The sequence below is a fragment of the Dermacentor andersoni genome, chromosome 6 (assembly GCF_023375885.2).
Source record: "Dermacentor andersoni chromosome 6, qqDerAnde1_hic_scaffold, whole genome shotgun sequence".
Taxonomy (NCBI): Eukaryota; Metazoa; Arthropoda; class Arachnida; order Ixodida; family Ixodidae; genus Dermacentor; species Dermacentor andersoni.
Window position 1 is genome coordinate 79652686 of NC_092819.1, and position 72089 is coordinate 79724774.

Consider the following 72089-nt stretch of genomic DNA (forward strand, 5'->3'; position numbering starts at 1 on the left):
CAATTTTCAAACCCCAAGCCATCGGATGCTATCACTTTCGTCGACCATAACGATATAGTGATCCCCGAACAAGAGTGTGCCGATGCATTTAACCACACGTTTTCACCAGTATTGACCACCGAACCTGATGCTCCGTCACCTATACATACCATCTTTACCTGTGCACTCTGTTATGTCACCCATGGAATTCACTGAACATCGCATAACGGCAATAATTGAAAATCTAAAACTCTTATCGTCATTAGGGGCGGATGGCATCAACTCTACACTGTTAAGAAATACTAAGCACATCTGTGCAGCGTACTTCAGATTAATCTTCTCGCAGTCTTTATCCTCCTGTAGCATCCTCGTCGCCTGAAAGAAAGGGCAGGTCGTTCCAATATGCAAATCAGGTAATAAAAACTCACCTCTTAACTACCTACTGATTTTCCTAAACAGCGTACCCGGCAAGATAATGGATCACGTCATTTGCACCCAAATTAGGCGCTTCCTTGATACTAACAACTTATTTTACCCATCCCAACATGGCTTCCGTAAGGGACTGTCATGCGAAACGCAACTTGATATGTTCGTCCATGACTTACACATTAAACTCGATGCTAACACCCAAATCGATGCTATTTTTCTGGATTATGCTAAAGCATTTGACAAGTTACCCCACCAACGCCTATTACTGAAACTGTCCCAGCTGAACCTGCGCGCTGACATCTTCAATTGACTTATTGAATTTCTCACTAACCGATCACAGTCAGTGCATGTCAATAATTGCACTTCCGCGCTCCTACCTGTAACATCTGACGTCCCACAAGGTAGCGTTCTAGGCCCCCTACGTTTTCTTATTTGTATTAGCGACCTTCCTCTTCATGTTTCCTCTCAAACCTGTATATTCACCGACAATCGTCATCTACCGCATAATTACTAAGGACTCCGACCACAGTATTTTACAAGATGACTTTAAAAAGTGCAAGACTGGTGCAACGACTGGTTAGTGACCCTTAACCCCAATAAATGTAATGTGCTTCACTCGCCGCCATCAGCCCTAATACTTACCGTACAATATTTCTAATAGTACCTTAGAAAAAGTGGACACGTTTAAATACCTCGGCGTCACCCTTTCATACGATTTAGACTTGTCTGCTCATGTAACGCGCATTACTGCCTCCGCTAGCCGAACATTGGGATTTCTAAAACGCCATCTGCGTCATGCACCGCATCCCGTTTAACTACTAGCATTCAAGGTACTCGCGCGTCCGAACCTTTAATACGTATCCCCCATCGGGTCACCCCATCAAACTTACTTTATCAATGCACTCGAAAGAATTCAGAATCGGGCCGCAAGATTCATTCATTCTTCGTTTTCTTATATAACACCAGCCTATCACTACTAAAAGCACAGTCCGCCTTAAACACGCTATCCTCCCATCGTCGCAATTATTCGTTAATCCTCTTTCGTAAGTTTTATTACAGCTCGTTTCATGATGCACTATATGCGTTGGCCCCACCCCCTGGCCATTCCCTGCGTAAAGGGCATTCCTTGCAAGTAACGCCTCCACGCAGCCATACTACAAGCTTCTCTGCGTGTTTCTTTTGCCGATCAGCAACCAACTGGAACGGCCTGCCCCGCCACCTCGCCGAAATCACCTGTTCATTGACGTTTGCTGATAAGCTTAATGCTACTATTGTGCATTGAACTCATGTGGCCACTAATTAGAATAAACATTTGTAAACCCCACCCTTTGTGTAGTACCCTCAAGAGGGGTCTTTAAGGAAATAAAGGTTAAAGGGAAGTGAAGTGCTAGAACATCAATATTGCTTTACAATATCTATATCAGTTAAGAAAATCAGAAATAGACAACGGTGACCGGGGACGCTGTAGGGATTGTTACTGCTAATTTCGACAGCTGTCTCTCGTTCTTTACACTTTTGAGCGCACATAAAATTTTTATTTTCAGTGCAAGATAGCTACATAAACGTTCGTAGATATGTGCCCATTTAGACAGCGTACCAGTTCTCATGGTAGCGCGTGTGCCAGAATACTGACACCCGAGAGCGACATATTTTCACGCAGCTTCATGGAACCTAAAACAACTGTTCCGCTTCGCAGAAGCTTATGCAATATTTCTGGGAAATTAACTAATGTCTCAGCGTAACAGCACGTGCACGTTAACGCGCCTGTGTATCATCATCATCATCATCATCATCATCATCATCATCATCATCATCAGCCTGGTTACGCCCACTGCAGGGCAAAGGCCTCTCCCATACTTCTCCAACTACCCCGGTCGTGTACTAATTGTCTTATACTGTAATGTCACCTTTTTATGCCACTCTTGTAATAGAAAAAATCATCTTTTATTTTCTGAATATTAGGCTTTTCGCGCAGTAATGCAAGCGAGAAGTAAGATATAAATTACACAAACCTCGTTAGCCGATGAATAAGCAATAACTGTTGTCATCAGTGCTGCCAGAGGTAGAATCCTCCCGAAAGAGCCCATCCTGGCTTCTTAGTGCTGAAAATCACTGGAATTGTAAGAATTGATTAATCACAGTGTTCACGAGCATGAAGACATAGCCGATAGGTACGTAGCTTCTATTAAAATGCATTTTACTTGCCTGATCAAAACGGCAAAACAAAATTTAGAGCACGAGGCATTTCTCTGCTTCATTTGACTGATATCGCATATTGGAATGCTCTGGGCATATTCAGGGGCATCTTAATCCCTTGGGGCCCGATTTCTTATAAACTCGAGAAAAATTTCGAACTTAGCGATTTACTTCGCTTTTGCTCCTTACTAAAGGACTAAAATAGAAAACTTAATTGCCCTGCTGCATTTTTCAAAACTGGCATGTCACCAGTTCACGAATTTGGCCCAGCTTCACTCAACGTTCAAAAATTTATGCTGTCGTACGTACTTAAATTATGCACGCTTTCTGTCCTCTAAAACTCTGCGTATATTAAGAAGCCTTATAAATTTGTTTTTTTTTTCGCTCAAGTCTTGACGTGTTTTGAAGAAGGAATTCTTGTGGTTACCGAGAAGCGGCAGACATTATGTAAAAAACGACTGTTGTTTACAGCTAGGTTCTTTGCAACTCTGGCGCATGTCTTTTGCAAGGGGCCGACGCCCCGAGCTTACATCCTGACGCGAGAAGTTGAAACTGGCTTCAGGAGACTCCTCCTTTTCGCAAGTTAGATTTTTTTCATAGACGAGGACAGTCTACCACTTTATCATGGAGCAGTGTTATTTTTCTTGTTATACAGTATGCTGCTTCATAGCGAAATTCCGAAATATTCAACAGCAGTCTTCATTCACCCTGAATCCCTCAGGCAGATCCTTGCCGCCGCCGCCATGTCACATTTCTGCATGCATGGTATCTTCGTCCGCTGCATTTCCTTCAATTGCTGAAGGCTACGCGATTGGAGTGACTGTACTGTTCGTCTTCCCCGTCCTCGCTGGTTGTGTTGATAATTCGTGATAAGACGTCGTGCCTCGAAATCCTTATACACGGTAATCGTCATCTTTATCACTGAGACTCGCTGTCATCCCTGTCACCTTTCGATGGAAGACGCATCCTCAGCGGAACTGATGCATCAAAAGGATGTGCATCCATTATATAAAACGAGCCCTTCTACTTCTTATTACGAAACCTGGCAATTAGCTTAGGTCATTTCTAAGCAGTGCATCCTGCTTTCCAAAATAAACAAAGCATGCGAGCGGCGTTACACACCGCCATCTCCCGAGTGTCGCTGTGTAGCAGAACCCACCAAACGCGACTGAAAGCACCGTCAGCGTTACGACAACAGCTGCCAAGGGTCTATCTGATTACCTCCTTTCACCAGCGTTGCTAAATAAGCTTTCTTTCTTATTTGTTTGTTTACCACGCGGTGCATTTCCGCCTAACCGCGGGAATACGAAGAAAGCCGTGAGTGCCCGGTGTCGCGACGTAGGAAAAAAAAAAAATGTGCAGCCATTCAAAAACTAAATCCACATGCTGGAAGGTTTATAGCAGTGCGAACAAATGTTGACGTGCACGAGAACAAAAACCAGCTATATTTTGTGATCAGCCTCATCTCTTATATAGCAGTAGAAAACCGCACCAAAAACGCGAAAACGCACGTGCTCGACTACAGCATGGTTGTGTCGATGCCTGTTCGCTTCTAATTCAGATTATTGCCAGAGAGTGGCGATCGAATTTGTTTTTAGCTTGGCACCGTCTATGGAGAACACAAAAAAGGCCAAAACTAGGCCGTCATTTCTGTGCGTTATTCTGGAGTTGATGATCATTCACTACGTCAAGAATTAGTAAACCTCGGCAGCAGAGCTTGAAAGGGGCCTGGCTTTATGAAGAAGTCACCCTGTCCTTTTAACATCGTCATCGCAACAGAAACGTCATCCCAATAGCATCAAGCCATCTTCGTCTACTGCCTTCGTCGTTTCATCATCGTCAAATCTTCTCCAGCAATTTGGCGTAATCATGCTGTCTTCATTAAATGCTTATTATGCCGCCGTCGTCATGCCGTCGCCGTCATTGCATCGTCATTGCAGGGAAGGGGGCGGGGTGTTCTCCGGCAACAACTACGTATTTCGTGACCACGCGCAAGGGCCAGATTGTTCGCTGTCTAATTGTAGCGTCGCAGTGCGCTTCGTGAGGAAGCTGCGTATATAGCGGTAGATTCGCTCCCCGCAGTTTATACGGCTAAGTTCGCGTAGTATGGCCAAGTGGGACACGTTATTGAAGGCGCCCTTGAGGTCGAGGCCGAGCAACGCTTGTGTGTCACGCGCGTCGCTCGGTTCGATAATGTCTTCTTGGAGCATTAGCATGACATCCTGACAAGAAAAAGATTTGCGAAAGCCAGTCATTTCCGAAGGGAACAAGTGATTATGTTCGATGTATTTGGAGAGGCGTAGGTGGATCACGTGCTTCAAGATCTTCCCTATGCATGAAGTGAGCGAAATTGGATGGACGTTATCAATGTGAATTGGCTTATTCGGCTTTGGAATGAAGATCACTATGGCTGCTTTCCATTGTTGGGGCATCTCCCCCTCTTCGAGACAGTGGTTGTAATGCTCGGTGAGTTTGCGTATGGATTGCTCATCGAGGTTTCGAAGCATTTTATTGGTCACAGAGTCTGGGCCTGGTGCCGCGGTTGTTCGCACTTGGTTGAGGGCATGTCGAACCTACGCTTCTATGATGGGACTGCAGAGCTCCTCATTTGGTTCACCAGCATAGTCGGGCATGGGTATTTGCATAGGAGGGGGCTTATGCTTGGAGGCCAGGTTGTTGATCATGGTCGGCAGGTAGGCTGCATGTTCATGCAACAGTTTATTGATCTGGTGGTTATTGTGCGTCCTAGACGTGGTGGGGTCGAGCAGGTCCCGGAGCAATTGCCAGGTCTTTTTAGTGCTGAGATTACCACGCGCTCCTTCGCAAACCTGAGTCCATGGCTGTGCCGCCAATTTAATAGCGTATTGTTGGATCTGAGAGTCTAATTTGCCGATTCTGATTCGGAGTTTGTGATTGTAACGTGCTGTTAGCCATTTCCTAAGTAAAGCTTGCTTAACTTCCCACATGTGTAGGAGCTTCGAATCAATTGTGGCCAAGGGTCTGTCTAGCGGGAGAGTGGTGGTATAGGCCTCTACGTCTGCCTGCAAGGCGATCGCCCATTGCTCAATGTCGGTAATGGTTTCTTCGTTAGTGTTGCAGCGAGATTTCCGGAATTTCGTCCAATTGGTAAGCCTTAGCGTTTCCGTGGCTGGCGGTCTGTGTTTAAAATCTACACGGAGTTCGAGGATGTAATGGTCGCTTCCTGAGTTGTTTTGGAGGTTTTGCCACGTCGCCTGAGTGATGCCGTGAGTTAGGGTGAGGTCGGGGGATGTATCCCTACTGACGCTATTTCCTAGCCGGGTAAGAAGAGTAAAGTAATTGTAGATGGTGAAATCTTGATTTTGTATGTGCTGCGATGGCGCTCTTCCCTAAGGAATGGATTCGGAGTGGCCCCACATTTGATGGGGGCCATTAAAGTCGCCCGTTCCAACTAGCGGCTGTTTATTGACGTTACCTTTGGTCTGAGCAAGCATGTGCTCAAAGCGGTGTTGTCGAGCAATGGGAGGCCTATAAACACTCAACACGCATAGGGTGGGTTTTTTGTGGCTTTGAGGTAGAATTTTGATAAAATCATGGGGAATTTCAGTACTGCTGAATGTGTCCCATTTAACAGAAAGCTGTCGCATTGCAATTATGGCAGTGTTGGGCTTGTCTATGTGAGGGTCTTGAAACGTGTTGTATCCAGGTAGCGTGACTTACCCTCGTGTTTCCTGCAAGGCTATAATGTCAGGGAGCTCGTTAAGGCTCTGTAGAAATAGTGTTAGACATGCGCTCTTGTTGCGGAACCCCCTACAGTTCCACTGCAGGGGCTTTCGGGCTGGCTTCATCATTATTGTCGTTTTGAAGGATGGGAACTTCTGACGTCGCGGAGCGTCTTCCCCAGCTGTCGATTAGCTCTTGGAACCGCAAAACTGTGCAGATGCCTCACCAATAAATGCATCACGCTTGCTTTGTAGTCGTATTTCAAGGCCAACAAGTTTGTTTTCAAGGATGTCCATGCGGTTAGTGAGGACAAATATGGCGTTTTCAACGTTGTTCTCGGTGTCTGTTATTTCGGCACTCTTCCTTTCTGCGGGTGGGGGCCGCGTGTGTGATGAAGGCGGCGTTGGAGCTTCGGCTACCGCCGTAGCAGTGGATGCAAGGGTGTCCATTTGTTCTGTCAGAGGATGTGTGAGTTTGGGCGCAAGAGCTTGTGGCAGTGGTTTGGTAGCAGCAGCAGGAGTGTCAGGGATTTCTATGGTGGGGGGGGGGGGGGGAGAGCATTGCTTTGAGCTGCTTGATTTCGTTTTTAAGCATTTCATTCTGATTTAGCAAGTATTTGATGACAGAGCTATCAGCATTTTGTGAGGAGCTGCTATTGTGGGAGACTATTCCTGCCCAGCTCGCCTTTGTATGGTTGATGGGTGGTCTCTCCTGGTTCCGTGGAGTCAGCGGAGGCCAAGCTTGCTTCGATGATTGGAGCTGCGCCGCTGTTGCAGTGTTCTTGAGGCCAGAGCTGCTCTGCGGCTTCTCTTGTCCGGCGCGTTGATTGGGGGCCTGTACAGTGACGTTGGAGGTTCCGGGGCGGTGTCCGTGGTTTTTAACGCAGTTTGCACTCTGAGGAGCCAGTCTCGTGTGTTCCGTTGCAGATCATGCAAGTGAGAGTACAGCTGTGGTCCTGAGGAGGATCTGGCGGGCCGCATTTTGGGCAGAGGCATATGGTCACATTAGGGCAGATGTCTTGGCGATGGCCAAGCTGCCTGCACTTAGTGCACGACTCCACTTTTTGTGCATATGGGCGGCAGCGGAGGTCTGTGCGGAGGCAGTCAATGTAGAAGGGGACCTTTGAGCCTTCGAAAGTGACCAGGATGGAGTCTGTAGAGCTATTCTACTAGCAGCTAGGATGTAGACTGCTGGATTGGACTTTCGAAGGTTAGCCAACACTTTCCCTTCTACCAAGGAGGCCGGCAGCTTGATGATACCCCTACACGAATTTTCGGGGTCTTCCACGTGCGTGGAGACTTCGTAGCGCTTGCCCATGATGGTGAGAGTGGCAATCTTCAAATAGCGATCAGCCCTGTCCATGCAGGGAGTGCTTATGATGATTGTGTTAATATCATTGGCCCGGAGTCGATCTAGCGATGCTGCAGCCGTGGAGAGACCAGTGGCGTTGACGACGATGTCGCGGAGAGAGACTGGATGTATGTTGGTGCAATCGACTCAACCGTGTAAACGAAAAATTATGTTGTATTCTGCGGCTGGAAGTGGAGGAGGACGAGGCAGAATGGTCATCTTCACATCATCGCTGTCCTAGCTTTCGTGATACGCGGTCGTATCGCTGTCGTTGACATACACTCGCCGGCATGTCACTGTATTCATAGGCTTGGGATGTCATCGTCGCCATCGCGCCATTGCCATGCATTCATTGTCATTCCGTCCCCATGATGCCATCATTGGCATTCCCTCCGTGTCAATATAAATTCTTCACCCCACACTTGTCAAAGATGTCGTCGTCACGCCATCGTACTCACACCGTCAGCATCACACTATTTTTTTCATGCCTTCGCGGTCACCCTGTCCTTTTAACACCGTCATCCCAAGAGAAACGTCATCCTAATAGCATCAAACCATCTTCGTCTACTGCCTTCGTCGTTTCATCAACGTCAATTCTTCTCCACTTTTCTTGCGTAATCATGCTGTCGTGATTCAATCTTTATTATGCCGCCGTTGTCATGCCGTCGCCGACATTACATCGTCATTGCACGGAAGGGGGCGGGGTGTTCTCGGGCAACAACTACGCATTTCGTGACCGCGCGAAAGGGCAACCTGCGATCGCGGCTAAATCTCGCGCGCTCAATGGAGGGACGAAAGCGGGTAGGAAGCGCGCCGTCTTCCGTCGCGTGCTCGGAAAAGGAGGGGGGGGGGGGGTTGTTGCGGTTACGTTGTTCTTCGACAGCAACGCGCGGGCTTTATCTTGAAGGCGATCTGTTTTGGGGGCACAGTCTTGATGGGCATACGGCCCGTAGCTTTGCATGTGCTGTGTTCTCGCCTGTCAGTTTGCTTTGAAGCGATAGACAGCATGAAGGTCACTTCGCTCGCTGTTGCTGCGAGCTTGTGTCCGCAGAATGATGTGTTTATGTTTGCCTGTGAGCGTTAACACCATGCTCTTTTTAATTTAGTAAGAGAATGTCTCCAAGTTTACACGGCCGATAAAACTGCTATCCTTCCTTACTGTAGCTGTCTACTAATTTGCTATCACAATCGATTCTCCGCCTTTCGGGCGAAACTGCGACTTTTTATTTCGTTGTCATCATTCCGTCGTCGCCATACCGACCTTGTGGTTCCAATGAAGTTATTCATTTATCATTTCATCGTCGGCAATGCGTCGTCATCATACAGTCGTTGTCGTGTTTTGGTGCCCAAGGGAGACATTGGAATGTCTCCCTTGGGCCATTGGAATGGCATCCACTTGGGGCGCGATCGGAGATATTTTGTTCGATACGCGTTCTGTTCAGTTGCTGCAACGTCACAAAGTTGCAGTATGCAAAATTTGTGACAGCGGGGCGGAGAGAGCAGCCAATCAGGAAGCGGTGACCTCCCCGGAAGTTTACTTCCGTCGTTTGTCGTCTGCTTGCAGACAGTATACTACAAAACGAAATGTTTCTCGTCTTCCAAATGAATGAAATCGTTACCTAAAAAAACGTATTTTATCTTCTCAACCCCAAACACGTTTTCAAATAGTAGTACGTGTCACTACTGCAATTTATAACTATTAGGTTCTTTGCGTCGTCCCTAGGTGGTGTCGCGCACAGCGAGAAGAAAAAAGAAAAAGAAAACGACGGGAGGAGTGGCGCACTTTTCAAGGGGCAGCGACAACATTCCAGTGGCTCGCTGGCACCAATGATGTTGTCGATTTATCTGTACAACCAACGAATTATTTGTTTCGAGAAACAAAAACGACGCCGGAATTCACTTTCTGCCATTTCTTCAAACGCGTTTCGCACCGCCACCCGCTCTCCTCCTTCCTCTAGAAACGCCAGCGCAACAACAAAAGTTCCCAACGGAAGCGCCATTTTCTCGAATTAAACTATGGATTGGATTCAAACGTGCTATTCCGCAGCCGAAAGAAAGCCGAAAAGGCCGCCTGTTGGATCCAATCCAATCCACCAGACGCGCCATGCGAAGCCGTTTGATCGCTCCAAACTTCTCAACTCCCGTCGCGTTCGGACGAAATGCTCGGTGGGCGGATGATTGACAGGAGCGTGTCGTCATTTTGACGTCACCAAAAACGGGGCGGCGCCCCGCGGCTGGCGACGTCGGCGCGGAGTAGGCCAATCGCGCGCGCCGGTAACCGAACGAACGCGCCGAACAACCATCTCCGATCGCACCCTTGATGCCTCAAGTGAATGCCATTCCAAAGTGGGCCGATACCTGAGAGAGTGTGTGTCGCATATAGCCGAAGTAAGGGAGTCCTCAGAATGACCAATACATATTACAGCGAAGCTGCATATGGCTAGGATGCCGAGATTCTTTGCTTCTGTCGACAGAAAACTGCCATAATTAATGGCGCATGCCCCAGTAAACACTAAGTACCCACACCGCTGTAAGCCAGCAAAAAATGCAATTGCTGATAGCCCCGTAAGGCTGAGGCTAGAAGCACTCAGCAAAGTGAAACGAACGGTGCTTACATTCTTTGGAATCACGCATACAGCATACAGAACAGCACGTTTCAATGAAGAACAAGCTCAAAACAAGCATCCGAACTACATAATTGAGCATAAGGTGCTCGTGATAGCAATTCGAAGCACGTATCGCTTCCTGCATACGTTTCCCGGTAAACATTATTATTGCGCAAGCTGCCGTGGTGACGCCAGCTTGCGACAAGGGGTGTGAGGTCCCTAACCTTTCGCTTATGAAATTAACAGCCCAGCAACCGATTTCAAGGTTGCTTCACCCACACTATGGGCGGTGGCGTGCTGTCAAAATTACCATTTTTACCATTACTCTAAAACAGCACTACTATCATTACTCTAAAGCCTTTAAAACCCTCTCAGCAGCTGTAGTGCTGGTTTTCAACAGCTTCGCTTGACATCCACTTTCGCAGGGCTGGAATGGCGAGTTTTTTTTTTTTTTTTTGTAAATAAACGTCACTTCAGCGATACGGTATGTCGCTACTTTGCTTGACAGCTAATCGCAGTGCCAACCGCGCGAACGCGCTCGTGCCACTGCTCGCGCGTTCGTCGTCGTCATCGCCTTGTACAGCTGGCTCCGTTGTGCAAAAAACTATCATCATCAGCAATCGCTCGAGCGCCGTCCACTTCCACAGCTGGCTCGTTGGCGCCCCTTGGCGCCCCTTGGCGCAACCGCGCTCGTGCCACGGCTTACGCGTTCGCTCGTCCTCTTCTTTCACAGCTGGCTCAGTTGCGGCGCATCTTTCCAGCCTGGATGATGATGATGAAAACGTTTTATATAAAGGAAAAGGAGAGGGGAGTTAGGAGAAGGGTGGTCGGATTCTTTTTCCGGAATTCCGTTGGCTAAGGCCGCCGCCCTAGCTCTTTCGACAAGGGCTCGCTTGTCCTCTAGGGTTTAGCTGGACAGGGCTGCCTCCCATGCTTCCCACGTCGGCTGTTGCAGAGTTTCTAAGGCACTATTAGCCTGGCAGGCCCATAACATATGGTACGAACCTGCTTTCTGCCCGCAGAATTTACACTCAGCCGAAAAGGATTGTGGTTCAATAGCATGTAGCTTGACTGGGTTATTAAATGACATGGTTTGTAATCTTCATAAATCACATTCTTCTGACTTATTTAATCCCTTGGTAGGACCCGGGTATTTTCGTCGCGATAAGCGCAACTAGCGCCCCCATTTGAGCCTGGAATTCCACTTCTCTTCTGTCGTCGTAATGGGGAGGCCGCATTTACGTGGGTATGAGCCATTGCTTAACCATTCACTGCCTTACGTGACAGGCACATTTAGTAACAGAGGTGATACGCAAATGTGGTGTGCGTGCCTATATATGTCACGATTACCACAGACCAGGACAATAAACATGTCCGTGCCTTTGTTCAAAATTCTACGTCACCTCTGTGTCGTGCGCTAACCAGCTTCGCTGGTCATCCACCTTCACAGAGTGGCAGGATGCGTTGTTGGGCAAGTTGGTTCATTGTAATAGGAAACATTGATTGCGCTTTCTAGACAATCACATGTAAGAAGACAGGACAGGCGCAAACCAATGAGGCTACAAAGGACAGGACAGGCGCAAACCAAAGGCTACATCCCGGATGAAGTCAATGCCCTGTTTGGACACTTAAAACCATCAGTAGGACATGCAAAGCGCATCTGCAAGATCATGCGATCGGAACTATGGCGTCAAGTCCGCTTGTACCAGGACATGCTTCGAGCCCTGTGCTTTTCCAGGGATCCTCATTGGTTTGCGCCTGTCCTGTCTTCTTACATGTGATTGTCTAGAAAGCGCAATCAATGTTTCCTATTACAATGAACCAACTTGCCCAACAACGCATCCTGCTAAACTTCATTTCTTCTACATCGGGCTCTTCCTTTTGTGTTCCCCCTTCATCATGCCAAGTATCAGCGGTCATGTCGGGTATCATCAGCACTTCCTGCCGGGCAAGACTTGTGGGCCTATACCTCAAGAAAGGCTACACCCCGGATGAAGTCAATGCCCTGTTTGGACACCTAAAACCTTCAGTAGGACATGCAAAACGCATCTGCAAGATCATGCGATCGGAACTATGGCGTCAAGTCCGCTTGTACCAGGACATGCATCGAGCCCTGTGCTTTTCCAGGGATCCTCATTGGTTTGCGCCTGTCCTGTCTTCTTACATGTGATTGTCTAGAAAGCGCAATCAATGTTTCCTTTCACAGAGTGGTATGGCTCGTGACTTCCTTAATTCACCGTTACGTCATATCCCGCCTTCGTCGTCCGGCTCTCGCCACGCCATCTTGGTCGCGCCATTGTCGTCTTACACTCGTAGTTGCAAACCATTGTCGTCATGCCGTTGTCGTCATACCCTTTCGTCGTTGCATCGTCTTCACTCCGTTTTCTATCGCTATCCTGACGTCATCGTTCAATCGAGATTACGCTGGCATTGCCGTGTTAAAGTCCTCAATGTGTCGTCGTCATGCAGTCATTGTCTTGCAATCGCTCTCACCTTCGTCGTGATGCCATCGTAGTTCTTCCATCATCGCCATTCCAGCTTCACTGCCGGAACCTCGTCGTAGCATCGTCGTCATACGCTCATCGTCATTCCATTTTCATGCCGTCGTCGTCATCACGCCTTCGGCTGGGCCAGTGCATGTTTAGAAGTAAACCGCAGCAGGCTTTGAGACCGGGCTAGTTTGTGTGCCATCCTGTTAAGCAGCGCAAAACGAGACAAAGGACGGACATTGTCTCGTTTTGCGCTGTTTAACAAGCATGCCCAGAAAGCCGACGAGCGCTCGAACATCGGAGAGGAGTGCAGTAGCTTAAACACGAACGCAATAAAATATCATTTGCACTTTGCTCCCACTGCAGAAAGGGGGCATTCAAACCTCCTAGTGATTCGGCGAGATCAAGATCGGAAGCGAGAATGCCGAGCCCACACCACAGCCCAGCGCTTAAATATTCGCGTGACGCACTTGTAACCGTCCCGTGGGCTTTCTTAGGTTTCCACCGCCTTGGCTGCTGATTCAGTTAAATGCTGATAAATAATAGAAAAGCAAAGCAGTGTGATGCCTTTATTGCTTTCGTTGAGGAAGAATACACTCGAGCATTGATCGCAATGACAGGCATAACCAGTCTACTTGTGGGACAAATGTGCGATGATGCATCAAATTTAAGCAACGATTCTTTCGTAGCTGTTGGGGTAACGAGCCCCACGCTTAATCCTTATTTATGTGCCATATCCCGGCATTTCCTAGGGATGCCATTAATCGGCCTGAGAACATTCGTCGATGCATATTCTGGGATTTGCTTTGGCTTGTAGAAGCAGGCTACGTAGTCCATACCGTCACTGCCCTTAGCAAACCCAACGCCGAGGAGGCGGCCGCTTTTCCATACGATGTGGGTGAAATGCCCCGTTGAATCATCGATTTTAGGGTTATTGTAGTCGTATTTGCAGATCTCGGAGTACCAGTAGTCTACAATCTCTTTACCTGCGTTTGCAGAAAGAAACACGACATGAATGGACTCAATTACGGGCACTTTCACACACACACATGCGCACGTAACCACGTAATATATGACCGGCCTATATATTTGCACAGGACGTTGGCTGACGATGTAGTGCCTGTGCGCATCTTTTTTCGGCGTTGTCAAACTGTATATCAATACATAAAACATGCACAAAAACGTGATGTCATAGGAATCCCTAAAACACAGACACCTTCTCATGGACTCAAACAGCCCTAATGTTTAGTTTCATTATGAGGTCTTACTCTCACGGGGTAGCGGCGGCCATGGGTCAGAAAAACTGCCGTATCTTGTATGTTCTTGTACCGTGAACTGCACTCATATGAGCTAGGGAATTGGCTGAACGTGTTTGTGCGGTCAGAGAAATTTGGAGTGGTTCTGACATCTAAGCTTTCCTCAAAGCCCTGAAGTCTATTCTGCGACGAGACACACAGTCATTATACTTCCAGATGTCTGCTTCCTTCCCTGGAACATTTCCGGGGTGAATCAAATTAGTCTTCTTACGCTTCGTTCTGGGGTGGCCTTGCCACCCGCTGTGACACGGGCCTCGAAATCAGCAAGTGAGAGCCCTGAAACGAGTCCCAGTGTGCCCAGCCTCTTCGTCTACGGCGGACATTCATCCCCTTTTGTGTTCAAGATATAGGCATAAGTTGTCCAGGGAGACGAAACTAAAGCTTAATTTTGCAGCGGAGCATATCCGTTGGTCTACAGACAAGTGCGCTAAGTAATTGCTACTGCAGTCGAACCTAACTGGGCTGCATGCGTTTATTTTATCTATCTATCTATCTATCTATCTATCTATCTATCTATCTATCTATCTATCTATCTATCTATCTATCTATCTATCTATCTATCTATCTATCTATCTATCTATCTATCTATCTATCTATCTATCTATCTATCTATCTATCTATCTATCTATCTGTCTGTCTGTCTGTCTGTCTGTCTGTCTGTCTGTCTGTCTGTCTGTCTGTCTGTCTGTCTGTCTGTCTGTCTGTCTGTCTCACTCCTATGTTCACGTGTTGCGTGACGCCATCGGGCAAAACAAAAAGGATGTTCCCCAACCGCCCACCATGGCTCAGAGTCGCCCTGGCTAGCGCTCATAGGCCTAGATCTAGTAAGCACAAATACTCAACTTAGTGGTCCAACTGATAGCCGTCGGCAAAGCACAACTGGTGGCGCAACACACACGTAATGCATAGGTTGTGGGTACGGCTCTCACCAGCTGCAAGTTATCTTTTCGCGCCACTTTCATTCCCCTTTGTTATTTTATAGATTTACATTTCTACCACAGATAATTTCCCCGATGCTTTCCTTGGCTTCAGTGTCTGTTGACTTTATGGGGTCACGACAAACAAAAATCGCACCCCTCGGTTTCTCTTCTTCTCTCGTTCGTAGGTCACACACACACACACACACACACACACACGCGCACACACACACACACACACACACACACACACACACACACACACACACACACGCACACACACACACACACACACACACACACACACACACACACACGCACACACACGCACACACACACACACACACACGCACACGCACACACGCACACGCACACACGCACACAGAGAAAGTTGTTGCGACTTGAGAACTCCTCACAAGAGAACGTTTCTGTTGCGACTACCGAATTCTTGGTCATCGCGACAGAATGCTTCTGTCCCGCACTATCCAGGCAATATCGAAACCTAGCGCCGCGGGAGCGAAGAATAGGCCCGCCTATATGGCACCGGTATCAAATCAGACTAAAACGCCCCGTCACGAGAAGCGCGAGAAAGGTCGAAACAACGTCTCGGCCAATCGCGGCACCTGCTGATACGGAACGCTTTGACTGGCAAGCATGCACCGCTGCATGTCAGGTCATTATTTATCGCGGCATGTTATCATACAAACCTCGCCCCATACTTATTTACGCGGTGTCGCCGTCTGACGCCCAGCGAGACGCGCTCAGTCTCCATTTTGTCTGGATTTGGCCTTCAATTTCGATTATTTCGTGCGAGATTTTTGGACTTATAAGAAATGGGTACGTCATAAATTCTGAACCACTGCAAGTTTTCCATATAAACTGCCCTCAACCTAATAATGAAAGAGGTTAATTAAAAAATTGCGTTAATAATTTTTTCTGAGTAACTTAAACAGCGGGAAAGTATTTCCGCCTGGCCGTGGAGCTCGTATGCGAAGCCGACATGTGTACTACTGCCATGGCTCTTTAAATGCGTAGGCATTTCTACGCTTACCCAACGAGAAAAACCGTCCCTCCATTCATCCATTAATACTACCACTTTCGGGACAGTGCTCGCAGCAGTGAGCGAATTCCCCTTTGCACTGCTCGTCGCTTCAACGCCAATGAAGCGGCAGGGACACAGCCATAGAGACACAGCGCTCACTTAGCTCTCAGCGCACGCCTCACTCTGCCACTGTCGCAGATCGCTTTCAAGATACGGGCCCGCGCGTCTCTCTTCAGCGCTAAGTGAGCGGCAAGAAAAAGCGCGTGAAGCTATCGGCAGTCGGCAATCTGTCAGTATCGCAGATCGCTTTCAAGGTGCGGCCTGCGCGTCGTTGCCATGACGAAGCCGCCGCCTGAGTACGTTTGGTCACGGTTCATGATGCTTCGACGCGGAAGAATGAGGCGCTAGAGAGCGATAACAGCTTACAATGATCTGAACGTCGTCAGTGCGGCTGGCGCCGCCGCCTTCTAGTACTTGGGTCATCAACGCTCCCTGGGCTACCGTCCGCACCAGTCCGTGTCGCCGCAGCGCTGTCGTTTGTACTCGTGATCAAGTTTCATAACGTTGATAATGACACCGAGCTGCGTATATATGATCGAGTGGAACATATTCTCTGCATACATTTAGACAACTCCCAGAGGAGTTTCTGCGCGCATTTCTATAGTGAAGCTGGAAACGGCTATTTTCCCACTATCGTGTCTGCGTGTAGAAGAAAAATCCCGAATATAGTGCAATGCCGGGCCGACTTGCGGCGGAAAAGCTGGAGGCGTTAAGCACTCCCGATACGTGGGCTGATCTCTAAGTTAGCAGAATATAGGGTCGACCCGCGGCGAAAGTGAAACAGGCGTTAAGCGATCCCCATACGTGATGCTATGCTAATATTGGTGACAAACTGAATCTGTCTAAAATTGCCATCGAGAGAATGCACAGAATTGGAGAACCCGCAGAGGGCAAATGTTGCCCAGTAATCTTTAAACTGTTGGATGAAAGGGACAAGAGCAGAAGCTTTCGAAATTGCCGAAATCTAAAAGGGACGGATTACAGTAGTTCGGAAGACTTTTCACCACGGGTTCAATCCATACGCAAGAAGCTTTGGACAAGCGCCCAGCAGCAAAATGCAAACGGTGATAAGGTCGCTCTGTTCTTTGACAAGATAAAGACCAATGGAAAGCTGTTTCGATGGGATGAAACTCGCGAGGAACGGGTGCCTGTTAGCGCTCCGTGACCAGCTTGTAGGGGTCCTGGCAGACCTGGCAGGCATGCGCAGACTTCGGGAATGCTCAGCCAACTCCTAGGCGCCCGTGCCACTGCAGGCATGTTTTTTTGCTAAATCTCAGTGCCAGAAGCATATGGAATAAATGCGATGAACTAGAAGCTTATCACACACGATCCAGACGTTACAATAACTGAAACATGGCTGAACGAAAAAATTCCACATACAGAAGTAATACCCAGCACCTACGACATAGTACGACAAGATCGCTGTACGAGGGGTGGCGGCGTGGCTATAGGGATAAAGAAGGGATTAGACTACTCAGTTATTCCGCACAACACGGGCGTCGAAATGATTGGAATATTTCTTCGGTTTTACAATTTGAGCATTCTTGCCGGTTTCGTGTGCAGAACCCCTGACGCGGGCGTTTCGGTTCTTGAAGAGTTACACATTCTTTTAAGGGAACACCGCGCGCGATGCACTCATGTCATAATGTGTGGCTACTTAAACTTGACAAAATTGACTGGGAGCTACTTTTTTCCATACCTACATGTCAAAATTCTGATCTTTTGCTTGACATTTCCTTTGCATATGATTTATAGCAGATTGCGCGAGAGCCGACACGTATTGAATCGGGTGCATCCTCCATTCTTGACCTTGTGTTTATTACAGATGCCAATAAGAGACTTGGTTTTTCCGTCAACATTGTACCGGGAATTTCGGACCACGAAGCAGTGCTCTTTAAAAGTAACATGGGGCGGCCGCTTGCCCATGAACTAAGAAACCCGTTTCTTGATTTTAGCAAGGCCCTAGATGAAAGTATTTTAGATTTATTGGAGCAAGACTATGACGAATTCATTGGAAGGCATGCGAGTGGTCTCATGAATGTTAATGACTTATGGCTGCACTTTAAATCTACTCCACAAGAATGTATCACAAGGTACGTGCCGCTATAGTTTAAAAAGATTAATCGCACTAGTCCCTGGATTACAAGTGATATGCTGCAGCTTAAAAGTCGCACCAAGTGGCTAGGATCTTCAAGATCGAGAGCAAGCCATATTCCATTGCAGGCCCTCCGTAGCGAGCTACGCGCGAAAATAAAACAATCTAAGTATAACTTTTTCAATGTCAAAATGCATAACTTTCTTACATCTGACCCTTCAAAATTTTGTAGACACTTGACACAAAAGACGGACCCAGTAGGAAAACTCGATCAAATGAAAGTGAAAATATTGATCCTTGTTGCATTGCATCAGCTTTCAACAATTACTTTTCTTCAGTGTCTTCAATGGACAGTAGGCGCGGCGTTGAATTTCGGTCACCTTGGCTTAATTTGCCAGACCTATCAATATCCGTCGAAGGGGTTTTTGCCGCCCTATTCAATTTATACGGAAAGAAGTCGGCAGGACCAGACGGAATTCCTAATAGGTTTTTCATACGATATGAAGAGTGGTGTGCTAAATACCTTGCGATCATTTATAGCGAAAGCCTCTTGAATTCTGAAGTTCCTACTGACTGGAAGGTTACAAAGGTTATCCCCATTCACAAATCCGGCGATAAACTCTGTGTAAGTACCTATAGGCGAGTTTCACTTCTATGTAGTTCGGGTGAGGTTATGGAACATTTGATTTTCAAGCACTTGAGCTTTTTCTTAGAAAGTAGCAACTTTTTTTCCAGTAGCCAACATGGGTTTTGTCGCGGTATGTCCACTGTAACCAACTTATTCACACATCTAATGATTTTTTTTTCAGGCTTAGATCGGGATGGGCAAATAGATGCAATATTCCTCGAGTTCGCAAAGGCCTTTAATCGCGTTTCACATGGTAAACTGATGTTAGAACTCCGGCATCTGCTACAAGACCACCACCTTGTTCAATGGCTTGATTCCTACCTTTCTGAGTGGCACCAATACGTCCAAATATACGGTTCGAGTTCACCACCTGCTCCAGTTCTCTCGGGGGTCCCCCAGGGCTCCGTGCTTGGTTCCCTACTCTTTATGATTTACTTGAATCACTTGACTTTTCAATCACCAGTATGTTGCCGTCTTTTTGCAGACGACTGTGTTGTATATCTACCTCTACAAAGCGCGGGGAATCACTGCATACTGAGCGCCCACCTATCAGAGTTTTCAAATTTGTGTGAGGACTGGCAAATGACTTTAAGTACATCTAGTCTTCTATAACGACCACAACGGACAGGAAGTGTTTTCTCAATTAAACATACAAAATTAATGGCGCAGTTATTAGTCCTGTAAACGAATACAAATATTTGGGGGTCGTATTGGACAGTAGCCTAACTTGGAGCTCATATATCGGGCACATAGTCTCAAAGGTGTCCAATAAGCTTTGGCTATTAAGAAATCTTCTGAAGCACCGCACAAGAAAAACGAAGCTGACAGTTTACGCAACACTAATACGCCCATTGCTGGAATATGCTGACGTCGTTTGGGATCCACGAACCGAAGTAAACATAAACCATATCGAGGGAGTGCAGAAGAAAGCTTTTCGATTTATTTTCAACGCATACGGAAGACACGTTTCCGTCACTAACCTACTAAGGCAATCTGAACTGCAAACCCTTCAGTCCCGCCGCAGTTTGCACCACTTACAAATGCTGCGTAGTATCATAAATAATGAAACGAAAATGAATTTCGAAGCCTACATGGAATACAACACAGCACGCCCAACACGCAACAAACATAACTCGACCCACGGCGGAGGTGAAGCAGGCGTTAAGCACTCCCCATAAGTAGGCCGGCCCCAAAGATAGTGAAATGCCGGGCCGATCCGCGGCGGAGGTGCAGTTCGCCATTAAAAGGCCCACATACGCAGCTTCGCTGGTCATCCTTCTTCCCAGAGTGGAAGGGCACTGTGTTTCTTTAATAAAAAAATTGTATAAACAACAACAACAACAACAACAAACGCCCTGTATGTCTGTGCTTGTTAGGTTGACAAATGTAGAACATGCAATATTGAAGAACCTAGTGAAATAAATTGAAGGTAATGTATTTTTTTTATAATAAGCAGGATGATTTTAGGGGACGCTCATCAAGAGTAACTGAGCTTTTTGAAACCGTCTACAACTTTGCCACAGCTATTAGTCTGAAAGAACAAGTCCACTATCGATTTTATCGCAATAGACCTGTCAAAAGCATCGAATACTTAGTGATGCTAAGCTGATTGAAAAGATGGAGAATCTTGATATTTGTCCTGAAGTTCGAGTAATTAGATGGCTGCAAGCCTATATTTACAATAGAAAGCAGTTTGTTAAAATATCTGGAGAACGTGGACACGGCAGCACCGCTGTGACAATGTCGCCTGACGTGCGGCTGTTCATGCAGCTTCTCTGCGCGTGCCTTAGTTTCATCGCTGGAGGCGCTCCGAAACCCTTCGACGCTGTAAACATCACGCTTCGCTACGATAATGGCCTGCTGCGACACTTCTGCGTGGACGGTTACTTCGGCCAGTTTGCTGACCTCACCTGTATCCAGGGGCATCGACATGTGGATGGTCTTTTCGGCTCACCATCTGAGGGCGCGATGATGTCAGGACGCATGCCCAGAAGGGATCAGCTGTATGCTATACAAGCATGCCCATCGCCTATCAGCTTCAGGGGACACGGCAGCACCACCGTGACAATGTCGCCTGACGTGCCGCTGTTCATGCAGGTTGGTAACCGAAAAAATGGCTTCCATAATGATGTTCTTGGTCTTATAGTGCTGCCGTGTCCACAGGTTGTCGTTGACTGTATATGCGACTGTTTTTCTATTGCGGGCCTGTTGTTGAGTCTCTCTGGGGACGTGGGGAAAATTCAGGACCAATAACAGAAGTAATGTGCAGGGAATTGCTCAAAAACCAGAAAGACATTTTGTCTAAACTCACTGCGGTTCAAGACAAGCAAGACTCGTTTGAAACAAGAATCGTAGACATGCAGAACCGGCTTCTTGTTATCGAGAGTAAGGTACAAAGCTTAGATGAGACTCGGAACAGGTTCACCACTCTTGAAGGAATTGTAGCTGACCACAGCGTTAAAACATCTAGTCTGGTGAAACATCTGGATGATCTGGATTATCGTTCACGACGAAATAATCTTATCATTAGAGGAATTAAAGAGGAGGAACATGAAAACGAAGAGACCCTATTAAGCAAAGTAAAAGACGGAATCTTCAGCGCTACTCTGAAAGTGAATGTATCTTCTATTAAAAGAATTCATAGGTTACGCAAGAAGATTTCTGGTAGAACTCGACCAGTCATCCTGAGGGTGGCAGACTATAGGGATAGAATGAAAGTTTTGCAGAACTGCACAAAACTGAAACACATGGATTACAGCGTAAGTGAAGATTTCGCTAAAAGAGTACAGGGAACAAGAAAAAAAGCTATTGGCCTCGGCAAGTGAGGAGAAGAAGGCAGGAAAGAAGGTAAAGCTTCTTTTTGTTAAATTAAAGGTAAACAATACGCTGTACAGCTGGAATGAAGAACGTGAGAAAAGGTGCAAACTGCGAACTGATTCAGGAGCATGTGATAATTGACACATGCAGGGCCAACATACGGGTTTCAAAATAATTAACGTAAATGCAAGAAGCCTGATAAAGAAAGTGCATGCGCTTGAAGTTCTAGCTATTGATCACGCACCTGACATTGCTGTAATCACTGAAACCTAGTTGCATAAAAATATACTCGATAGCGAAATCGCGCCACCCGGATATTCGCTGGTTAGGAGGGATCGAGATGGAAGAGGCGGAGGTGTGGCGCTTTTGGTGAAACGAAATATCATATTTTCCCCTTTTGAAGTACCAGGAAATATTGAGGCTGTATGGATTACTACAAAATTGAATAATCGCACTGTATTCATCGGAGCGGTATACAGGCCTCCAAAGTCTCCAATAGAACACGTTTTGCTGCTAAGAGAATTCATGGAAACGCACGTGAAAGAGCAAGATAGCATACTGTTACGAGGTGATTTTAATCTCCCGGCTGTTGATTGGGATTCATATGTAGCCGGAGACACAGATGTTACATTTTCTGAGATGTTTATGGATTTAATATATTCCTACAATTTAACCCAGCTTGTTAACCAATATACTAGGGTGTGTGCAACAAGGTCATCTGTACTTGATCTTATATTAATCTCTAATGGGCTTTGACACCGCATGTGATTGACTGTCTTGTTGATGAAGGGCTATCTGACCACATAATGGTTATTCTGTCCTTGAACATGTCATCGTACCCTTTGCACCAGGATTCAAACATCCAATATCTAAAATTTCAAGCTGCTGATGATGTTAGTGTCTTGGATTACCTTGAAAGGTCGTTTGATAACTTTATGTCTGTTTATGAATCCAATGGTGGCACTGACGATCTCTGGGACTTTTTTGCCAATGTTACGATGCATTGCAGTACGTGATTTATCCCTATAGGCGTCAAAAAATGCAAACGAAATAACCCAAGGAAAATAATACACGTCAAACGGAGGATAGAAAGGAAACGAAAAGCTTGTTCTCGAGATCCTAGCACCCAAAACAAGACTTTGTTTCATAACACGAGGCTCGACTTAAACCGTCTGATCCAGGAATCCAAGGAGAGATTCTTTAATGTAACACTGAAAAATTTCCGTCATAACGCACCTAGTAAATTTTGGAGATATGTGAACCCTTCTAAAAAACATAAATATGAGGATGAAAGGATTAACCAAGAACGTACAGAAAATTTCAATTCCCTTTTTTCCTCCGTGTTCACCAATGATGATGGCACACTTCCGTACTTTATGACACCTCTGACCACTCTTCAGCATTTGACCTTCTCATCAACAAGGCAGGAGTCTTGAAACTTCGTCTGGGCATTAACATTAAGAAATACCCCGGCCCCGACAGCATCCCGAATGAGCTCCTATGTAGGCATGCTCCGTGGTTTGCTAAATATCTTACCGTAGTCTTTCAATCTTCGCTCACCCAGGGAACATTTCCTACAGCCTGGAAGCAAGCTAAAATAATTCCACTTCACAAAAGTGGGAGCACATCTGAGGTAGGAAACTACAGGCCTATTTATCTTACGAGTACCTGCTCCAAACTGCTTGAGTATATAGTTTGTAAACATGTGTCAAATTACCTTGAAGCTTACAATTTTTATCACCAGCACAACATGGTTTTTGCAAGAGGTTGTCTACAATAACGCAGCTTGTTCAAACCGTTCACGATCTTTCACAAACATTAAATTGCCGAGGACAGGTCGACCTAATTTTTTTAGACTTCGCCAAAGCGTTCGATAAAGGACCACATCCTAAACTCCTGTTAAAAATGAATGAAATATTTATAAATCCAAATATTACGAAGTGGCTTACATCCTACCTTCAGTCTCGTGAGCAGTATGTTGAAATAAATGAAATTAAATCCATGACCAAACTGGTTTTGTCTGGAGTACTCCAAGGTAGTGTCCTGGGTCCTCTCTTATTTCTTATATTTATTAATGATTTGCCTTCTGATATAACTGTTCCACTAAGGTAGTTTGCAGACGACTGCGTTATTTACAATAGGATTGAATCTTTAAGTGACCAGTTAGATCTTAACAACAATTTACAAAGAATATTAAAATGGTGTGATGAATGGCAAATGTCACTGAACCCAGTAAAATCAGTTTGTATGGCCGTAACAAGAAAGAAGGTGAGTTTGCGGCAAAAATACAGCATCGGTCCACACCAACTAAAAAGAGTAACAGAATATAAATATCTAGGACTAATATTTACTCAAGATTTGAGATGGAATACGCATATCAATCAGGTGTGTAGCAGGGCAAATAAAGTCTTATGGGGTCTCAGGCGAATACTGTACCGCGCAACTCCTGAAGTGAAAATCTTGGCATATAAGATATTAGTAAGGCCAATTATTGAGTACGCTAACATTGTATGGGACCCACACACTGTAACCAACCGTCATAAATTGGACAGAGTTCAATGACTCGCCACCAGATTCATATTTAATAAGTATCAGCGCGTGCACGCTCCTACTAAACTATGCAGACGTGCAAACCTCTCCGCTTTAGAACTAAGGACTAAGTTTGACCGACTGAAATTTTTATACCTAATTATTCATAACCAAGTTAAAATTAATTTCACTGATTTCTGTAGAATTTCACCAGATCAACGCTCCAGACACAAGCACAGTTTATACATACAGCCGCCAGTTACGCGGAATCATATATACAAGTATAGTTTCTTTCCGAGGGCGATCAAAGAATGTAATGAATTACCCAGTCCACTTGTCACATGTTCTTCTGTCAGTGCTTTTACTGCTGGTTTGGAGAATGTTATTTGCCGGATATGAATGCATCATAGCATCTGTTTCTGATGCGCATACTGCGAGTGTTTTGTTTTTGATCGCCGCATGTCACTTTTTACAGATACTGCTATGGTAGTGTTTTTTGTTCTACATGTACCGATATTTTCTATCTTTTTTGTTGTATTTCTATCCACTCCTGTAATGGTCCATCGTTGGGCTGACAGTACAAGCAAACAAACAAGCAAACAAAGAAGCAAACAAGCAAGCAAACAAGCAAACACGTATGTAGTATATGTATGGGTATACTTGGGTCTGTGCATTTGTTTCTGAGACTGATCTTTCTCGGGAACTACGAAGCACATGTGTTTACATATGCTACTGTATACATGTTCACCTTCTGTGGGTCCCTGGGCTAGTGTACAGAACGTTGCGATATTACTGAATGACTACATTTTTCAAATGTTTTTTGTCAAATTTTCAAACAAATTTCATTGCAATATTTCATTTTGCCAAGCGACAAAGAGTAGCCGCTGTCGCCTAAAGGCTCCAACCTGTCCTTTAACATCAGATGAATAAAAAAGGAAAGGAAAGTCATGAGATGAGCTTTGTCGTAACGTGTTCGCAAGCTCTGAAGCTACATTGCAAATAACAGCGTCAGTATTTCGCGAATGTGTGCACTTGGATAGTTAACACAGGTAGTGGCACAAAAATAAACAAGAATATAAAGTATGCTACAACACTGGCGCGCTTATGCCTCTTTCCCTTATTTTCGTAACTTTCCCCCTGACTGGACATTTTCATGGCATAGATTGAACTTGCTCGTAAAGGCCAGACATGAAGCGCTCGAGTGAACGATAGCACGCCTTGAAAGTTGCGTAAGGGAGTTATAAAATGCTCTCTCAGTATGCGTGAACACGACCTGTGATGAACTTGCTTCTTCTTAAGCATGAGTGGTTAGGTATAGCTGCACTTATGCAGCCTATAGCAGAGGGCTTTCGCACTGGACTGTTCACTGCGGCTCCATGCTCGATTTACGGCCCTGACTGACTCACCTCTTCATGTTAAATACACAAACACATACGCACAAAAAAAGGAAAGAGTGCTTAAAGTCGCTTCCTATGCCACACTTTCCGAACAACTATGGTTGACATTGAGCTAAGACGTGAAACACTTGGTAATTTTGGTCTTTAATTATTTCCTTCGAAAACAGGAAAACTAGAGCAAAACAACAACAAAAGAACAAAGGAACAACAAACGTTCTGCCTGTCAGAAGAACAGAGAGGATGATGTACATTTGTCTATAGCGAAAAAAATGAGATAGTTCCTTTTTAAATGTTTAAAATTGGGAGTAAAACAATGAATCGCTTTTGTGAACAATCTTATATTACCGTTCGACGCTCCACTTGTTCCGGCGTAGAGGTTCTCCCCGTATTCCCTGTCAAGATGTTTCAAATCCTTCGCATCCGCCAAGTGCTGAGCCCAACCTTGTGCGATGCGGCTTAGCTGTGGAAAATAAAGATCTATATTAGGGGCACACTCAAAAACAGGACCAGAATAATATTGCGCCTGATTAGACCCTTAAGTCCAGATTGTATGGAAATTGTGCGTGCGCAAATACAGCAACCCTCAACCATGATTACTTAAATCGCATGAAGAGCGCGTATGTCCGCAGAATGTTGCTTAGCAGTTCGATAGAACGTACGAATGTTGTTTTGCAAGGAATCTAAATACGTGCCAAAGTTGGTGAACAAGAGCGAGAAAGTAACAAAAAAAGGTAGATGTGTTAACCAGTCAAGAGTCCAGTTGGCTACCCTTCGTTGGGACAAAAAAAAAGGGGAAATAGAAAGGGAGAGAGACATATATGAAGAAAGGTATGCGATGGAGACGAGCAGGTGCGCGGACAATGCTGCGCAGTCAAAGCCACTCGCACGTAGGTTAACAAAATCGAAAATAAAAGAAAAGAGCATATAATTAACCAATGACAAAGTAAGACTAAAGACTCTTTAATGTGCTGGCATCGGAAGTTCGAATCCTCGTCGAGGTCAATACATTTTCAGGGTCGAAGTGGCGTCTGCAACCGGAAAAAAAATGAAAACACCAGAGCCAAGGGGCTATACTAATCCAGCTCCAACGAAATTAGAGATTCCCACTGCGTTTCAACAAGACGCTCCCTCACCACCGCAGGAACCGGCCTTGCGGCAGCAGCAGTTTGCCCCTATTTTCCTTGTGCCTCTTGCAACTAACACCTGACACTAACTCTCCAGTGGCTGCGTACAGACCTGCGGTGCAGGAGAGAGTGCTAAAAAAATTCGGCAGAGGCACTTACGACTGCTCACGTTTGGATATGCGACAACATTATAGTCGCAGACAGTTTCCGCAGTTTCTGCTCCCCTAATACGCTAACAGCTTTCTTTTTCAGGTCAGCCGGTCTATCAGTTGCCCTGCTCAGGTTGTTATTCACAGCCTGTATCGCCTGAAATGGTCTCGATTTGGTGTCGTTTGGTGACGTAGTCTCGACTGATGTTTTCGTCATGATGCATTGAAGAACTGTCTGCTGGTTCGGTGTTTTATACGGTGTTCTGACGCGCAGGAAGCAGCGCGCTCATTTTATGCGCTCATTACGTGGCGGTCCTCCTCCCCACTGGCTGCGCCGCCTCGTGCCCTATGGGGCACGCACTAGGCCACACCTACGGTGAGCCAGATGGCTGCGACATGACGTGTGCAATGACTCACAAGGGAAACGCTCATCTTCCAGTGCATTGCGGCAGTTGCTATTGCGTGCCATTGTTTGGTGAGATAAAGATGTTAGGTCGGAGCAAAGACTCTGTGGCACGTGAGCTCTTGGAAGTTTTCCTTATCAAGCAGAGGGGTGTCGATTGCGTTAGTGACACGTCTGTTATAGCTTGAGGAAGGGAGAAGCAACGTTGCCGGAAACACTGAGTTGACAGGCTCAATACATGAGATAAAGGACTGGCGGAAATTGTTCGTTTTTGAACGCCTCGATGACGTTCACGTCGGGCATATGCAGAGCTTGAATTCTCATTCTCACGTCACTTGTTGGTAAACGCCTGTGTTCAGTCTTGACCGCGTCTTCATGCGCTATTTTAGGTTTAGTCTATTCTGGTGTTCATGGTTTATCGCGTCAATGATTCCGCGCTGCCACCTGGGCGGCATCGCCATACATTCTCATGAACTGTGGTGTACATAATATTGCCAATGACGCTCACCTTTTTGTTCAGTCGAAGGATGGGAACACCATGTAAGCGGCGATAATGGTTGTGGCGTCTCAGAACCTGTCTTTGCATGACGCGCATTTCACGGGTAAAATCTCCTTCGTATGGACCATAGCGGCCGGTCAGGGTACACTGCATGTCGGAATAAAGAGAACACACAAAGCTATAAACGTTTAAAAAAAAACTGATTGGAAACAGCCTATCGTATAATATAAAGGATACTTTATCGCTCTCCTATAGCATTTCGTTCTGCTTCGGGAATACCTGAAGTGTCACACAGTGGATGATAGGAAAGGAATTGTGGACAGCCAGTGTTCTTCTCCACAGGCTCACAGGGGTCAACATTTTTTCCTGTGCTTATATACGGTAAATATTTCTTCCGTAGAATTCCGTGTTGTTGTGTTTTTATTGTCAGGAAAATAAAACGTATGTTTACTCACCTGTAATGGTGACGTCTACTCCTTTTCACGTAATAATAATAAGAAAAATATTCTTAAAATAAGAACTAGCTTCGCCAGTTCAGAACGTCTAAAGTGGAGTTCTCATATAATTAGCTAGACGCGCTGGAGCATACACAGACATAAGACGAGAAAAGGTGACACAACATACTATACTGAGTTCCTGATCAAGCAATCGCAATAAAAGCACATCGCCGTTAATCGAACATGTCTCCAGAGTCCTTCTTCCTGTCTGGCCGCAAAGTGCTATACCCAGCTCATTGATTACGTTGTTGCTTGCACAAGCGTGAACTTCACTTTGGTCTTTTCATTTCAGTTCACCCTGCTTCAAGAAGGCTGGCTATTCGTTTACCTCGTGATAAATCATGTGTTAGTTGTTTGTATACTGCTTCTCATAAAAAAAAAAAGCTATTGTTTTGTAATATCACATGGAACATTGAGCAAGAGCCCTGCGTTATTTTCCTGCACTCTGGACAGCATTATTATTTAACAATAACATTTGTGATCTTGCGGTCTTACTTATACTGTAATGTTACCTTTTTATACCACTGCTGTAATAGAAAAAAATCATCTTTTATTTCCTGAATATTGGGCTTTTCGCGCAGTAATGCAAGCGAGAAGTAAGATATAAACTATACAAACCTTGTGAGCCGATGAATAAGCAATAACTGCTGTCACCAGTGCCAGAGCTAGAATCCTCCCAAAAGAGCCCATCCTGGCTTCTTAGTGCTTAAAATCACTGGAATTGTAAGAATTAAATAATCACAGTGTTCACGAGCACGAAGACATAGCCGATAGGTACGTAGTTCCTATTAAAACGAATTTCTTTTGCCTGATCAAAACAGCAAAACAAAGTTTAAAGCACGAGGCTCTTCTTTGCTTCATTTGACTGATATTGCATTTTCGATTGCTCTGGGTATATTCAGGGACTTCTTAATCCCTTGGGGCCCGATTTCTTATAAATTCGAAAAAGCTTCGAACTTAAAGGTTTACTTCGCTTTTCCTCCTATATTAAAGGCCTAAAATAGAAAACTTAATTGCACTGTTGCATTTATCAAAACTGAAAGGTCACGAATTCACGGCAATGGGCATTTGGCCCAGCTTCACTCAATGTTCAAAATTTATGCAGACGTACGTACTTAAATAATGCACGGTTTTTGTCTCTAAAACTCTTTGTATATTAAGAAGTCTTATAAATTTGTTTTTTTTTGGCTCAAGTCTTGATGAGTATTGAAGGAGGAATTCTTGTGGTTACCGAGAAGCGGCAGACATTATGTAAAAGCCGACTGTTGTTTACAGCTAGGTTCTTTGCAACTCTGGCGTATGTCTTTTGTTAGTGGCCAATGCCCCGAGCTATCATCCTGACGCCAGAAGTTGGAACTGGCTTCAGGAGACCCATCCCCTTCGCAAGTAAGATGTTTTTTTTTTTTCATAGACGATGACAGTCTGCCACTTTATCATGGAGCAGTGTCGTTTTTCTTGTTATACCGCATGCTGTTTCATAGCGAAATTCCGAAATACTCAACCGCAGTTTTCACCCTGTAACCCTCAGGTAGATCTCTGCCGCTGCCGCCATGTCACATTTCTTCATGCATCTTCGTCCTCTACATTTCTTTTTCTATTGCTGAAGATCACGCTATCGGAGCGACTCTACTTCTCGTCTTCCTCGTCCTCACTGGTCCTGTTAATAATTTGAGACGTTGTGTCTCAGATTCTGTATGCATGGTCGTCTTCATCTTCTCTGAGTCTCGCAGCCATCACTGTCTCCTTTCGGTGGAAGACGCGTCCTCAGAGGAACTGATCCACCAAAAGGATGTGCATCCATTACATAAAACGAGCCCTTGTACTTCTTATTACGAAACCTGGTAATTTGTTTAGGTAATCTCTAAGCCGTGCATCCCGCGTTACAATATAAACAAAGCATGCTAGCGGCGTTACACACCGCCATCTCCTGAGTGTCGCATTGCAGCAGAACCCATCAAACATCACTGAAAGCACCGTCAGTGTCACGACAACAGCTGCCAATGGTCTACCTGATTACCTCCTTCCACTAGCGCTGCTAAATATGATTTATTTCTTATTTGTTCGTTTAACACGCGGTGCAGTTCCGCCTAACCACGGGAGTACGAAGAAAGGCGCGAATGCCCGGTGTCCAGCCATTCAAATGCAGCCATTTAAGGCCTAAATCCACACGCTGGAAGGTTTATAGCGGTGCGAACAAATGTTGTGGTGCACGAGAACAAAAACCAGCTATATTTTGTGATCAGCCTCATCTCCTATATAGCAGTAGAACGCCACACATAAAATGCGAAAATGCACGCGCTCGACTGCAGCAAGGTTGCGTCGATGCCTGTTCGCTTCTAATTCAGATTATTTTTTAGCCTGGCACCCTCTATGGAGAACACAAAAGGCCAAAACTAGCCCGTAATGTCTGTGCGTTACCCTGGAGTTGCTGATCATTCACTACGTCAAGAATTAGTGAACCTCGGCAGCAGAGCGTCAAAGAGGCTTTGCTTTATAAAGAAGTCGTAAAATGTATTATCGTGTAAAGGACAGTATTGTAGTAATGTTCCAAAACAAAATGTATTTGAATGTCTTCTGTAGTAGTATTATAATAAGCCAACAAACAAAGACACCAAGGAGAACGCAAAGGGAACTGCTTGCAGTTACTAATTGAGTTAAAGAAATGATAAATTAATGGGAATGAAAGTGGATGAAAAAGCAACTGGCCGCAGGTGGGATACGAACCGACGTCTTCGCCTTACGCGTGCGATGCTCTTACCAATTGAGCTACTGCGGTACCATTTGATTAATAAAAATCAGGCCCCTCTGTTCACTTTCTTCTCTTTCAGTAGAGGTGCAGTTCATCATCATCAGCCTATTTTTATGTCCACTGCAGAATGAAGGCCGCTCCCGGTGATCTCCAATTCTCCTGTCTTGAGCTAGCCGATGGCAACTTGCGCTTGCGACTTTCCTAATCTCATTGCCCCACCTGATTTTGTGCCATCCTCCACAGCACTTCTCTTCCCTTGGCGTCCAATCTTTAACTGTAATAGTCTCGCGGTTATCTACGCTATGCATTACATGGCCGTGCCCAGCTCCATTTGTTTGTCTTAATGCCAGCTAGAATATTGGCTATCCCCGTGTGCTCTCTGATTCCCACCAGCCTCCTCCTGTCTCTTAGCGTTACGCCTAATACTTTTCGTTTCATCGTTCTTTGCACGGTCTTTAACTTGTTCTCAATTTTCGTTGCTAATCTTCGAATTTCAGCCCCATATGTTAGCACCGATAGAATGCAATGATTGTACACTTTTAAGGACGGTGGAAAGCTTGCACTCAAGACTTCGTAATGTCTGCCGTGTGAACTCCAACCCATTTTTATTCTTCTGTAAACATCATTCTCATTATCAGGGTAGCATGTGAGTAATTGATCTAGATAAACGTACTCGTGTATAGACTGTATAGACTCTATAGGCTGACAGGCGATCATGTATTCTAGTTCCCAACATTCCAACCTCCAGTCATGATGAAGAACAAATAGAGCAGTTTTATAAATATGTTGAACTAACAATATCAAAGGTGCTAAATCCAAATGCTGTAGTGATGGGCGACTTCAATGAAAAAGTGGGGAAAAAGCAGGCCGGGGATCACGCAAGTGGTAGCTTTACAAAAACAAAAACAAAACTTTTAGAACAGGAAGGTGAGGGTAACATAGTGGTAATGAATTAAACCACAACTAGGCTGATTTGAGAAGCAGCAATTAAAGTGAGACGCAAGGCATTAACGCAAACAGTAGGTATGCTCTCCCAAGTAATAAAGTACCTAATAAGGAAACGACAAAGCATGAAAGTGTCTAACTCGAGAGATCAGATAGAATTCACTGAACTTTGAAAACTGATAAACAAGAAGAAAGGGGTTTTCAAAATTATAGCGTCGGAAAGATTGAGGAAGCAGCAAAAAAATGGGCACAGCATGAAATAAGTGAGAAGAAAACTTGGAATTGGACAAGCCAAGATGTATGCACTGAAAAATAAGCAGGATAGTATAATCAGTAATTTGGAAGATATAACAAAAGCATTGGAAGCATTCTATACGGACCTGTACAGAACCCAAAGCAGCCACGGTACAATCATTGGAAGTAGGGATGAGTAGGGTATAGGGGTTCCTGATATAACTAGCGATGAAGTTAGAAGGGCCTTGGACGACATGAAACGATGAAAGGCGGCAGGTGGAGATGGAATAACAGTTGATTTATTCAAAGATGGACAAGAGGTCATGCTTGAAAAGCTTGCGGCCCTTTATACGAAATGTCTCACAACTTCAAGGCTCCCAGAGAAATAGAAGAATGCCAAAATTAGACTAAGCCCCAAAAATGGAGACGTTCAGGAATTGAAAAATTATATGCCCATTAGCTTGCTTCCAGTATTATATAAAATACTCGCTAAGATAATTTCTAACTGAATCCGGGCCACGCTTGACTTGAATAAACTAAGAGAACAGGCTGGCTTCAGGAAGAGGTATATTACGATGGCTCACATGCATGCCATCAATTAGGTTATTCAGAAATCTTCGGAGTACAATAAACCTCTCTATATGGCTTTCATAGGTCGTTAAAAAGGCAGTTGAATCAGCAGAGATACCAGCAGTCATGAAGGTGCTGCGCAATCAATAAGTACAGGAGGAATGCGTGAATATCTTGTGAAATATCAACAAAGATTCCACAGCTACCTTAGTTCTCCAGAAGAAAAGTAGAAAATTACCTTTCAAGACAGAGGTTAGGCAAGGATGCACGATTTCTTCAATGGTAGTCACTGCAGGCTATTCAAGCTAGTAGATTGGGAACGCACAGGAGTGAGGATCAGCTGTGAATACCTGAGCAACCTTCGGTTTGCATATGACATTGTCCTGTTCTGAAGCATTGACGATGAACTGCAACAAATGATTGATAATCTTCACCGAGAAAGCATAAGAGTGGGTTTGACGATTAATATGGAGATGACAAAGGTCCCTCCGCGGTGATTTCGTTCCTTCAACGACTTGCACAGTGGAAGCTATGGCTGATCGGGGTGGGACACGCAACATTTCATGCCATTCACGTCACTATGGCGCGTTTTAAGTTTAGAGATTCATTTTGGCTAATAATAGACGAATGTATGATATCTATGTGCAAGAGAGAGTTTATTCTCCTATTTCAAAATATTATTTTCGCCTTTAAATTATGTGGTTATTTTTCGGTGCCTCCTGAAAGTGAGAAAAGTGGGGTTTCTTGCGGTTGCAATATGTTTGGGCTTCATGTTAGGCCTGTAGGGGAGAGGTATAATGTAGGATATATTGAAATTCCTGAACAATTACTTCTGGAGATTCTTCTGATTCTTCGTTTTCGTTCTCGTCGCCCAGAGCGATCAACTTGTTTCTTGTAAGAACACCTAAATCCTTTAGGCCCTATTCAAAGCTCTTCAAAGCTATTCAAAATATAGCTATAGCAGTGGCCTTCCCCACAAGATAGAGCTTGACAAATATTTCTTTGAGGTACAGCAAAGAAGTGTTGCAGCTGAGAGACTCAGCCGTATTGTTGGGGTACGGCCTGAGTACAACAAAACCATAAATTCTCGCTCGTCCGACTCTCATAGGTAGGAAGCATAGACGTCACCTGAGGACTGGCGAAAAGTTAAGAATGAGCTTCTGCCAACGCAGCCAACGCTGATGCTCGCTTGTTATTGCAACAGGAAAGCTCACCACCTGGACAAAACTATCGAGCATGAATAGAAAAACTATCGAGCATAGAATAGAATAGAATAGAATAGAAAAAACTATCGAGCATGAATAGAAAAACAGTGTCCCTATAGGCTCTGTTAACATGCCTCTATTGCAATCATTTTTTCTAAAATATGTCCCGCACTGAGCGGAATCGAACCAATGTCAGCATGTCAGCAGTACAGCAGTCCGATGGTTTAGTGAGCTGCAGCACGAATGCACTGGGTATACGTATACAGCGCTCCTAAATGAACCTCTTTTACGCCAACTTTGGTTGCCGTATTTCTACCACTGGGTACACGGCCCACGAGGGTGCAATTCCGAGTGTTGCTACGCGCAAGCGCGTCACGCATCTCCGAGGTCACGCGTGGACCTCGCGGCAGCGCCGCTAGATGATTCAGCATGTCCAGAGGGTAGCGTGAGAGAGGAGCCGCTGCTGCAGTACACACCAGACGGAAGGAAAGATTGGGAGACTTTCCGGCCAGCCGGGTCGTGTGGGAGACAGTGTGGCGTAAGTCATGCGCTGTTTTTTTCGCGAAGGAGCAGCAATGGTCCAAGCATCCACGTTCCCAAAGCAACCGCGCCTGTGACATTCTCGCTGTTCTCGGCCTCCGAAAAAACGAGAGCGTTTGGCACGAGCCTTTCTAGAAGCACAATCCGTGGTTCCAACCACACCTTCTAAGGAACTTAAGTTCCTTGGAATTTAATCAGTTTGGATTTTGTCGATATCGTGTATTTCACATTTGCATAGTTTTACATTGGTGACGCATGCGCACTAAGAGTCGATTGACCATGACTTGCCCTCCCTTTCTTCTTTCGTCTCTTTAAGCCCATTGCGGATAGTGCACACATTTGTGCGGGCTTCATTAAATATGTTGTTGGCAGTTAACACTGGTCCTGTGCTCTTCCCTGTCCGCGTGTTTTTTTTTGTTTTGCGCCGTTTAAAATGGAAGAAATCCCGCTATTTACCTTTCTAAAAACAGATTTTCGCCGAAGATTGTAGTTCAGCGCCCTACTACTACAACAAACGCTGCTTCCGTTTTTCACTCTGACTTTGGACTAATTAAACATATAAATAATGGTGCAATAAATGACTGCTGTCGTTCAGTCAATGGTAATCTTATTTCCCAGTCCAAGTAACTATATACACCACATAGCTATGTTCTTAAATGTAAGACAGCTGAAGCCGCTAATGTGGGGAAGCCTTTAGGTGTACACATTTCTCCGGATCTAGCTTGATCGGTCCATTATTAATGCCATTGTGAATTCTTCTAATCGTGTTCTTGGTTTTATTAAGGCCCAACATAGCCTGAGCACCACTTTAACTAAAGCTTCTCGCCTACAATACCCCGGTGCGACTGAAGCTAAAGTATGCATGCTCAGTGTTTGCATGACCCTCCTAGCTTGATTACAGCTTGATCAAACAACTCTTCTTCTCTTAAAATCGACCGTCTTTGCCTTTCTCCCATATTTTTTCATTCATTGTCTCCTAACAACACGTGCAACTTTTGAAGGATTGCACTTCCCGTTTCCATCTCCACAACAAAACTTGCTTCCTTCAGATCTCTTTTAGCCGGTTCAAAACAATAATTACGTAGCATTCACCAATACCCACACCTCCTTTAAATATCACGCATTGTGATCTTTGAGGGCATGACAAACAAAATCTATAAATAATTATGTGTCTTCGAACAATAAAATAAAAGAACGATCGATGCCAGTTCCGCTTTCGTTCAGTTGAGCTTGTAGGTGTGCACAAATTCAGTGCACAAAGACAAGGCCTTCTGTAGCACACAGATCCGCACTGGCCTAGAGGTCAGCCGAACTCCAGCGATAGCAGTATATTGCACTGCGGCGTCGGCATCACTCGAACAGGCCAGGGCCACCGAATACTGGAAGTACAACATATAATTTATATGCGGATGCTTTAGACGCAGTGTAACTTTGGAGTTTTTAAAAATTTTAGACGTGAATACTCTGGGTTCATAAGTGCAATCGATGCTGCAACAGAGTCGTGCCGTGTATGTGGACTGCCTGAGGTATAGCACACTTGCGGGGAGAAACACTTGCTCAACCAATATCAGGACACTTCAGAGCATCGAAGGTCAAAGAACTGTGGACCTGCCTAAATCATCCGATGAGTGCATCTAGAGCACATGCTGTAGCTGTCGCCCGTTATCACAAGAATCACGACGTATATTTAATTTGACGTTCTATAGGGCACATATACGACACTTTAGACACATATAAGACGCGCTGTGGCATATAAGACGACGAACGTGCGAGCAGTGGTGCGAGGCGAGCTCACTTAACTTTCTGTACCGCACGCCGCGTTTCCAGACCAGGGTACGAGCCACTTAAGTATTTCGTAAACAAAAATTCTACGATGTGTTTCTGCTTGGAAGCCTGTTATATTTGGATTTTTGTGTTCATGACGGCGTTGTCGCGCGTGCGGTCTGATGTATTTCCAAGGTTCAAAAAGCGTTGCCAGGCTCTTTTAGCTTGTGAATGAAGTGTGCTTTAGACTGAGTCGCCTAGAAAGAAGTAAAGAAATTTGGAGAAAACAAGCGTGACTTCGAGCATCGCCCATCTAGGAGTGTCGTGCTGTTAAGTTAAAATATTGTGCACCTATGTTAGAGCCGTTTGGCTAAGCGTAAGCATCAGGCTTGCGCAAGATGAGACTTGAACAACATTTGTACTATCAAAGCTCACGAAAAAAGCGATAGACAGTCAGTTACAGAAAAAAAAAGAGCTGTCAGAGGTTCCATGTAAGTACAATTGTCTCCAGGATTAGATGAAGTGTGTTAACCACCAAAGAAACCTTGCTTGCGATAGTCGATCACGTCGTCCGACCGCGTTTACGATGCCGCAAAGAGCGCACTACACAGGCATTGACCGTGGTGCAAACAGCATTCCGACTCTTTCGCCTAATTCGGCCACTCATATCTCATCAGCACTCCCATGACATGACTAAGCTGTTCACTAAATTTGCAGTGCTTGCTTGTGTTAGCACGTTAATTAGTGTGAAGTGCAGTTTCGCGTCACGTCAAACGAACCAGTAACGTCAGCAGCCACTGCAGCCGATAACGCGAGGAGTGGGTCGTGGCTTATGACGTCAACAACTGAACAACAGCGCGAAAGCTCCCAGACTATGATAGCGCTCTCGAGTAAGTAAAGAAGGTTAATTGAAAAATATCCACAAAATGAAATTAATTCGTGCTGCTTTTGGAGTACGAATAGCACGGTAAGGCAGTGCACAGGAAGAGTTGCGTTGCGAAAATGTGGTGTCGTAAAGACCCTTTAAATGAGAGTCCGAGCTGCGCAATTATTTACTTTTGTCAAAGAATAACCCAATGCCAAATGAAGGGAATTCGTGACAGGCCGATTTGAGAACACCGTAGCGAAAAGAAATGTTACAGTTTAGTTTTTAGATATCGGGGAAGAAGCCTTAGGTATCATGCCATCTTGAATTTTTATGTGAAGCCTTATTAAATTACACAATAACAGCAATCAGTTAGCTGTTTCTGTTGAAGACGCTAGCAGTTAGACGCGTCAATGACAATCAGTAGCCGTACGCTCGAGGTAGTAAAGATGCCATGTAGAAGGATACGTGAAGTGCGATACTAATACATAATCTGACCGCATTCAAGCAAAGAATTTCACATCTACTTCCTGGTGTTGAATGAAACTTGGTGCAAATACTAATTCTATTCAAGTCCGTGCCTCTGTTCCGCATATATCGCCTCCCATTGGTGCTCCAGCAGAGATACACCAGCTTACCTGTACTTGAGGTGGACCGATTTTTGCAAGCCTCCTATTGTCGACGTTCGTCTCTCGATGGTGTGTAAGGTAGTATGTATAAAGGACAGGGCTTTTATGAACGCCAGCGTTATTGCCGGACCCAGCAAGCTAGCCAGATGTGGTGAGACCGCGTTGACAGGACCGTTAATTGTGCGCTTGGAGTGTCAGCCATGTGAAGCTTGCTTTTTCACCGAACTTTGATAGCAACAGTTGTTTTGCCGAAGACCTTCTAGCGAGGCATCTTGCTAAGATTGCCTTCTTTGACATGACTTACTGCTTCACCACTTTTGTTTTTAACTGTTTCGCCTAGGTAGAGCGCGCCGTGCTTATATAGTTGTTCGGTTTAAAACAAAAAGATAAAGTACATTAAGGCGTTATTGTGCGTTTGTATAATTGTCATTTGAAATGATCTGTTTCGTTCTAGTGTTGGGTTGACTTTGGAGCGCAACTACGTCATTTTGATATTGACAGCTACTTATGACTCGAAACTTTCGCAGTATATTGAAGCACGACTTGCTATAAACTTTGGTTAGGCATGTTTCTCACACAATAAATGGCGGATAGGCTGCGCGAACTGAGGTCTTGGTGTAATATGTATATATATATATATATATATATATATATATATATAAGAGAAACAAACGTAGAAGAAACCTTGCAAGGTCTTGCGCTGCCTAACTTCTCTTCGGATCGCTCGACGTTTTGAGCGCTTGCTGTAATTTGAACAATCCCAAGAATTACAGGTTTGTGCGAAAATACAAAATATTTGCCCTAAGGAAACGGTCCGTACAGAATATCATTTAATTTCATTCCATTTATTTAGGCTAAGGGCCCAGAATCGGGCATTACATATAGGGGAATGTCTTCAGGTTTTTAAAGGAAGTGTGCAACTTCTGCACTTAGTTATGTTTTAGCTGGAAAGCATTATGCAGTCGAAATTGCCTTCTAGTTACATGATCACACGTTCTCCCTACAAAGCTTTTCCCGGCATTATTTTTAGCAAGCAATACTTCTGATGATGGTAAGGTTTTTATACCGTAAATAGTATGGTATTTATAGGAGACCTTATTGGCAAACGTGTTTTAGGCATTACTAAATGGTTAAATTTAAGGCGTGCGCTACCATATTTTCTCTGTTACCGTCAGCGTCAGAACCCTACGGCCCATATAGAGAGGGCTTCTGAAGGTAGCAAACATTTGCAAGTTGCCATGCTAACAGAACGACGTCTGGCCTTGGACTTTCAAGACACGTCAGCACGAGGCACAACAAGAGCGTCTGTAATAATGCTCAATACTTTCGCAACTCTTGCGACGTGAAATACGACCCACCATCTCGCTGAATCTTACTCTATAGCGCTGCACACCTCGTGTTCTCCGCAGTCGTGCCTGCCACCTCGCACGAACGCCCTTTCATACGGCGTCGGTCCTGTCCGTATCGCTTCGAAAATAAGTTGTTGTTTCGTCCATAATGCAAATAAGCTATGCGATAGCTGGCATAGTATAGTGTGCCTTAAGTCCCTCACTGTTTTGTGTGGTAGCCGTTGAAGTAAACATACGCAGATGGGTGCGACCAATATTATTTCGAGTAGAACAGGAAAACATTAGTCAGTGATGATTATAGTCCGAGTGGTCTTGATGATAATGATGACGAGTTAGTGGCATCCCCTTTGAAACGGGGCGGTTACAAATAATCACCTAGCCTGCTTCATTTAATCAGGTATGCTATACATGTTTTTCATTCTAGCATTTTTGTATACGTCTCCTGAAATTGTTTTTCTTCCTCAAAACTTCTCTATCTACCTTGTATCGCTACCTATGCCTGTAAGAGATCCCGTCATATAAGTATTTTCCCTGCTTTTTTTTACACCGATAATCTAATCGTCTCTACGTTACCAACGGGCCCCACTGGGTGAATTCAGTCGCATTCCTTTGGGATGTGCTTAGTCGACTCCGAATTTTTGCTGCAGCATACCTACGCCTCACCTTTTTGCGAATATTCGCTCCGGTATGTTTTTGTCCATAGGCAACCAGCTCGAGCCTCAAATAGCAAGGCACCTTCCTTTGTGTTATCGTGGGACTTTTCCATTCTTATTTCTTTCTTACTCTTTTTGTAATTATCCGCGGTCTTTTTTGCTGCCATTCGTTGCATCCACTTCGCTGTCTCTGCTTATCTCACTTCATTTCTGATGACTCCTGGTTGTCTGTTTGCATTTTCAATTACCCTGTGCTTGGTTGCCCACTTCCTTGACCTGTTCGTCGATTCTGTGTCACCGCTTTTCAGGTACAGATACTTGTGCGCTTTAGCCGCCCATCTTCGGTCGTGTAGGTGGCGCCCTCTGGTGGTAGAGATTGCCTGAGATACGAGTCTCCCTTCCTCCTTTTTCGTGTCCTGCCTGTTCACGTTATCTAATCTTTCGCCTCAGCCCTCGGTTATAGACAAGCTTTAGCGCGTGGCGTTAGTCACTCATTTTAACAAGCTCTCAAGATACCAAGTGCAGCATAATTCAACCTGAACTTTATTGATTCTTCTATGCATGATACACTTGAAACGCGCTCTTGGGCTAAAAGCTGCCGTTCGTTTGCAGTTTAAAATTTTCCAGGACGAGCTGTACTTGACAGCGCGAGAAGAGTTCGCGCTCTTCAAAGACACATAATTAATTATACTAGACAAACAAAACAGTTGGAAGCACAATAAACGGAGAAAAAAATAAATGCAACAACTTAACCTGAACATTTCATTCTGCCCACTAGAGAGAGGCTACCTCACATGCAGCACAAAGGCACACATATTTTAAACCGACAAAGCTTTGTCATTTCCTGCTGCGCTCCGTCGATGCTTCAAGTTGCTCCAGCGTCGGCGAAGTGACTGAGAGGTAGAATCTTCAACTGTAAATCTGTAGGTCCGGAGTCCAAGTACTTGCGGGGCCCTGCTACTTTATTTTTTCAAAGCGTTCTGGCAAGACACTTTAGAATTTGAGTGACGGATGCCTTAGTACATCAAAGTAATTAGGGGAGTGATTCAATGGTAGTTATCGCTGTGGAAAGTGTGGTTGGCATGCTGCTGAAACCGTCTTTCATCTCAGAGAAGGTTCTTAGAATGTGTTGTTACTAGAACTATCCGCCAAACGTGGAACGTTGAGAGACTAGGTGCACAATGAGGTCAACGCTCGTCGGCTTACATTCAGGTGTGAACTCGTGATGCCATAGGTTACCTACCTTTCTTGAAGAAGTCTGCCACCGTGTGAATTTGTTCTTTTGCTTCACGCGAAGGAAATAACTGGCGTTGAAGCTAGCGTAACCTCCTTCAGCGGCAAAGTTTAAGGGCTCTTTATTGTCAAATGATATTGTTTCCTGAATATAGAACATTCTGACGTGCTTCCAGACAGAAATTAAAGTGCAACAAGTGAGAAAATGTGAACAGTTGCCTCGTTTGGTTTTGATTTTTGTCATGATTGGCAATGAATGCGGTGACATAAAAAATCTAATTATACGTCAGAGGCAACGAAGGTAAGAAACAAATATCACGCGTAATATTTATTTATATGGCTGGCGCTCTACGCTTAGCGAAAATATTTGATTAGTGCGCCTTGCACAGTTACAATGTTTGTGCTGCATACTAAGCGAAAGGAACCAATATGACCTTCAAAACTGCAAACGCTTCTTGTTAACAGTGATAAAACCATTTAGTAAATTAAAACCTATTCTACGCAGTTGTTTTACCGGACAGGCTATACGCAGCTGTGGCCACAGCGCACTTAATAGAAAGTTGTCCATAGTTATGGTATTAGTAATGAATGAGTGCATGCATTTACAACGAGGTAACGAAAGGCAAGGGTCATTTCATCGCGTTTCTATTGCTGTGCTCAAAGTCATCATTACGGATTGATGTAACATAGCTGATACTACGCCCAGATATTTATCAATTTTACGAATCAATCCGTTCGGGCCCTATTTATGCCAGAAGTAAAGCAGTTATGTTACGTGAAATAAATTCGGGCTTGGAAATTTTAAATGCCCAAGACAGTTGCCGTACTTCACTTACACACAACAGCAATGGTAGCTACGGCTTCTCCTACGCTCGAATGCTTTCGCTTTCTTGGTGTAAGCAAGAATGCGAGCTTTGAGAAGAATAATATCCTGACAAATGAAATTTATATGCCTAAATAAAACTTTCCAGTTATAATTTCATTAGGACAGAATGAGATCAATCACATGATATCACTGAAGCTTTATATTTACTGTAAAGGTATTTCCCGCAACGCAGACTGTGGTATCAATCGCTGGCTCTTTTTCTTTTCGATAGGCGTGCCGTTATGGCACTGGTCTCCTTGTACGTTCCGGGACGTCACTGCCCTTGAATTAGGCAGCCTACAGGCACTTCCCGTCCTTGCACGGCTTTCCCTGGCAGCATTCAATGGCCTTGTGACACTGATAAAAATAAACGAAGATGGCGTTGCAATGATTAAACCGTAAAAAAATGTAGTGGGAACGCAAGTGCGCATATTAAGTTATCGGGCCCCGGATGGAAAAGGAATACGCGTCGCATTCACTGACTTGCGATCTCGGCAAGCAGGTGCCACATGGATTTTCATAACCAAGTGCGTAAATTGTATTTATGTTATTATTAGTAACACAACTCGAGTGCACTTTCTAAAACAGTAGATATGTTAGAACTTAAATAAAAAACATTTTAACAGCCAGTTGAGTACACGAACCCGCCGTGGTTGTTTATCCGCTTCCCGGCCGCATTTTGATGAGGGCGAAATGCAAAAAAAAACGCCCCTATCCCGTGCATTAGGGGCACGCTAAAGATCCCCTGGTGGTCAAAACTATTACGGCTGGTCTCATAATAAAATCGCTGATTTAGCATATAAAACCTCAGCATTCGATCCAATTAAATCCACCGAGTACACCTCTATCTTTTTCGGTTTTACAAGTAATAACCGCTATACAAGTGTCAGAAAAGCCTTTTCTGGCTCTCTCACTATGTCTTTTGACTTGGGTATTACTGAGAAGCCAGTGAAAATTAAAATCGAAGCAAAAGAATAGCCGGCAGCGCATTTACGCGCTAACATCTGCTTATGTTACGCCAATAAAAAAGAAGCTTCATTTTAAAACAGAGGCGCCGACAGTGTGCCAGATAAGTCCAGCAAGCGGAGTAGAAAGCATACGCCGCTAGTGAATAGCGCAGCCAACGCAGTTCCCGAGGTTGTCCATCCGTGCATCAAGCACAGGCACTTAGGTGAAACTAATGGCATTCCAACAGAAGAGTGCCAACTTACGATGGGTGTTACGTGTTGTATCTAAATAGAGCAAATGGCAGTTTTACAGCGAAGCTGTTAGCCACTCTGTCGTCGGCATTTTTGTGTCCGTCCGTGGACAAAAATTATCAGCAGCAATTGCTCATACATTCCAAAGCAAGCGAAAAATGCAATGGTTTATCCCCCTGGTAATGCAGAGGCTACAATCACTAAGCAAAGTGAAGCGAACGGTGGACACGTTCGTGAGAATCACGCATACAACGTACAGAACAGCGTTTCGTTTCAATAGAGAACGAGCTCAAAACAAGCATCCATCATCCTTAGCAATGGATCATACCCTCTCGAGCAAGCAAAAATACAATGGCTCAATGCCCGTAAGGCAGAGGCTACAAGCGCTCATCATATTGGAGCGAACAGTGCATACCCATATAATACACACCGATATAATCACCCATATAATCACCCATAACAATAAATAAATAAAAGCGTGGAGATGGATAAACGGAATACAAAGCCCAAACAAGTGACTGTCGGCTGCGTCGTTCCTCCATTTAGCTACAACACTCAATATAATTCTTGCAGGGAAGCTGAACCAGGAGCGTAAATTCATCCTCATCTCCTTTGAGAGGCTGATCTTATCACCTAAGGAAAATTTGACACTAGGCTAGTCGGTTAAACAAACATAACATTTGTGGAGAAAAGTTACAAAAGGAGCACACTACCACGGACATAGGACACGAAGCGCAACTAAGAAATGTTATCTTATAAAAAAACATAAACAGTTATTTCACGATTATGTTGCGCTGAGTATTAACGCTGAACGATTGCAACAAAGAAGGACGAACTGAAATCTTATCGCAGTCGTTCCTGTTTTCACTGCTAAAGCTCCGCCCAATATAATCATGAACGTGGACCAACTGACACCGTTCATCGCTCTACAAAACACTCGTTGCATTGGGCGTCCTGTTTCTGTGCATGGAGCGGTATCGTTTTATCATAGTTTTTGCGCACAAATTTAGTCGCATGAGCATATAAACATGATTAATTATATTGCACAAAGTTATTTGCCTGCCGAGTGAAGCTTATGGTTTAATATGCCCATTTGTTCTTCGGTTAGTTTCCGCAAAAGCTTTTTACTGTTCTTGCAATAAAGAAACAAAGTACCAATGTATGCGCTTTAGGCGCTTTTTACACTACCAGATAGGATCCCAAACAGTTGGCCAGCGTGTTGGCAGATATCTGTAATGCCAAACGCCATGTTTCAGTGCAGCATTTTGCGTTTTGCATTTCGCCTTTTGCCTTTAAGCGTCGGTCTTTTCATAACAATCTAGATATTTGAAGCCGCTGGTTGTATAGAAAAAGAGACGCAGTACCAATCGTTTATTCTCAGGCTGCTTGAACCTCCATATATACCAGAAGTTCTAAAAAAAATTCTTTGGTAGAACCTCCGAAAACTTCACAGATTACTATGAGGAAACCCGTAATGAAGGGCTCCGTAATAGATTTGGTTACATGGGGTCTGTTTAAGTGCACACAAAGCACACTACACAAGCGTTTGAGTGCGGTCGCCGGGAGTCGGGGGTTCAACACACGACCTCGTGTGCTCAGCAGAACCATGCCATATCCACAAAGCCACCACGGCGAGTCCTGCGAACTTTGGCACATGCAAGCGCCACACTAACCTCGTAGGAGGAGGCTGTATGGAAATAAGGCGTTTCCGAGTGCAGCGCCGAAATACTTGGGCCCTATCTTCATCTGTACTATAGTTCTGAATTAAGGGGTGCCTTCGTCACGTTATGAAGACGGGAGAGTTCAGCTGTTTAATATTTGCGACAGACACGTCCTCTAATTACGCGTCTTTGAAGGGCTTCTGTTGGGCATACGCAATCAAGCTTTATGCTCAGCCTGAAGCCACTCGAGAAGATGACATCTCTCAGTCTGGCCCGACGCCGCTCGACAAGAGATATTCACAAACAGGCCCCGCGGTCGACCAATGCACGCACACCCATTTTTCGATTACCGCGGAGGAGCTGTAGAGTGGTTTGTTCACGTGACACAGGTGGAAGAGAACGGAGGAAAATTCCCAAGCAAGAACATCAACAGCAAGTTAATCTGGAGCCCTGCTGAACGGTGCCCCTCATAACCCACTGAGTATTTTTGAGGTGTTAAACCCAATAACATAAAGTGTCAGCATGTCGTCTCGTTTTTCCTCTTTGGTGGAAGAGCGGTGTCACCCAATCACTGGCGGTCTGCGTAAGTATAGAAGAGCCCGTCAGCCGCACGTTTCACGCGCGTTTAGTAGCAGTGTCGACCAGCGTGTCGTCTCCAAGTGTGAATAGGCCGATGCAGAATTTGCGGGGGGGGGGGGGGGGGGGGGGGGCGTGGCTGCGCCGATTATGAAAACTTGAACACATGACCGGTACGTGCGCGCATTTCTCGCTCCTCGTTCTTTGAACTCGGTAATTTTTCAGCAATTGAGCTGAATCTTCCCCGATGCTTTAATTCGAAGACGAGGCAAGCATTAGGTGCATGTATACATTTTTAGGTGAGTACGCCGGAAAGGTAACTTACCGAGTGCCCCGTAAGTCGACAGTGTAACGCATGATCGGGAACCTCTGTACCCGCACGAGGGCTAGGTGGCTCAGTTAGTGGCCGCTTAAAAGAAAGAAAAAAAAAAGCGATGCATTATTTGCAAAGCAAATGCTAACATTATTCTAACCTCGCTGTCATTAGGAAGATCGGTGACACCTTGAAAGCTGCGAGAAAACATGGTCGTCTACACCATGACTGAATGAGACATGCACTAGTAAAAAAAAAAAAAAGCGTAATTGCAACTGCATATGAGACGTGCTATAGATGTAAAGCTAAAGCGAGTGCTACGTGCACAGGGATATGAGATCCTGAACACATAAACGCTTGCTTTATGCAAGCCATAGGAGTGCAACCAATGTAACTTGAGCTCTCTCGCGATATTGAATAAAATAATAGGTTGTTTTAGCATTGCGTAATGCGAAATAGGCTACTGTAGTACGCGATACGTTACGCCGGGTGCGCATTCGCTGCCACTGTCTGGAACCGCCGCACACGTGAGGAGATCAGCGTTTGACTATACCGTCGTTGCATACCATGCTCGACTACAGAGTTTAGTGGTCTGCGAATTTTCGAAACTTTCGAGCAACTAAACGAAGCGTCCTGTTCGATTCGAAGGCCGAATTGAATAGTAACTATTCATAAATGAGATTCTTTTCGAATAATGTTCGAATATTTCGAAACCTCAGCTGTTCCGAATTAAGCATAAAACTGGAACAAAGATACTGTAGATTTTCACCCCTGCGCGCATAGCATAGCCTTAAAACAGGACAACTTGCATAGTGGAGCAGGGGCGCTATAACGTAAAGCTATTCCAAACTTTTCTATTCAAATTTTGCAATCAGCCCTCAGTGATTTGTCGAAAACTTTTTTAGGCCATCCCCACTTCGCCTGTCCGTCACGTGAAGTCACAAAAACATCGATAGCTCCCCATCTGATATGACGTGTGCATACTGATTATGCATGATTTGAACGAACAAAATAAAACCAGTTATTTATGATTCGACGCCTTTTCAACATTAGCCCGTGGCTTTTTGTCAAGAGTTTTCGGGCTGCACCCACTTCATCTGCCTGTCACCCGACGTTAAAAAGCCGCGAATACTCACCGCGTCAAAGTAACGTGTAAGCGTTAAAGATGCACTAATATGTCGAACAAAACTGAATATTCTTCTGAATAGCCGCAGGCTGCCCCGTTCCGAAAGGAATAAAAGATGGCTACCACCAATCACTCAGGCACTGGCTACTCGCACCTGCCGGAGAGCGTGGGTTTATTTGCGTATAATAAAGCTTTCTGCGTGGCCGTGTAACGTTTTCGAGCACTTTCGGCACGTTTACGACCTCATTCTACCAACGGTTCTTTGTTGAGGATCCGTTGTAGTGTCATTCTTAAGCTTCCTTTACGTGCCGCCGTGATTTTCGACTAGCCACCGCAAGCTAAGTGAGGGAAAGCGGACCAATCGCAGACGCCGGCACGACCCTCTTCATCCGGTTATCAATTTTAAGTGCAGTGGCTCGGCCCCATCGAATCACTCTCCACTTGAGTGTGCTCCTCGCCTCTTGTGAGCCAATTAGATACTACAAGCCGCTCAATGTAGGCACTGTTATTCGTTTTTCAAGCAAACAAAAGGGATCTTTTATGATCGAGGAGAGCGTTTGATTGGTCTGTGCAGACAACTCTCTGGGTCACCGCCCGATGCTTGCGTCGGCGGTTACGCAAATTTGACGTCAGGAGATTGGAATAAAAACATATTGGAACAGTTTTACGTTATAGGGCCCCAGGCTGCGTCGCTTGGGTAGCCATGCCTTACAGGCTGCTTAAGAGTTCTGTGCATGCGATGAGCTGCGAGTTTGCTCCCAATGCTCCGTTTGTGCTTTTAATAAACAACACTTCATAACCTACTATGAATGACAGAAATTGGTAATTTTTAGAATACTAAGAGGTGAAAATCGTTTTATATTAATTGTGATACTCGTTGTTCATTATTCGAAAACTATCCTATATTCGATTTGCCACTGGCGCTATTCGATCCTTATTCGATTCGGTCTCAAAATTCGCTATCTTCTCCCTCCAAACAGAGTTCCATTAATTACGCAGCCAGCAACACGCTACCTACTTCGTTCTGCGGAACGCAATATTCTGCGGAAACACTCGCAGTAGGCGCCTTAAGTTTGACGGATTAAGTGAACAATGTGAGAGGCTAAAATTGAGTTGTTTTTTCACGGCTAAATGTTTCGGCAACTCTCATTGCTCGAAGTGGTGTTCAACGGTGTATGGCAGTGTCTTCGGTGAAAACCTGTTGCTGTCGCAGCAGATTAGTGGAGAACCAGAGGAATGGCTGAAGTACGCTACATTTAAAAAACAGGATGCGTGTGACCATCCCTGAATAATTTCCTCCCCTTCCTAAGCGGTAAAGAGGTACACTTAACCTAACTTAGCCATAGCAGCTGCATCTCTCGACGACCTAAACTATTTCTAACGACTTTTCATCTTAAATTTATTCTGCCCGGTTTTTGGGCTAAGCACACGCTGAAATCTTCTAAGATTCCACACAGATGTCACTTCTTATGCACGCTTCACGAATACTGAGCTTGTTGCGATAACTTAACGAAAGAACTGTAGTAAGCAGAACAACGGAGATATTCTTGATTGTATTAAGAGTGTTCAAGACAGTCAAATATCTGCTGTGGTTGCTCAGTGGCTACGGTGTTGGGCTGCTGAGCACGAGGTCGCGGGATCAAATCCCGGCCATGGCGGCGAAATGCCAAAAAACCCGTGGTACTTAGATTTAGGTGCACGTTAAAGAACCCCAGGTGGTCTAAATTTCCGGAGTCTCCCACTACGGCGTGCCTTATAATCAGAAAGTGGTTTTGGCACGTAATACCCCATAATTTAATTTAAGAGAGTCAAAGGGAATATACGATGATTACGATACTCCCTAATGCGAAACTTCAGCGCACTTGTATACCTGGTTTTATTTAGCGATATGTTGAGGCAAAGAATTTGAGACCAAAATCACCGCACCGACTGGCAGTAGGCCAGTGACGGCAGCGCCTTCGCAGAGGAAAGAGCAGTATGGGAGCGCTGGCATGATGAGAGACATCGGAGCCAGCTGTAGAAGGCGACGACGAAGGCGCCAGCAATGGCACAAGCGCGTTCGTGCGGTTGCGCCGAGGGACGCCGATGCTCAACCCAGGAACAGGCGACTAATAGCTGCACTCTAAAACATTGTACGCATGTATACGTACAAAACTCGACCATGTATATCCGCGATCAATGTGAAAACCAGAAAGTTGTTCGGCCATTGTGTTCATATGTTAAAAGAGTACGCAAAAAGTAACACTTAAGCACAAGGATAGCGAGTAGCTGAGTCGGCGATCGCTGAAAATCTGGTCTGCAGGTCGATCGAGCCTATTGCGGTCATAGCTTGTTCATTATTCAGAGGTTTAAAATTACTCATGCTAAATTATACTTTATTCAGCGCAAAAAAACTATATTTTCTGTATGCGTGCCAATAATATTGCTTGTTCAAAGCGAGGCATTCTTTGTCCCTGTTGCGTACTTTTTCTTTCAGGCTTCTGTCTGCTGGCTTCTGCCTTGCACAATCGGGAGGTACTGGAAATAGTGCAAGGAAGCACCAGATACAGTTCGAATTGCAGCGGCTCAAGAAATGGGGAGCGAGAGAGACAAAAAAATAAAAGGAAAGACCGGTAAGCTAACCAGGGACGCTCCCGCGACACCTGGGGAAGGCGGAAAGAAATAAGGGCGGAATAGACAATGCGGAGGGGCGAAACATGCAAATGTGGAGTGAGATCTAGCGCCCACACGCCGTTGTCGTGCCATGCTGTCGTGATTTCGTCGTCGTCATTTCGTCGCCATCATCATGCCTGTGATCATTCCTTCGTTGTCATGGCGCCGTGATGCTACCGCCATCTTTAATATATCATCATCACGGCGTTGTCGTATCGTCATCACTCCCCCATCGACGAGTAGTCGTCGTCATTGGTTCATCGTCTCAAAGTCGTTTTCATGTCCTACATGGTCGGTCCATCGTCATCGTTATCTGGTAGTGATGGCAGTGTCGTCATCGCACTGTCGTCATTCCTTTGTCGTGACATCGTCGCCACCCTGTCGTGATAATTTTAGCATCGACATAACATTCTCACCATGCCGTCATCTTCACGCCGGCTTGATCATACCATAGTAATCCCTGCTGGCTGTCCTCTTGCACGACTGGCCGGCAGCGGACATAGTACAAACAAGCACTGGATATAGTGCAAACTGAGGCGGCCAGCAGTGGCGTAGCCAGAAATTTGGTTCGGGGGGGGGAGGGGGGAGGGGGCTCACATTGCAGCTCGGTCTCCTCCTTAAGAGGAAGCTTTAGCTCGGGTGCTCGTATCTAAATACATGTAAATGGAGAATTAGTTTTTCTCGGCAACAAATGCACCAAATTTGACGAGGTTTGTTGCATTTAAGAGAAAAACATAAATTCTAGTGATTGCTTGTTTCGAATTTTTCATTTAGTTTGTCAATTCTTTATTAAAAATGCACCGAAATAGCAAATTTTCAGAAATCTTAGCTATCAAGCTTAAAACTATGTAAAACTATGTTTAAAACTATGTAAACTATGTAGCTGTAAGCTTTGCTGTCGTGTTTCAGGTTCGTAGAAGTGGCACCATGGTTCGTCCCCGATCACAATTGGAGACAAGAAGTCGTCCCCCTTATTGTGATACCGGATCAGATGAGTTAAGGCAGCGCTGAACTTCTCCGTCTTCTGGCCGTAGATCAAAATCTTGGGCAACCATTGCGCACGCAAGAGCGGATAACCGAGATGTTCATGAATTATGGCGTGAGCCAAACCGTGACTGATGTTCACACGCTCTGCCAGTTCGTCGATGCTTATCTTCCGTTCTTGTCTCCTCAGCTCATCAACCTTTGCAGTTTTGTTAGGTGTGATTGCACGATGGCTTTGGCCCGGTCTTCAATCGTCTTTGCAACTTTCACGTCCTTCTTTGAATAGTTTGCTCGAACGCTTCACAGTGGCCAATTAATGCAGTGTTCAACGTACACGGCAGCCATACGGCGACTAATTTCTTTTTGGGAAATACCTTCAGCTTTCAAAAACCTCAGAGCGCCACGCTGTTCAACTTCTAGAGCATCCATTATGTCGCGCAACCATGTTCAACCCAGTGCATGAGAGCATTTAGCAACCTTAATACTCACACCTGCGTGTCACTTTTGTAATAGAGAGATGCCTCTGTGTCACGTGCATGCCTCACAGCAAATGCACCGAACAATTATTGCGCGGGGTGGGTAGGGTCACTTTCATTTTACTCGCCTTCGTACATTAGAAATGCGAAGATACAATGGAATATACAAATGCGAAGATGCAGCTTGATAAAAGGGAAAGGAGTTTCACTGGAAACAAAGTTCACTCCACGCATACACAAAACGCCTCAACAAGATATTTAAGTATACGTATAACTCTCCAATAAATCTACGTATGTAAAAAAATGTCACTGTATACAATGCGTCAAAGAAGGCAAATAAACATGTTGCGCAATCAGAGATTCACATAATCCTAGATCCTACCTCCGTTCCATCCAGTCCCCCCAATGTATCGCGCGCGACGGAAGGTGGTTGTGGTGAAAAACTTTTATTGCTCTCAGACGAGAAGCACATGGAGGCACGCACATGGGCCGGTCCTTAAGGGCCCGGCCCTTAAAATACTGGGTGGAATCCCTAGTACGGGACCCCTGTGGCGACGGCCGCTGCCCGGGCGCGCTCGACCAAGGCCCTTTGGGCCTGCAGGTCATAGCAGCCGAGCAGGGTCGCCTCCCAGTCCTCCCGAGTGGGGTTGGGGTGAGGGGCAATAGCTGGGTTAGATGGGCAGGCCCACACCATGTGGTAGATGTCCGAAGACTTCTCCGCACAGTGCGGACAACTGCCCGTGAAAGAACGATCAAAATGTTTGAGTGCTGCCGGGCACAGCAGAGTGTTCGTATAGAGACGGAGTAGAAGCCGCTCCTCCGTCTTACTTTTACTCGGGCGAGGGTAAAAGCTATGGCCAGATTGATAATGCAGGACAATGTCTTTAAAAGAATACGCGGGATTGAATTCAAGATCCTGATCTAGGGGGTCGAGAAAGGAAGCCCGGAGAGAAAGCGCGCGGGCGGCGGCATCGGCTGCCTCATTCCCCTCGAGACCCATATGAGCAGGAGCCCATACTATGTTCCGCCACGGCGTCATCACTGTGGCGACGGAAGGCGGCGCGCTTGCTCCCCGCTTTGCTCTTTTGCGCACACAAGACTGAGCCACCATCGTCGTCTCACCCATTCCAGCCCTCCATGCCCCTCCCTACGCTTTGACTCGCACATAAAGCATGCGGCACGTAGTCACGATGTTATCGCCCTTGGATTTAATACGAAACATGAGGGCGACGGCGACGGCGGAATGCGCCTGGAGTGTCCATATAATTACTATCGCAATACTATATAATCAGACTATCCGGCAACTGAAGCGTGCCATGGCCCATTACTGTCCGCAAAAGAAGTAACAAAATCGAACTTTCACCATACGACAATTCGCGGCGCCACAACAATGTCTTTTTTTTTTCTTTTGTGGAGCTGGGGCACCGAAATAAAAACTCGCAAAGTATGTTGGCCACAATCAAATGCCTACTTTGGGCACGTAGTGTAGCTACCGAAAGAATATCGAAGAAAACGTGATCACGCTTGGTCCACTGAGAACTATACGCGTAATGCTCGGTATCCTACACTGGCGAGACAAGACTTTCCCGAGAGGTTGCGCTCAAGCGAACGCGGTGCGTCGAGTCCCCACAGTGATGGCGGTGAGCGACGATAGTTTCTTTTTCTCGTCTGCTAGCCAGAAAGTGCCCAAAACTCTGCCAGGCGAAAATCCACTCGGCCAGAGAAAAGCGAACGCGCACGGAAGTGCGCCGCGTGGTGGTCGGGCTAACACCAGTTTGTATAGGTGTTCTGTGGTAACACCAGAAAAACTCATGCGCTCTGGCTGCCTCTGGCAGCCCGCGGGTAGGGTAGCGAGGACAAAAAAATTGAAGAGGCTCAATGTGTCCTCGCGAATAAAAGTCGAAGTAGAAGAAATAACTAAGAACGTAGTTACCTTGGCTGACTTTAGAGTTTGACATGGATGCTTTGGCGTAGGCGAAAAGAAATTGTATTTTTTATGTGTCATGACGGCACGAATGAACCACCATGACGCTTCATCTCATCCGACCTCGCTGCTGGCTTTGTCAACTTGTCTGATAGTGTGTTGATTTTGATTGTCTCGTTGTATTGTCCGATGTAAGACTTTAGAAACGTCAATGCACCTTTGGCGTCCAATATTTATTGAAAATCTATTAGATTGAAATTAAATTGAAAATCTAAAGCACAACTTTGGGAATGTCAATGCACCTTTCACATCAAAAGTTCATGAGAACTTTATACCCATAAATTTCGGAATTGACATCCATGCGCTGCGTAGATTCCGCGGCCTCCACAAGATGCCGTGGCGAGCCCGTTCGCCATCAAAACGCCCTTGAAACATTGTGTTCCGATGGGGCTGCTTGGCGTTATGTGAGTCCCGGTGCATGGGCGCTGCTGCGAAATCCAGCCCGAGTTCGCAAGGTTCGCACTGAAATGTCTTTCCGAGCGTGAAAAAGACATTCTAGAGAAAATTCAGAATGATTTCCGGCACCGGGGATTGCTTGGGTGGGCGATGCATGGACAGCACGAAAAAATTTTGGTGGGGGGGCGAAGCCCCATAAACCCCCCCCCCCCTGGCTACGCCCCTGGCGGCCAGGGATGGCAAGTGACATACGCAAGCGCGGGCGTATGCTCTAACACCCACATGTTGTTTTCATCTTGCCGTCATCGTCATTTCATCGCATTCCTACTATTCCGATCATTCATTCGTCGTCATTGTGCTCATTATCTTTCCGCCATCTTCACGCTTTGGTAACTACTGAATCACAATGCCGCGGAGAGCTCTCCACGTGCCTGTTGCGAGCACTCTGCTCAGTTACCCTTCCTAGCGCCTCTTTGCATCGCTGTTACAAGAGCGCCGGCGGCCCTTCCCGCATCGTTAGGCAGCGGTGTTGGTCGAGCGCGCCGGCTTTTATGCATGACTCGTCGAAGGTTCCAGTGTAATGGCTGTTGCCCGCGTGGCTTCCAAAAAGTATTACACAATTTGCGTCGAGCATACAATCAGATTACAAATACTATGGCGCCATCTCGTAGTCTCGTGTGGCACCCTTCTCACCCTTTCGCCATACTCTCTTCCCTCCGCTTTCCTCCTCGCGCTCTCTTCACTATACCGCCGTCTTTCATTCCTCGCTGCGCTCGGCGTTCGCTCTTTCATCCTTCGCTGTACTCGTTTGCTCGATTACGCCGAGGGACGCCGATTCCCGCCGACGTTCAGCGCAAGAACAGGCGACTAAGAGCTGCGCTTTAAATGAAGAAAGGGGTCACAACTATTTGCCTAATATAACAAATCTGGTTAACTAGCGAATAGGTAGCTTATTACCTTGTGGCAAACGCGTGAACACACACTTTAGAAGCAATAACTTCAGGGTACTCAAGCAAATGTCGTTACAAGATATCATGCAATAGTTATGTAAAAAATTGGTCATTAGTAACTGCACTACAAAGCAATTGTCTCATTAACTGTTTTGCAAAATTGATCTGCGAAACTGAGCTGTGAGGTATGAAGAAGTTTTTTCAGATATGGTGAACATTGTTGCACTAGTAGGAGAGATTAAAAATATCAGTATTGTACAAACCGGCCTATGTAGCCCCGCTGCAACATCAAAATAAAGAAGGCACACCAAGGTTATCCACACTGTCCAGGTCATTATTGTGCTCTGTAGTCTGGAAATGAACAAATTTATTTTATTGACTGTATAGTCTATTAGTGTTTATTCGAGGACGGATAGTACGTGGGTTTAAATCAGTTAAGCATATCATTGTTGACCAAAAAAACTATGTTAACAAGCGGATCCTGCCAAAACGCGACATTCACATGGCCATTAGAACAAGTAATGAAAAGATAAGACATGATCGTAAGTATACTCAACATCTTTTGTATACCTTCCATAGGCAAAGAAAACAACGAAGTGTTACACCATATGCGCTGTTCTTAATCAATATGCAGGATAGTGTAGACGCACATTTCTGAGCCGGCAATAATCCTGTCATGCACACAGTCTGTACTAATAAGGGATTGGTGCAATGAAAGCACAAAATTGCGCATGCTCCTTTTACGGATTAGTTCTCCGGTGTGTCTAAACGTTGGGTCCTCGTATTACCCCACTACCGTTATCACGTAACCATTTGCCGGGAACACAGGGAAGTATCTGTGGAATAAAATTGCGACTGCTACCTGACACGCAGTAAATAAAAGTGTGCTAGACAAGTGAGGGGTTTTTCAAACTTTCGGTTTCTAAGGCGTCTATGCAAGAGAATATCGTAACTTATAAACCATTCTGTACAGTCGCCCTCCATACCTAAGACCGAAGGGAAATATGTTGATGGTCACGAAAATATAATTTTTCGGAAAGTAGCGATTCGTGAACATGCTGAGAAAACCAACTGCAGTGCACAATGCTGTGTTAGGGTTTTTTTTTCAATTCAGTAAAAGACGCTGAGATTTCCTTGCGCCACTGTTCTGGACAACTTGCTTTTTAAGCTATCATGGGTCAGTGTTCGTCATTGTGCTATAACAGCAACATGGTGATGCCCTTTAATGAGACTGTGAGCACGACCACAGAGTGGTTATGTCTATTACGGCTGCACAAAAAAAAAAGCGAGTTCTATAGATAGCGCTTCCTATAGCAGGCAAGTCACTCTGGCCAAAAGAGCACGCTGTGATCGCCCCACCATTGCACCGGTCGGAGTGACTATCACCTGATATGAAATGCTGATTTGAATAGGTACGTTCCTTCACTTAGCTTATTCTCTGTTCTTCATAAGTACTTGTGTCCGCACTAAAACAAAGCTGTGACTAGCTTGCTCTCTTGTCGATGTCCCTGCCTTCTTAGGATCGGTTTCTTACGTAGCGCAGAAATAACATGCAAATATATAGAACGCTGCTCGTGGAGCCTACCTTTTGATGGTTAAGCGACTAGGTGACCGTGAAAACACGATGCCCACAAGACAACGTTCGTTAAGTCTAAGATAGCGCTTTCCTTTATGACAACTGTGGTGGTATAAAGCAAGCAGCTGCATTTCTTTTGAGTGGGGCTTCTTAACAAGAAACAGAAACATGAGCTAAATAAAAAGAAATATGTTATTACGTGAAGCATCAGTCGACGTTAAGTGAATTAGAGACAAGTTTCACCGTTTGCAAAAAACTAAACAAAAGAAAAACAAGAACAGCGTTACAACATAGCTATAAATGCGCGTTGTTAGGAGCGCCATTTAAAGAGGCAGTTTACGATTGTTACGTTTCCTTGAGCAGACTTTGGAATAATTGGTCAATTTAATGCGTTATTTGAGAAGCGCCATGTCTTAAGTCGGCCGGTGTAAATGTAGGATATACGTGTCTCTTTCGGTCGGGAAAACAAAAATCTCCTGATTTTTGTTTGGACGTTCTTACTAACATATATCTAGGATGCATAAGACGAGTACCAGATGTGGTTATGATCTCTGACTTGATAGCATTTTGCGTTAAAATATTGGCAGTATAGGAGGACTGAGCTTGCGCTTGTTGTGGGTATAAAAAATGAAACTACGAAAAGAGCTGCGCTTCTGAACTAAGCAAACAAGCATTCAAGCAATACTTCGCAGCGACAACAGTACTGCGGAACAGGATGTCAGTAATCACTTAACTGCACGAGTGATTTGGTGTCAATTCTTAAAGTTCGTGAAACGCGAGTCAGTGATCGTGCGCACAGATGATTCAGATTTCATTGGCAGTGAGTACAAAAAGGACAGGCAAGTGGTGACATGTACCCGCAGATATATGACATTGGGTCATTTTTTAATATATATACACGTGTCATAACATATAAGTGTTTCAGGAGCAGATCCCAAAGAGAAAACTGTCAAGGGGACATCTTATCTGTACGAGAGCTGCGCGACAGAATAGAACACGCTTGCATTGACGTCAATTTCGACTCGGTATACGAGAAAGCTTGGAAAGTTTTCGTGCTTTGAAGTTGTGTAATGCGGTAAATTTTGTGAGAGCTGTGAAGCAAACTGGGCAAAACACGCATAGCCTAAAAAAGTCGACCATTCATGTTTTACAAAAGCCGCCTTTTCTAACGATAAATTGCACAGTCCTCTCTGTTAGTCGCTGTCGGTTGGCTCTGCGAGAAGAACTGGAAGTGAAGAAGCCTGAGATAGGGGGGGGGGGGGGGGGGGGCGGGGCATGCCCAGGAATTGTTGTCATCGCTCCTTCAGCAATTTGTTGAACTTTACCTCAACACGCCAGCGTTACTCAATGGGCAGCACTTCCAAAAGTTATATTTCAAGAGATCCATCTATATTCACAAATGTTTGTAAGAAACTTATGACACTTAGGGCCCTATAACGTAAAACTATTCCAATATGTTTCTATTCCAATCTCCTGACGTCAAATTTGCGTAACCACCAACGCAAGCACAGGGCGGTAACCCGCAGGGTGGTCTGAACAGACCTATCAAACGCTCTCCTCATTCATAGGAGGTCACTTTTGTTTGCTTGAAAAACGAATAACATTGCCTACACTGAGCGGCTTCTCGTATCTAATTGGTTGACAAGAGGCGAGGAGAACGCTAAAGTGGAGAGGGATTCGATGGGGCCGAGCCACTGCACTGAAAGTCGATAACCGGATGAAGAGGGTGGTGCCGGCGTCTACGATTGGTCGGCTTTCCCTTACTTAGCTTGCAGTGGCTGGTCGAAAATCGCGGCGGCATGCAACGGAAGCTCAAGAATGACGCTAAAACGGACCCTCAGCAAAGAAGAGTTGGCAGAATGAGGGGGTAAACGTGCCGAAAGTGCTCGAAAATGTTACACGGCCACGCAAGAAGTTTTATTATTCGCAAATACACCCATGCTCTCCGGCAGGTGCGAGTAGCCAGCGTCTGAGCGATCGGCGGCAGCTATCTTCTATTCCTTTCGGAACGGGGCAGCCTGCGGCTATTCCGAAGAAAATTCAGTTTTGTTCGGCATATTAATGCATCTTTATCGCGTACACGTCACTTTGACGCGGTGAGTTCTTGCGGTTTTGTGACGTCGCGTGACAGGCAAGTGAAGTGGGTGCAGCCCGAAAACTTTTTACCAATAGCCGAGGGCTAATAGCGAAAAAAGGTCGAATCAGAAATAACTGTTTTTCTTTTTTCTGTCAAATCATGCATAATCAGTGTGTACACATCATATCAGATGGGGAGGTATCGCGGTTTTCGTGACGTCGCGTGACAGACAGGTGAAGTGGGGGTGGTCGAAAAAAGTTTTTGACCAATCGTGGAGGGCTGATAGCAGAATTGGAATAGAAAAGTTTGGAATAGTTTTACGTTATAGCGCCCCTAGTCGGCGATTGGGGCTGCGTTGTAGCGATGTTTTGGTCCTCATCGAAACACTGTTATAAAGCAAAATCAAAGTTAGCATAACTGCCGTAAATGCATTTGTTATTGTAAGGTAGTAGCCTCTCGACATTGCTAATGGAAACTTGCCGAAACTCACTCACCTCCCGAAATATAATTGTTTTTGACGATGTTGCCATAGGTGTTACGGTGGTGTATTGCGGTGAAGTTGAACAGATTTTCAAAGGATCAATGTCAAAAATTTCTGGACGTGTACACTTGAAGATGCTACACGGGTATCTTCACGTTAACTACGATGACGCGAATTGCCGTGATCACCGTCGGTGCACCTAACTATCGCTTGTGAAGGGTGCTCACAAATGTGATCGATTTATAATGGTGACCGCAGTTGAAAACGGTCGTCAGTACAATGCAGTGGCCACGACGCCTAAGCACACACAGTTCTACTGTAATTCTCTATTAGAAGAGCATATTTAGGGAGAACCAGGCACGTACCCAAGGGGGGGCCCGGGGGCCCCCCCCCCCCGAAATTAAGCGGCATACCCCCTCCCCCTATCCGCCCTAGGCACCACTCGTCACACACATTCCTAAAGCGTCGACAAATCGATCTACTCGGCGGTCAACATTTTGCTGCCTTTTACAGCGAAAGCAGTGAATGACTAACTTCCGTAGTTTTTTTCGGCGTCCGTTAACCGCAAAAATCATCATGTGGGCCGATCCTGGTAATAGTGCAAAAAGGGTACAAGATCAATGGCACATACCCCTGTGGACTCGGGAACCTATAACGCGCCTATCGGAATCTTCGGGATGGGCCCACATATGGGGAGTGCTTAACGCCTGCTTCACCCCCGCCGCGGATGGGCCCCGTATTGGTATATCTTCGGGATCGGCCTACATATGGGGAGTTCTTAATGCCTGCCTCACCTCCACCGCGGGTCGGCATGGCATTGCACTACCTTCGGTATGGATCCACCTGTGGGGAGCGCTTAACGCCAGCTTCACCCCCACCGCGGGTGGGCCCGGTTTTGGAATTTCTTCGGGATCGGCCGACGTATGGGAAGTTAATGTCTGCTTTACCTCCACCACTGGTCGGCCCGGCATTGCACTACCTTTGGGATGGACCCACGTGAGGGGAGCGCTTATCGCCTGCTTCACCCCCGCCGAGGGTGGGCCCGGTATTAGAATATCTTCGGGATCGGCCTACGTATGGGGAGTTCTTAATGCCTGCTTCGCCTCCACCGCGGGTCGGCCCGACATTGCGCTGTGTACCTTCGGGATGGCCCCACGTGTGGGGATCGTTTAATGCCTGCTTCACCCCCGCCGCGAATGGGCCCGTTATCGCAATACCTTCGGGATCGGCCTGCGTATGATGAGTTAATGCCTGCTTCATCTCCACCGTGGGTCGGCCCGGAATTGCACTACTTTCGCGATTGGTTCACGTATGCGGGGTACTTAACGCCTGCTGCACCTCCACCGTGGGCGGCCTGATATTGCACTATCTTCAGACCAATCCGCAGCGGATGTGAAACTCTTTGCTTTTCGTTTGAGAGCTTTGACTGTCGTTAGCTTTCGCTACTATTCCATCTTCACGGAGTGGAATAGTTGTCAATATTTTCACTCCTTTTGAATGGTGGTAGTTATCGGTATCTCCTGGGGTGTGGAGGCCAGTTTTGTCATCGATTCGGTGCCGGCGCGATTAACTCAAGATGAATTCAGTTGTCACCATCTATTGCAGCAGGCAAGGCGTAGTTTGTTGTTCTAATTATAATATCTTATTTTACTTATAATGCCCAACGCAGCTTTGATGTCGCCATCTATTCAACGTCATGCGCATCCCTGTTGCTTCGTTAGTTCAATCTTCGTTGTTTAGACTGATCCAGGGGCCAGGAAAGGGATTTGGTTCATAGTCGACTGGTCTGTATGCTCGTGGAACGAGTTGTGGCTGGAGAAAACGCCAGTTGCGTTTAACTTTTCTTTTTGTTTCATCATTTCCTCGAGTGACAGCTCGCCGCGACGCTGGCAGATCCTTGGAACCATATATCCGCGATATGGGTTAGATAAGGTGGAAAATAAGATATTGCGAAAAAGCGTCGATCATCAGACCCCGCAATAACCCTTAAACCCATAAGCAATATGACTGTCACCCGTTACCTCGTCTGGTTTTTTCCTTATTGTACAGCACTTTTCGTGCAAAATTGGCAACTGGAAACAAGAGTCGCAAGGAGATAAGAAATTAAGCGATCTACTAAGCGAGAAAGCCAAGGCAACAGCCAAACGGGAAGGAAAAGCGAAAATTGTTTGTGAAAATATTTATGGATCTACATCTTTTTATTTTAAAAGGAAGTAGACAAAACGCCGCTGGAACTGGAGAATAATTCCGTGTGTTTTGAATGACGCTTCTACAGTTATCAATCGAGCCGCCTGACGTAGCCACTTCCTTGCTGTGCTAACGGTAGGGGAGTCTAACCTTCCGCGGTGTGCGCAGTATGTCTAGAACCGCAGCGTCCTGCGCTCTACGCGGTTGTACGGGACGGGTGACCATGCATCGTTACGCAACTTCACATGTAACAACACGAGTCGGTTTTGCTACTTGGCAGAGCAGTAAACGAGGGATGCAAAAGAACTGTGACCGTTCTCCAAATATACATTTCTCTAAAATACTTTCAGAGCTAATTCAAAAAACCTTACTAGAAATCTTTATTTTGCACTTTCGTTTGTTTTAACTTGTTCTTGGCAAGGTTCTTCCTGCGCATCTTTCATGCGCGAGTCCATTAGATGTGGTTCTTTGTTTGCCAAGTAAAGATGAGGTGTATCTCACAGGCGTACCTGTGAGGTACACGTTATTTCAATTCTCTTTTGCGGCTTTACGCGTCTTTCTGGCAAATGGTGGGAATTATTCACATTTGTACTAGTAAAAGTACCCTGCGCCTCATTTGCATAGAAAAGTTACCTTGGGTTGCCCCCCCCCCCCGGAAAAAAACTCTGCGTACGTGCTTGGGGAGAACTTGCATATATTTTCAAGCGCGGACCCAATGTAAGTTCGGCCGATATCCGTTGTGCGTTGACACACGTTGCCAGTTCCGTCGTGGTGGTTGGCTATCTGCAGCTTCTTCCTCGTTTCGGGTAGCATCTGTCGGCGGCACCGCGACGTAGATGAAAGAAATGAAATTAGGATAGTTGATGTAATGCATACATAGCAGATAGCCGGCGGCCTATTAGAGTACAACAAGGGATTCCAAGGGAAGAGAAACACAGGCGAGGTTGGCCGAGAACAAGGTGGCGTGATGAAAAAAGCGAAAGTTTATCTATCTATCTATCTATCTATCTATCTATCTATCTATCTATCTATCTATCTATCTATCTATCTATCTATCTATCTATCTATCTATCTATCTATCTATCTATCTATCTATCTATCTATCTATCTATCTATCTATCTATCTATCTATCTATCTATCTATCTATCTATCTATCTATCTATCTATCTATCTATCTATCTATCTATCTATCTATCTATCTATCTATCTATCTATCTATCTATCTATCTATCTATCTATCTATCTATCTATCTATCTATCTATCTATCTATCTATCTATCGGAGTTGAGATATGGTTTATTGAGTGAGTGAGTGAGTGAAGAAATTTATTGCAGTTCCGACGAGGACCCTCGTCGGGACCTGCAGGGGTGCCTACTGGCCCGGTCGCGGGCACGCCGGACAGCCAGGATTTGCTTGTCTACAGCGGGACTACGCAGAAGCGAGTTCCACTCCTCCTTGATGAACTTGGGGTATGTCGAGCCGCACTCCCAGAGCGTGTGTGTTAGAGTGGAGGTCTGCCCACAGGACGGGCAGGCGTCATCGCGATATACGTCGCGGTAAGCCTCGTGTAGAACGGACAGACATGGATATGGGCTGGTCTGTAGAAGTCTAAGCGAAACGGCTTGCGCCCTATTCAACTTGGGGTGAGGGGGTGGGGAGACCCTTCTAGATATGTAGAAGAATTTAATAACCTCGTTGTGAGTAGCGGCAGCGTTCCTGTGGCCATAGGGAGGAGGGGAGTCGGCGCTCCTTAGATATGGTTTAGAAGCGTGCAGATAGATTACGCATATCCTAGCCGCGCATGTAAGAATGTTAGATATGACAACATTTTTATTTATTTGAGGTGGTCGCGCATTATTGGTAACATTTTAAATATCCAAGGGTACGTGAAACACTATTATTTCTCACGATGTTTTCGCTATTTTATAAAACCCACCGCTTATGTAATGCCCCTACGGGGGACTTTAAGGTAATAAACTGAACTGAACTGATATACTAAATCTTGTCAATTTGGTCGTCTATGATAGTGACGGTGGCATGCGCACGTCAGTATTCGTAAGACGCGCAAAGGATTCCGGTGCATGTTAGTGCGGTCATTGCGTTCGGCTTTCGAAGGTGCTCTCTCCTGCATGACCTGACTTGCCTCATTTGGCCTTCTTTTGACTGTTCCTTTCTGACGGTGACTCTTTAGCGCAAAAAGCGGTTTGTTAATACAGCTGTTGCGTTGTGTTTGAAATTATGAGCTTCCCTGAGGTCACGTATTTCGGCACGCAACCTCTCCCGAAAGTAATAGCATTCATTTCGAGGGGAGGGCAAAGGCGAAAGCGTCATGTAGGATAAAGACGGATGGTTCTGTAGGCTGTTTGATGTCGTAGGGTAACGGTACGATGAAAAACAAAACGATCATCGCTATGAAATTCTTTAGCAAAGCTTGAGTAAGTAACCTGGAAGGTTAGGGAAGCAACGAGCAGTTATCCTTCTGTAACATTATAAACCTGTGCAAATAATGAGCGGAAATGAGTCAGTGGTATAACGGAGAAAGCCATGTATAGCCAACAACAAATCTTTACGAAGCACGGTACCTAAGGAAACACGACATTTCTGACCAGCCTAAAACAGTAGCTAGTAAAACCGCGCATCGCAATGTTGTTCACAAATAATAGCAGAAGCTGGAAATTCGAATACGAAGCTGCGTTGTGACGCTGCGCAGATATTTAGGCTTTTTCTCAGATATCGTGGTCCGTAAAATTTTGTGGTTGAGTGTGAATCGAGTTCTCCTATTTATGCAAGACTCAGTATATAGGATTGCCTGCGCCATGAAATATGAAAAATAAAGAGAACGGAAAAGACGGAGGCAGCCTGGCTGACGTGGCTGGTGATGGGTCAATCGGACCGTCTCTTTTCGTGCTAAATAAAACTGCCAAATTAAATGCCTAATAACTAAATGCCAAATAAAAATGAATAAACTGCATACGTGAATGTCCCTACATCGTTTCCACTATGAGTACAAGCAAGAACAACTACCGACGACTAGGATAATCCCTAATGCGAAATTTGAGCACAGCTGTATACGTGTTTTCGTTTCGCGATATATTGGCTGGCGCGGACAATCTGTCTCGCGCGGCACGTTGCAAACGAAGCGAAGTGTGGCACGACTGCTTCGCTAATCTGGAGATCGCGAGAGCGAGCTCGTGGGTAACGCGTGGGTGCGATTTGCAGCCGCTAACCGCCGACAGATTTCTCAGGCGACGCGCGCTACTCTGGCGGCTTCTAGCAGCCATCATCGCCGCACTACTCTTTTCTTCTCATGTTTTGGCCATACCCTCCTCCGCTTTGCTCCTAATGGTGTCGCTTCACCCTCCTCTCTGCTTTCCTTCTCGCGTCTTTGATCCCTCGTTGCGCTCCGCATTCGTTGTCATCTTTTGCTGTGCTCGTTCGCTCGGTTACACTGCCGCCGCCGCCGCCGCCGCCGCCGATACTCGCCGCATGAATGGGCGCCTAAGGGCCGATTTACGCTCGAGCCGCCCATGGCCGCACACCGCACCGCAAGCGAGTGGTCCGCCAGTAATGGCCGACGTGACGTCACGAGAGGCGGTCGTAAACTTTTGCCTCCATGCGGCGACCGCACAAACATGGCGCTGGTTCGTAGCGAAGCGAAGCGCGAGGCCTAGGCCCCTAGGCTGCAGCAGCAGTTTGTTTTTTGTGTGGTTTATTGTGATTATTGCAAGAGCTATTCAGCAGCTGCAAAGCTATTTGTCGAACGCAGCAAGCCCTGTACTCTTCCTGACCTCTTCAGTGCGTGCGATCGCCAAAGGAAACAGACGGATGTGTGTTCTGTTTACGCGAGGGTTTGAAGGAATGAAGCCGCCGATTTCGTGTGTTTTAGGCCGTCTTTTGCATGTGTATTACAAACGCGAAGGCCATCGCATACACCTGCATTCTAAGCATGACACTAATTCGGTACGCGCCTAAATGAAAAGATTGCGATCGCCCACCTCAGCATATGGTGTTCGTAGGTGTTGTGTGTGCGCGCATCATCGATACGAAGATTGAAGTTTGTGCAGTGCTCAGACGTAATGACACGATGTGTAGCGATGAGCTTCATTGTCGTGTCATCGCAGTCATTCGCAATGTGCTGCTTGTGTCTTGCTTCGTGTGAGCTGTTTTGCGAGCTGCGATGCGCGTTTGTGACCGCGAGCACCTACAGAACGTTCAAGCGCTAGGGCTCTTACTATTACGCAGCTTAAGTGTATTGTGATGTGTACGTGCAATGTGTCACAGTGGTGCTAGGCGTATAATTGTTCATTTTATGCAATATGCATATGTTCTGAAGTGAACCGTGCATGTGCGTTGCGGGCGAGTTTTGGTTCTGGCCCTTTCTGCCTCGTTCACGTATCTTATCTGTTTTTCACAAGTTATTTCTGTGCTATGAAGTTGTTTATAATTGGTGAGGGCAATAAAAGGAACAGCTTACAAGCTACATGAATACATGCGCGCTGTCGTAAAATGTGGATGCGCTTATGCACGGTTCTTGTGAACGCAAATTGGGGCACTCTTCATTTTTGTCATGTGGACATTGGTGTGAACAGCAGAAATCCTGAGGCGTATTTCTAGATTAAGCAAAGTATATAGTTTTATACTAAGGGATGTGAACGCCATGCATGTGCAAGAAATTCAGCTGTTTGTTGTTAGTGTCCGAGTACACAGTTTGTGCAAACACCAGTGGCACGGCATGATCAGCATATAATGTGAGAAAACTGGATACTTCCTTCTGATTCTTGACAAATTTGCATTTCTTGATAAAAGGCCATATGCACGTAACAAAGTATGAGTATGACAAAACAACTGGTATGGTCAATATATGATTTGAGGATTGTAGCAGGAGAACTTCAGGAACACGGACACAGAATGGACGACTAGACGAGGACGCAGCTGCACTGTCAACTGATTTCTTTATTGAAATTTTCTCTCTTATTTTTTTTCATCGCCATATATCTTCTCTTACATATCTGAGGCTGCCTGCAAAAGGGGACTTCCTTTCTTGTTAAGGACACTGACGGTGTGCTTACACATTACACTCCTGTTTTGCTTATCTCAAATGCCTCAAGAATCTCCCGAGTTAGCCTATCGTCGTTCCTTTTCAGGACTTGCATTTCATGAAATTGGGGGTGCACAAGCTTACTTGGCTATCTTGTCCCTTCCTGTTCATTTCGTTATGACTGAGATTGCGTCGAAGGAGTAGTGTACACCATCCTCCTGTCCTTTGGAATACAATACATAGGGCAAACAGGAAGATGCATTAATGATCTAACAAGATAGCATGCATCATCACTTTCAGGGACTCCTGGCAGCAATCTGGCCTTGCACTGCAAACGTTGCGAAATCTTGGAAACAACTTATTGTGCATTTTTGGAAGCTCTTCATACAGCAGCCGTTATTTCTTGGAAAGCTTCTTTGGAACGAGGCTCTAAAGTTGTTGCTAGACTCCACAGAGGAAGCTGCAGTAAGGTTTGTGCAACTGTAAGCAATACAAGAACGAGTGAAAGATTACTTGTAATATATGCATTTGTATGGCCGATGAAAATGTGCACCGAATTTGCCACTACGCATTTTTTCTATTTTATGTTCAGCACAGAGTGTGAGTGACTACGGCTTCCTAACTGCAAATTTCTGCGTTACGTTTCACAGTGTTTATGGGGCTATCTCCATTCATTTTACTACTTATGAAGTGATTGGATAATAGAACATGCCCACATTGCAGATTTACACAGAACATATTATGAATTCATTACAAAGCTCCACTCAAGAAACTGTCTGTTGGTTATGAAAATAAAAAATGCCAACAAACATTCCCTTACTTTCTTGTGCTGCCCCACACACCGTGCTAATGAATTGATGTCTACAATGCAGACATTCTGTGTTTTCATCAGAGGTAGTGGCAAGTTGCACTGACACAATGAGCATGCATTCATTGCCTACAAGCTACTGCATGTTGGAAGTGGTGTTACACCAGGCATGGCAAATGTTCTCCCCTATTTGTGTCTTGTGCACCATATGAGCCAGCATTTCATTTCATTGTCGTGTACCTGTTTAAGCTGTTACTGATTCAGACAGGCAAATATAAAACGACTTAATACGTCAACCATTTCGCATGCAAGATCACTGCACTCATTGCAAAGCTTATTAGAGAGTTTTAGATCAAGGTGATGCAATTGTTGAGGCTACAAGTACTAGGGGGCCTCAACGCTGGCGTCCCCTTGATCTAGATCTCTATAGTCGCTTGATAATCTTGGTTTGCTTTGAGATGAAGTACAGGTACTGTGCACCTGTTTGTTAGCCTATGCACTTCTCTTTCTTTTTAATGTGGCTGTGCATTAGCTAGCTAGGTTGTCAATACATGAATGACATTTGGGCCATGCCCCACGAAATCAAATAACATTACTTTGCTATAGCTCACTGACTGTGCAAGCTTCTTTTTTATCTAGGGAAAAGAATAAAAAGAGAATGCATGCATAAATGATGTTGACAGCAGCAAACGGTCTCAAGGTAATCATCCTTGATTGTCACCATTGCTAAGAGAGCAAGCATGCCTGTATTCGCTTGGACCACAGGCGGTACATTGTTTAAATGCTGATAGAGGTATGTATAACTAGTCAAGGGGCAGCAGATTGGCCACCCAGGCCTTTATGGATGGGCATTGCTGTCTTGTGTGCCGCGTAAACCTCTGACATCTCTTAACGCATGAATGACGTAACACTACTTCTATTTGCAGGGACATTTTTAGCACTAACAAGAAATGGAAACATTACGTGAATTCACGCCTATGTGGGGTGTCTTTTCAGCAATATGAATTAGTATTTGTTTTCGTGCAAGCATTCTTCTCTTGAAAACATATCTGACAAACATCTCTGCCTGAAGAAGTAACTATGATATGTACATATCACTTTTATGTCTGTCATAATTGTAATCAATTGCTCAAGACGTACTGATGGATAGTTGGTTAGTTATGACTTAACCTGGCAGTGCACTTTGAAATAATGACGTAACATCGAATGAACAAATACAAGCTCTGTGCCCTCCTCTATGTTCATTCGGTGTTACATCATTGTTCAGAAGTGCGATGCTATATTACATCATGTAATCAATTGTAGGCTCACTATTAACTTGACAGCTACTAAAGAGACCTCAGCAGCAAAGTGCAACTAAATCATCAAGCCACTGTTGATGATTCACACGCGTGCTCGGTGATGAAGTGACTTGTCAGTCAACACAGCTGTATTTCGTGATAATAGAACCATCTGTATAGCAGTATGTTAATAGATAATGCTGCGGCGCTTCAGTGTGCTATGCTGCTGGTGCGACAGACCCCTTGCTCATTGGCTTAGATACACCTGTGTGTTCGTGTATGCGCGTTCTTGCAAGCTGTTACGTACAGGGTCTGGCCCCATCCGTGAAAGGAATGCACATCGGTTGGTGGCAGAAAACAGACCGAGTCTATTTTCTACAAGAGACGCAGATGAGAGCCGCATGTGTTCGACGGGACAAACTCTTGGTCCCTGCCCAGTGGCCGAGACGCTGAGGGTAATGGAGAATTCTTGAAACTCGACTTAGGGTCGCTTCCTGTTTCGTCTGCACTGGTGCTTTGTCCAGCCGAGGAGTGGTGGGGCGTCGCTTGTACACAACACTTTCCTCCCTTCTCAGATGGAGTCGCCGTAGTGATCCGGAGGGCATCGTTCCCGCTGCGGGCATGACTCTGCAGTTCTGTTTGGCACGGTCTCAGGGGCAGTGCCAATCTCTGGTTTGGTCACCGATGATTGCGAAGGCTCCAGCATTCCTGAGAGAGTGGCCTCTGACAACGCGGAGTTATGTGCTTTTATCCCAAGCATAAATGGGAGCGGGACACTGCTCACCGTTAGCGTACAGCCCTTATCCTGTGTCGCCGAATATTCTGTGGGTTGTCTCAAAGCACCGGGCTCGATGAGGTCACATTGTAGTCGCACTAGCCTGTTAGGGCCTTTAATGAGCCATGATCTGTGGCCTAGCTTTTCCAAAACCGTTCACTCCGTCCAGATCGGATTCCCTCCGAAGTTTCGAAAGAAAACTGCTTGTCCGACAGCGAGTACTCTAGACGTTGTGTCCCTGTTACAGTTGGTATGGATATTGTTCGCTTTTGCTTGGGGCTGAATGCACGCGAGAGCTGTATCCAGCTCACGCCCGAACACAAGTGCAGCTGTAATTTCACCCGTTGATGTGCAGATGGTATTGCTTTAGCGAAAACTGGGCAAGCCTGCACGCGAATGCTCCGTCCTTGTTTTCGGCTAATGCTCGTTTTGTTTCGAAAGCCATCCTTTCTGCTTGGTCATTTGTTGTAGGATGATACGGTGCGCTTGTTACATGGGTCACCCCATTCTTCTTTAGGAAGCTCTCAATTTATACTGAAACGAAGGATGGTCTGTTATCAGTCACAAGTTTTTGGGGAGCCCAAAAGCTGCGAAAAGGTTCCGGAGTTCCTCAATCAGTGTGGCAGACTGTGTGTTATGTATGGAGCACACTTCCAACCATTTGCTGTATGTCCCCACAACAATTAGCCAGAATTCTGCCTTCTACGGGACCAACGAAGTCTGCGTGAACTGTGTCCCAAGGCGTTCTTAAGCATTCCCATTTGGGCACTGGTGCCCTGGCTGGTGCCCTTTGGTGTTGACAACAAGTTGCACTGTTTCTAGCGAGCCGTTCGATATCTGCGTCAATGCCTGGCCAACAAAAGTACCTTCGTGCAGATGCCTTCATGGCCACTATTATGTGGTGGTTTGCAGGTGCTAGTTTAAGAAGGTAATTCACGCCTTTGTTGGAGTTACCATCGGGGAGCCTCTAACAAGGCACCCTTCCTGCGCTTAAAGCTCAGTCTCCAGTTTCCGGCACGATGAAAACTGTTCTTGTTGAGCTGGAAGCAGTTCTTTTCGGCACTTCCAAGTGTTCATGAACCGAACACAATGGTCGCCTCTCGGCAAATAGCATCTTCCCGGGCGAGGAAGGCATCAACGCCGTGCGGCGATGCGTGCACGGACAAAAGAAGGGGCTTTGTCTCGTCATAGTGAGCGACACTGTAGATGTATGGATCATCTCCTGAAGCTCCTCGAAATTGGCTTGATGCTTGCTCTTCCACTTCCAGGGCGTGTTTTTGTCTAAGAGCCTATACAATTCCACCACGACCATCGCTCTGTTCTCCAAAACGCAGTCGTCAAATGAAATAAGGCCCAGAAAAGCCCTTAGGGATGTCTTGTCAGATGGTTTGGGTGGTTGAACCTTTTGGGTGCCTCAACCTTTTTCTCGGTGTTGTGAACACCATTGCCATACATTCGATTTCCCAGGAACTCAACTGACGTAATTCCGAACCTGCGCTTTTCTTTTTTGATGCGTTAGCCTTTCTCATTTAGCCTCGACAGAACCTGATTCAGACGCTGTGCGTGCTCATTTGCACTATTCCCGTTAACAATGATGTCGTCAAGGTGAGCACTTACCCCTGGAATTCCAGGTATCTTTGTCTCCCTCATGCACTGGAAGATAGCTGGTGCAGCGGAAATTCAAAACAGGAGGCGTTCCACCCTGAATAGTCGTTTTGTGGTGTTCACTGCGAGCAGTGCTGCTGTTTCTTCATCAACTTTCAGTTGTTGATATGCTTGATAAAGATACAACATAGAGAAGAGGGTTCCACCATGTAGGTTTGCGAACACTTCATCTGTAGTTGGTAGAGGGTATGATGCCTTCTTCGCTGCTGCCTTAACAGTACTCCTGTAGTCACCACAGACACTGAGTGTACTGTTGGTCTCCCGAACAAGTACCAATGGGGTTGGCCATTTGGTATGCTGCATTGGTTTTAGGATGCCTTGGCGGTATAGGTGATCAAACCTATGTTCCATAAGCGCCTGCAGCGCCATTGAAATCGGACGAGCCTTGCAAAACTTTGCTGTCAAACCGTCTTCGAGTTCCAGGTGAACTAAAGGACCTGTATAGCTTCCAATGTCTTCCTTGAAGACATCTGGGTGTCATCCCAGGAGCTCTGTAATTTCTAGTGCTGGCTCTCCAACGTGGTTGATCCCCTTTACCTGAATGTGAAGTGCCAAAAACCAATCTCATCCTAGGAGGTTGCACCCGGTGCCCTTCATAACCAACAACGGCAGCAGATAGTCCTTTGATCTCACCCTCACACGAACTTGTGCGGAGCCCAGGACGTGTAATTCTTTACCTGACCATGGGCCCTATAATGTAAAACTATTCCAATATGCTTTTACTCCAATCTCCTGATGTCAAATTTGCGTAACCACCGACGCAAGCATCAGTCGGTCACCCACAGGGTTGTCTCAACAGACCAATCAAACGCTCTCCTCGTTCATAGGAGGTCACTTTTCTTTACTTCGAAAACGAATAACATTGCCTGCACTGAGCAGCTAGTCTTACCTAATCGGCTCACAAGAGGCGAGAAGCACGATCAAGTGGAGAGGGATTCCATGGGGCTGAGCCACTGTAATGAAAATCGATAAACGGATGAAGAGGGTGGTGCCGCCGTCTGCGATTGGTCCGCTTTCTTTTACTTAGCTAACGGTGGCTTGTTGACAATGGCAACGGAAGCTTAAAAATGACACTAAAATGGATCCTCAGCAAAGAAGCGTCGCAGAACAAGGTCGTAAACGTGCCGAAAGTGTTCGAAAACGTCACACAGCAACGCGAGAAGTTTAATTACATGCAAATAAACCCATGCTCTCCGGCAGGTGCGAGTAGCCAGTGCCTAAACGATCGGCGGCAGCCATCTTTTATTCCTTCCGCAACGGGGCAGCCTGTGGCTATTCAGAAGAAAATTCAGTTTTGTTCGGCATATTAATGCATCTTTAACGCATACACGTCACTTTGACGCGGTTAGTTTTTGTGGTTTTGTGACGTTGCGTGACAGGCAGGTGAAGTAGGTGCAGCCCGAAAACGTTTGACCAATAGCCGAGGGCTAATGGCGAAAAGGCAGTCGAATCAGAAATAATTAATTTTCTTTTGTTCAGTCAAATCATGCCTAATCAGTGTGTACACGCCACATCAGATGGGGAGCTATCGCGGTTTTCGTGACGTCGCGTGACAGACAGGTGAAGCGGGGTTGGTCCAAAAATGTTTTTGCCAATCGCGGAGGGCTGATTGCAGATTTGGAATAGAAAAGTTTGGAATAGTTTTACGTTATAGTGCCCTGTGTGCGGAAATCGAGCGGCTCGCATGAAAGCCACGGAGTGTTTTTCTTCCACATTCTGTAATCCGTGTCCTCGCTTATCAGGGAGCATGCCGTACCTGTGTCCCCCTCAAACTGGACTGGCTTTCCCTCCACTCTCAAGTCCACAAGGAACTTGGGGCAGTGTTTACGTGCACTCACTATGTGCAGCTTGCAGAAGGATTTGCGGACAGGTGGTGGGTTGACGCTATCTGCCCGTAGCTGCTAGTTATCGGAACGTGGTTCCGTGTTTTTCTTTTTCTTTGAGATGCAGGCACGATCGACGTGACCTTCCTTGGAACAGAAATGGCACTCGGCTGTCTTGAATTTAGATGTTTCAGCGTCGTGCAAGCCGTCGCATCGATAGCAATGTCGTGCTGGCG

The 72089-nt window shown here is 45.5% G+C and overlaps 1 protein-coding gene across 3 annotated transcripts; it reads right to left on the minus strand.

Annotated features, from left to right (window-relative positions):
* Positions 1–13291: 13291 nt before the first annotated feature.
* LOC126522185 (Golgi-associated plant pathogenesis-related protein 1-like) lies at positions 13292–55837 on the minus strand. 3 transcript variants are annotated; one of them, XM_055066417.1, is made up of 8 exons: positions 55728–55837; positions 54406–54493; positions 45587–45670; positions 41994–42182; positions 28843–28939; positions 27737–27874; positions 25898–26012; positions 13292–13737 (listed from the first exon to the last, which is right to left on the minus strand). In XM_055066417.1, exons 5-8 carry the CDS (start codon positions 28912–28914, stop codon positions 13472–13474), a joined length of 591 nt encoding a protein of 196 aa, XP_054922392.1. In that variant the 5' UTR covers positions 28915–28939; positions 41994–42182; positions 45587–45670; positions 54406–54493; positions 55728–55837; the 3' UTR covers positions 13292–13471. The 3 variants fall into 3 exon arrangements, with proteins under 3 accessions (XP_054922392.1, XP_054922393.1, XP_054922394.1); XM_055066418.1 differs by lacking the exon at positions 45587–45670; XM_055066419.1 differs by lacking the exons at positions 41994–42182; positions 45587–45670; positions 54406–54493; positions 55728–55837 and adding an exon at positions 37735–37836.
* Positions 55838–72089: the final 16252 nt, after the last annotated feature.

Bases quoted from the DNA above. Each gene is read 5' to 3' on its own strand.
- LOC126522185 (XM_055066418.1), bottom strand. From the start codon at position 28,914: ATGGGCTCTTTTGGGAGGATTCTAGCTCTGGCACTGGTGACAGCAGTT. The intron at 27,875-28,842 runs GTTTGTATAGTT...TCCGACATGCAG, and splicing joins CTTATTCATCGGCTCACAAG to TGTACCCTGACCGGCCGCTA. The intron at 13,738-25,897 runs GTAATATAAGAT...CTGCAAACGCAG, and splicing joins AACAAGTGGAGCGTCGAACG to GTAAAGAGATTGTAGACTAC.